Raw genomic sequence first — 72,089 nt, forward strand, 5'->3', positions numbered from 1 at the left:
AAACAGTAGCTATTATCATTAAATATATACTGGACTGGACTCTAATTTGTTCATTCTTTGTAAATGGAAGTGTTTACAGGAAATAAACAGATTTAGAATGTGGCACCAACAGCTTGCTCTTCATTATTTTTTTTCTAGGATATCTACAACTTAAAATTATAAAGCTTAGAGTATAAAACAGGTATGAAGCTTTTTTATAACATGATTATTCAAATTTTGTTATTTTAAACTTTGCGGTCATCTTCACAAAATCTTGATTTGGGAAAACTATGCATGTGGTTTTAAAAAACTTGACTACATCATTCACTAAACACGGGTGGCCTCAGTTTAAAGATTTATTCAAGGAAGCAGGAGACATGATCCAGAATATATTTCATGGAATTTAAATAAGGATATCCAATTAATTAACATCTGCATTCATTTATGCCTGACTTTTTATTGAATGCATTCTGGAGTCTATATCCTGCCATGGTTCAAAGCATGAAAATTTTACTAACTGCAGGGATGTATGTAAAATAATCAATGCGAGAAATATTATTCATTTTATCTCCAAGAAAAACTTTTGGCTTCTTTACTTTAATGGTAAATAATAGGCATTTACTTCATTGGCACTTGCGTGCTCTATGAATAACTTTTGTGAAGAAGGGTGAGTCTATAAATATGACAAAAATGTCTGGGTTAGGAAAGTATAACCTTCGATACTTCAGCATTGTTTTATGATGTGTATGATCTCATGAATGCAGACAAGGGAAAAAAGTTGGCCTTTATATCTTCACTGCTTTCCCACCCCCCCTTCCCTATTTGACTGATGCTACAATGTGGTCACTGAATAAAATCAATCACACTGAGAGATATTTGGGCTTGGGGCTGTGATTTTTAATGTATGGAAATGTTGTAACTTTGTAGTCCTCTAATACTAATTATAATTATTTCTCATGAATTTTTTTTTTCTGAAGTCTTTTAAGACAGACCTAAATTGAACAAGATTGCTTTTTCCTTCTCTCTTTGCTAAAAGAGAAACCACATTTAAACCTGAGCCAGGTAAAAAACTGAAAGGGCTGGGTTTTAATACTGATGCTCTATAAGGAATATATTATCCCAGAAAACTTCTTGGCTTACCTTTTACTGTTGAATAACACCACATTTTATTAAAGATCTGTGAAATGCGCCCTGAGATGTTACATAGTCTGTTCTCTTTAGACAGTAAGTTTTGCAAAATCTTCTTGGCTTTGTATAGGTGATAACAGGAAACAAGAATAATGAGATAAAACCTTTTCTTTCAGGTTTTTTAATTGAGGAACAAATTATTTCATAGTTTCTCATTAGTTATTCCCATGGATTCTAATGACAAGGTGCCAACTTTCACACTTTAAACAGGTTAATTAATCAGGTAGTAATGAAGTTGGGTGATACCTGAGTGTTGGTGTGCTGAATAATCACAGTTCCTAATAATGTGCTTAAATGTCTGCAAACCTGAGAGGATAAGTTGAAATTCAGATCTTCTGAGTTTTGCATAAATAAACATGTGCTAGCTAATGGGAAAACTAATTTTAATTCAGTCCTCTAGATATAATCTTTAATCATGATATATACATAAATACATACACATAGAGTATACATATATTATACAATAATCATATGTATTGCTCTTTTCATAAGGGAATTCAAGCATGATCATGTTTCAACCTTCACATTTGAGAATTTGGGCTTTATTGAGTCACTCCATAAAATTTTATATTTTAAGACTCATGCTTAAATTGTTACTTCCCTTATGAAGCTATGCAAGAGTAAAATTTTAGATGAAATCTTACAGTTTGACATCAGAATGTGAGTTTATTAAATGATGTATTCATTACCTGGAAGACATCACTAAGGTGTAAATAATCTTGAGGACCTTGAGTGTCTCCTGTGCAGGAGGATACGGGGAAAGATCTGAGGTTCTCATCTTCTAGATCCCCATCTTCAAAAATCTCATGGAAAGATTAGCACATAAAGAATATATATATCTGATATACTAGAAATTGTATTGCTCATAATCAAAGAAGATTATAATAAACATTTTAAGAATGGACAGATTATTTTTATTTTCCAAAATGGCATGGTAGATAAGTCTATCTCCAAGGAAACAGGAGATTCAGAATATAAGACACTGTGCCTTCTCTAATCAACAGACATATCATCCTTGTGAAATCAATAATAAAGAATCAAAAACCTGCTTCATAAGTGTAGTATGTGGAGCATCCACACTGCCCTGGTAGCAATGAAAAAAAAAAAAAAGAATGGGATGATAGCATATATCATTAACCCTCAACTGATTGGGATTAAAATATAGAGGGTAGGTCAAGGAGGAAAGGGTCATTTCAAATCACTATTAACACTATTCTACCATCAACAGGTTCTGGGGAAGGCACACCTGCACTCAGCAGCCACCTCCCAGCTCTTGCCTACCTCCTTTCCTATCATGTGCCGGTATTTCAATATGTTTCCATTCCACAGCCCAGAGGAAAGGTTAGATCTAATGGAACTACCTGAATATAGTTTGAACCTGAAACCATGATTAAGCAGTTCCAACTGCTCATCAGGATGAGAATACTCAGTGGCAGGGCCCCTGCCCCCTGGGGTGTATAAATACCCACTCTCTGGCAGTACAGGTGACTATTATCTCTGAAACAAAGCAAGGCAGAGCGGCCAGCTAGCTTATCCTGACACAAGCGGTTCGCCTCCCAAGGAGAGCAGCCACAGTGGAATCTCTTACCCTGATTCTTTTGGACCCTTGTGCAGTGTAAGTAATGAAGTCATGATCTTCACTCACAGCTTATTATGAGTGATTGTCAATAATACTCATTGATGGAAGGATGAAATGGAGGAAACAAAATAAAATCTTTTCACGATATTCGAAAGGCACATAACAGCATGTAGTTCACTTCCTTCTCCCAAAAAGCAGCATATGGACAAACCACAACTCCAAAATGTCCTTAAAACTTTTGTTTCAAAATGACATGGCTTTGGTAAGTTGTTGTCGAAAGGGAAAAAAAAGTAAAGAAACGTGCATATCATTACCACAACAGCATTCCATTATTTTCTTTTGTAAATAAATTACATAAAAGGGGTTTATATTGTTTGCTATATTTCACCCAGAGATCGGGATAATCAGGTTTTAAGAACCGTGATGTTTTAAAACACATTTAATTTAGTAAAATTGGTAAGGAAGCTACTTCAATTAAAAAAAATAAAAATAAAACAAAAGGGACAAAAGTTTCCTCTGTCTTACTAGGTAATTTGGAGTGAATTTAGAGTATGGCATTAGAAGTACAAAAGGTAACTAAAAATGCCATTAAATGAAATGTTCCAAGTCCAAGCAATTTCCTTCTTAACAGAAAGTGAAATGCAAACAGAGATTACTAAAACCCTGCTGTGTTTAATTTAAGTGTACGTAAGCCTTTTACTCACAGTCATTTTGTCTGGAGATAATCATGGCCATCTGCAGTGGTCAGGGCTAAGAAGCATGGCTTGTCAAAAAGGTGCTCACTCTTTGATTCCACCTTGCTTGTGTCCGCCATGGCTCACATCAGGCGAGCCCAGCTCATTCATCTTCTAACAGGGTGGGATTCTCCCGTTTCTGTCTCTATCAATTTCTTTTTTGTTGCCTCCAGACTGTCTGCAGTAAATTGTACGTAGCTGTGTGTCTCGCCGCAAGGTGATGTGACTGGCCAGGTAGAGGCCTAAAGACTTCTACGGCTATGTAACCGTAAATCAATTACATACGTATTCATCTGCAGATTATTTAGCATACATGTACGGTTTGTAGATACCAAACTTTCAAATGATAAAGCTTATAAATGTCAAATCAACATTTTTTTACAGTATTCAAACTGCTGGAAGTATTTTGTTACACGCAAAATGCATTTTGAAAAATAGGCAAATCCTTGGCAGTGTTTCTTTCCCTTGTAAAAATCACTTGTCACATATTTTAAGTTCATATTTTAAAATTTGAGACAAAAATATTTGAAGAGCAGAAGATATGCTTTATGGAAGAGATGCCAATACTATTTTGCTATTCACATATTCTACTTCTGCCAGTAATCCCAAGAAGTGAAGAGAACTTGGCATAATATGATGACCAGGTTATTATTTTAATTTCCAAAATTATACATTTGGTATTTATTGAGCAGCCAGGTGTGCATGAATCCCTGCTACTAGATTATATATGCAAATAAAAGGATGGTACATAAAATCACATATTTTCTGTCTTTAAGTCAAACAGGAAGAATTATAAAATTTCCAGTGATGTTTACATCTGTTCCTCAAAGTTTTCAATGGAAAGAGGAAAGATCCTTGGGCGTCTGTGTAAATCCTTTCTGAACATGTAAAGCACTTGTGAAATATCACAGTGGGCCATTTTGTTAACATTGGTGTAACTAGTGGCTTCTGAAGCATTCAGTCAGAACCTGAGCCGGTATTAAAGGAATTATGGATAAATTATTAAACAATGTAATTCAACAGGCATTAACCAAATTGTAGGGTCACCTCAACATGCAATGCAGAAATGTGGGGGTGGTCTCTCCTATGTAACACACTAATATAGTGCCAACTAGAATGCTATATAGCCTTTGACCTGGGAGGAATATTTGATGCCATCAACAAGCCTGTGTTGTGGCCAATAATAAACAGTTTTGGGTGTCTAGGAAAATGTAAATGTATCTTAATGTCTGTGGGATTATGGCCAGATAATGTAAAAATGTTACTTAAAATGTGCAATTTTATCTCATTAGTTTTAGACAGCTCTTCCTAGGGAATCAATACACGGTGCTATGGTGATGAGTTGAGTCTATATGTAACTGCCTCCAGATGATTGTTATTATAAACAGCATCAAACTGTAATATATGCAGTTATATAAACAAGAATAGCATAGAATCTTAAGTCTCTTAGAAGATAATCTAGTCTAACTGGCTGATACTATCTATGAGAAATTGAATACTCAAACAAAGTGTGTTCTTTCCCCAGGGACATAGGTAGTTAGCAGGGCCATCGTAAATAGCCATGCAGATTGAGCACTGCATGCTTCTAAACAGCATGCCCCACATACACACATTTGCATGCGCGTGCGCACACACACACACAAAGTTTCAATAGCACACCCTGTAGTTTTGAAAATTGGCAGTTATAAAGTTAAGTATAAAATGATAAAAATTAATAAAGGAAACTTACCTTCATGAATTATAGAGGAGAAATTTACCCCCTTAAGTTTATTCAACTTTCATGCCTTTATATTATATATGTATGCATTTTTACATTTTTTCAAATCACACTATATACTTATTGCTATACAGAAGCTACTTTTTATTTTCTGCATGGGAAGACATTTTATATTTCAAATTTATAGAAATATTCAGCTATATTTAATTTTTTCTACTACTTTAGGTCTTCTAATTTATTTAATTATTTAATCCCATGAAGGGAGAGTTTAGGAGAAACATGTCCAGAAGGATGGAGGTAGAACTTGCCTTAGTTTCCTGCCTGCTAGGACAAATGCCACACAGTGAGTTGGCTTTACAACAGGAATTTATTGGTCCGTAGTTTCAAGGACTAGAAGACTTGTTTTCTCCTGGGCTCAATAATGTCTTGACTAGTTAGTGATCCTTATGTTCCTTGTTTTTTTCTCAGCACATGCCACTGGACTCTCCTTTCTTTTCTGGGATCCTTGACTTCCAAGTTCTACCCTGTCACATGGCTTCCTCTTTATAAAGCCTCCAGAAATTTGATCAAGACCCAACCTCTTTCAGTTGGAGCACACCTTAAATAAAAACAAAATCTTCAAAAGGTCCTATTTACAATGAGTACACACTCATAGTTATGGATTAAGATTAAGAACATGTTTGTTTTCCTGGATTACATAACTCAACCTACAACAGACCTGCAAAAATCTGCACCTTCATAAAAACAATGAGAATAATGTCAAAATTTGCCAACATCAACTTTTTTTTACCAAATTCCAGTAATGATCAAAAGTGTGTAACAACCCAAGGAGAATTTATTCAAGTAAAATGACTATCTCAGTAAAACTCACAAGATTTATGATGCTTGAATTTGCACTATTCCCATAGAAAGCATGAACTACAACAAACTCAGAATTATAGCAGCTATGAAAACCAGCAGTCTAGAAGCCACTGTTCGGGGCAAAAAGGATTTGGAACTCCCTTGAAATTCCCATCCCCCTACAGCAATCAGGCAGGACAAAAAAAAAAAAAAAAAGTCCCAATTGGAAAGGAAGAACTAAAACTTTCATTATTTGCAGATGACATGATACTACACTTGGAAGATCCTGAGAAATCTAGAGTAAAGTTACTTAAGCTAATAAAAATTCTTCAAGGTGGCGGGATATAAAATTAATGTGCAAAAATCAGTAATGTTTCATACACAAGCAATGACCTAACTGAGAAGTCAGTTAAGGAAAAAATTCCACTCAAAATAGTAACTAAAAGAATTGAGTACTTAGGAATGAACTTAACTAGGGACACAAAGGACTTGTACACAGAAAACTATATAATGTTGCTAAAAGAAACCAGAGAAGATCTAAATAGGTGGAAAGACATTCCCTGCTCTTGGATAGGAAGGCTAAATATAGTTAAAATGTCAATTCTACCCATATTAATCTACAGACTCAACGGCAGTTCCAATCAAAATTCCAACAACCTATTTTGAAGACTTGAAGAGCTAAGTTACCAAATTCATTTGGAAGGGAAAGGGACTCTGAAAAGCTAAAAGCATCCTAAAATAGAAGAATAAAGTGGGAGGATTTGCACTCCCTGACTTTAAAACCTATTATAAAGTCATAGTGGTCCACAAAGATAGAACCACTGACTAATGGAAGCAAATTGAGAGTGCAGAAATTCACATATTGGACAAAGGTTTGATATCTTATATGTACAAAGAAATCATACAACTCAACAACATAACAGCAAACAACCCAATTATAAAATGGGCTAAAGATATGAATAGGCATTTTTCTGAAGAAAATGGCTCAAAAGCACATGAAGAGATGTTAATTTTCATCTTAGCTTTCTCCTGGGCTCAATAATGTTCTGACTAGTTGGTGATCCTTATGTTAGGATATAGCATAAGGCTATAAGGGAAATGCAGATTATGACTACAATGAGATACCACCTTATACCTATAAGAATGGCTGTTATGAAACAAACAGGAAACTATAAATGTTGGAGAGGATGTAGAGAAACTGGGACACTTATGCACTGCTAGTGGGAATGTATAATAATGCAGCCACTATGGAAGAATGTTTGGCAGTTCCTTAGGAAATGAAATATTGAGTTGCCCTATGACCCAGCAATAGCACTACTTGGTATATACCCAGAAGAGCTGAAAGTAATGACACAAGCAGACATTTGCACACCATTGTTAATAGCAGCATTATTCATAATCACCAAAGATGGAAACAAACCAAATGCCCATCAACAGACCAGTGGATTAACAAAATGTGGTATACACATGCAATGGAATATTACACAGCAGTAAGATGTAATGGCATCCTGAAGTGCATGACAAGATGGATGAGCCTTGAGGACAGAATGCTGAGTGAAATAACACACAAAAACAGATACCAAAGGATAGATGTTATATGATTTCACTTTTACTACCAGCAAAAAGGTAAAATCAGAGGCTTATAATACAGAATATAGGAGACTTAGAGATACATAGAAGCTAGAGATGGGTGAACAGTTAGCTAATGCGGGTGAGCTCAAATGCAAGGGAATAGATAGAAGTGAAGTCAGTTCTCTGGTGGGTTTATAAGTAATATTACCATATTGAAGATGTATAGACCTACGTGTCCCACTGATTAATACTGGTAATATAAATTAATTCTTGCAAGAGCTTACTTCAAAGGTATGATTCATGTACAAAGAGTGTTTAAATCCAGGGTACAGGGGGAAAGCTGCTATTGCCTGCTATGGGCTATGCTTAAAAGGGAAACATCAGCAATATCACAGCAACAGCAGAGGTAAATAATGGGGGGATGGACAAGAATTAAGAGGAGGTTTAGATTTCCTATTTGGTGAGGGTGTGTTTATTGGTTTTCTTTCTCTTGAAAACAAAAATTATCTAAAATTGAGAGTGGTGATGGACTCTGGACTTTGGGCACTAAACATGATCCCTGATGAATGTAGGCGACTGAAGAATGCACTGACTGAGAAGTAGATTGGCAAACGATGGTGTATACTTATGAACAAATGGTATGCTGCTACAAAAAAGGAAAGAAGTTGTGAGGCAAGCAAAGATGTGAATGAACATATGGGACATTTGGTGAGGCAAAATAAACCAGAAACAAAAGGACAACAATAGTATGGTCTCCTTTAGAAAATGCTTACAAAAAAAACAGGGGCCTAGATTATAAGCTTTTATAGCAGATGCATTTAGTCCAGGAGTGGTAATTATTATTTCTGGGTTTCAAGAGGCTGTTTTATATATATACATAATTATCTGATATATATACAATCTGATAATTAGAGATAAGAATGAAGCCAATCAGTTTGGGGTTAAAGTAATTTAGAACACAGGAGTAAGGAAGACAATGTCTATATTTTAGAACCACACATACTCTTGAGACCAAAGGAAGAAAGGTTTTTTTGTTCTGGAACCAAAATTTTCTCTAACACATAATCTAACTCAACCTATCTGTATAGCTCATTTGAACAATTGAAACACAGGGAGCACAGAATAAGAAAGAGGTCCTTTAATCCTGTATAGCTTAATGTAATGCCTGGATGTATCCTAGAGTATAGTAAGCAAATAATCAAAAAGTATTGATGAAGACCCTTGAGGGATGGGAGAAAAAATATGGAACTATTAAACTTTACCTTCCGGAAATCCCCTGCTACCGTGTCAAACTGTAGGGACACCCAAATCAATGGGTCATGCCCTTGATCTTGGGGCTTACTCTTTGTGAAGCTCATGTAAGTAGCGGAGAAGCTTAGCCTATGTATAGGTATGCCTAAGAGTTACTTCTGGAGGACTACTTTCATTGCTTAGATGTGGCCCCTCTCTCTCTAAGCCCAACTCTGCAAGTAAATCATTGCGCTCTCTCTTACATGGGACATGACATCCAGGGGTGAAAATCTCTCTGGCAATGTTGGAGATGACTCCCAGGGAGGAATCTGGCACTGGCGCTGTGGGATCAACAATTTCATCCTGACAAAAAAAAAAAGGGAAAAGAAGTGAAGTTAATAAAGTATCAGTGGCAGAGAGAGTTCAAATAGAGTCGAGAGGCTACTCTGGAGTTTGCTCTTATGCAAGTTTCAGTTAGACCTTGCTACCTATCATAACCTGCCAAAACCCAACCAGGACCATTCCAGCCAATCCTAAAGAACACTTAAGGCAATAAATAAGATTCCACAAGGGTTCCAGGCACTAGAGTAACTTTCCAGAAACCTACAACCTCCAGATTGGTCACTGGACCAAATAAAGCCTGGAATGTAGAGGGTTCAGCCTCTCCAGAACAACAGCTAGTTCCATTTACCTACCCCATATTAGTGACAGACCCTTCCACCATGAAAAAGTTAGAATGACCATAGCCCAAACACCTCTAAAATGAGGGAGAGAAAGTTCAAAGGGAATGGTGGAATTATACAGAGAAGATAAGATTTAACAAATGAATATGATTGCTGAATTATTAAGTTGATTTTAGCCTCCAGTATCTTAGAGCAGCTAGAAGTAAAAACCTAGAATTGTGGAATTGTAACCCATGTACAACTCCGAAATTTTTTCTACAACTAACTGAGGTGTTGTGCTTTGAAATTGATTGCTTTTTTGTATATATGTTATTTTTCACAAAAAAAGGAAGAAAAAAAGTTGGTTGTGTTGATAAAAAAAAAAATTTTGGCCCTCTAGCCTCCTGTGTTCCGGACTAGTTAGAAGCAAAAATCTGAGAGGATCGTATGGTAGCCCATGACAAACTCTGGGATCTATCTTGTAATTACTTGATGAAGAATGCTTTGGAAACTACTGCTTTTTTATTTCTTTATTTTGCATATATGTTATACTACACAATAAAAAAAGTTTTAAAAATTTCCCATCTCTGGAGAACTAACATTATTTGATCTTCCTGTATTTCCTTGCAAAAGCGCCATTCACAGGACTTGTCTATGTTTGCTCTGACTCAGAGCTTTCTCAGTGAGACAGAAAGCTCTATCCTAAGGGAATATGTCCCCTCCAAAATTTAAGGAAATTAAAAAAATAATAATTACAGTTGTTAAACTTTGTCTCTGCCTGAGGAAGCAATAGCAGCTGTGGTAAATAAGAGTCTAGACAAAAAACTTAAAAGGAAAATCTGCACAATGAGATATCAAAAGGGAATTGATTCATTCTATTATATTCCTGGGGCTCTGTAAGCCCACGTGTGTGTATAGCTTTGTGCATACTTGGTAAATACTTAAGAAATCACTAAACTCTCACGTCTCTGACATTGAGGTTCTCTCACAACCAGAAAAGAAAATTATTGCAGAGAATTAAATTTTCCTAAGCATTAAAGATATGACTCAACACAGAAGAGTTGGTAGACTCTTTGGTATCGACGAAGGTTGGTAGACTTACAGGTTCAATGCATTTAAGGAGTTCTTTGTTCAATCATTAGCTAACTATGAAGCCACTCAGAGACTTTAGGGGCCACATACTGCAAAGAATGCTGATTTTATATAGAAAGTTCAGGAAAGTCATCTCAAAACAAACAGTGACCACAAGTTCTGGTGAAGGAAAGAATCTGATTTCCAAATTTTCCAAATTATATTAGTCAAAATGTCCCATTTTCTTCAAAACTATGACATGGAAACAAACGAATAGGAATGGTACACACACAAAGAAAAATAGCATTAATAGAAACTATAAGAAAACATAAGCAATGTACTAAAATAGATCTTCAAACAAGAATTTATATCCAGCAAGTCTGACACTTAAAAATGAAAAAAAGGAGACATTTCCAAATAAACAAAAAAATGAGAGAATTTTTCTCTATCAAACCTGCCCTATAAGAAATACTAAAGTCTGAAATTAAAAACCCTAAACAATGGCTCAAATGCTCACAAAGACATATAGCACTAGTAAAAATATATATTGAAAAGGAGTATAAATGTTTGCTTATAACTTTTACTTCCATTATTTGATTTAAAAGGTAACTGCATAAAGCAATAAATATAAAACTATGTTGGTAGGCTTATGATATATAAAAATGTCATCTGTATGGTAATAAATGTACAAAGGAAGGGTAAGAAAACATAACTCCATTGAAGCAAAGTTTTAGTATAGTAATGAAATTAATTAGTATTAATCCAAATCATGTTGTTTTAAGTTAAGATATATATTGTATTCCCCAGAACAAAGACTAGGAAAATCCAAAAATATATCATAGAATAAACATCAAGGGAATTAAAATGGTACAAAAATAATAACTACTAAATACAAGAGAAGATAGTAAAAGAGGAATAGGGGAACCAAAATTTCAATAAGACTTGTAGAAAACCATAGTAAAATGGCAAACATAAATCATGTCTTATCAATAATTACGTTAAATATAAATGAATTAAACATTCAAATTAAAGGTAGATATTAACAGAATGATATTGTAAATTGAATTATGTATACCAAGTTAGACATTGTTTTAATCTTAATCTGTATAACTCACTGTAAATAGGACCATTCAGAGATGATATTTTTAGCCCAAGTATGACCCAAGGGTCTTGATCTACTTTAATCGAGGCCTTCTAAGGAGAAGAAGACCTTTGCTCATGAAAAAGAAACTTTTACATGAATGCTCATAGCAGCATTACTCATTGTAGCCAAAAATAGCTGAAGAGTAGGAAAAACACAAAGGTTCATCAACTGATGAACAGATAAATGAAATTGGATGTATTAATAGAAAGCATTATTTAACAATTATAAGAGGAACGTTCTAATGCATGCTATTGCATGGTTGAGCCTTAATCATAAGGTTCAAAAATCAAAAAGACCACATATTTTATGACTCCATTGATACTAAATTCCCAAATAGCCAATACCCTAGAAAGGAAAAGTAGACTAGAGATTGCCAAGATGTAGGGAAAAGAGGAAGTAAGGAATTAATGCTAATGGATATGGGGTATCTTTATGGGGTGGTAAAAATATTCTGAAATTAGAAAATTAGAGAGTGGTGATGGTTGCCAAATTCTACAAATATACTAAAAACCACTGGGTTGTATATTTTAAAAAGGTTTATTTTTGGAGATCTAAACTATATCTCAATACAAATATGATAAAATGTAGATAATAGTAAGAGATGACAAGAAAAAAAGGTATAACACTATTTCATTTATCCTCTTTTAACCTCAAGTTCTTTGTTCTTTTAAATATAACACACCATTATAGATTCAGGATTTTAATTTTTACATCAAATACTTTTATTTCTATTGTAGATTTACAATTTTATAATTGTGATGTATTTTTCTATACATTACATATAAAAATTGAATGTATTTTTATAGTCAGATGTCCGTAACCCAGATTTTCTGGACAGCAGAAATTAAGGTAACATAGGAAAAAATTATGGTAGTAGCAGGTTATTTGTGAACTGAGTTCGAGAAAGTTAAGGAAGGAAAGAACTGAGGCAAAGGAAGAGGACAATCAAAATAATAAAGAATTCTGCTTTGGGAGGGGGTTGAAATTGGGGGATGTATTGAGTCTGTCAGATAATCCCAAATGGGGTTTGATTTCATCATTTGTGAAGACATATTCCTTCATTTGTGGTGAGAAGTTTTGATCAAAACTAAATGGAAACCTTACATAAAACTCAGGGCTGCCAGAAATGCAAATGTATGAATTGTTGGAGAATTGGAACAAAGCAAGAAAATACACACACTCATTCACACACATGCACACAGACACACACAGATATATTCTTTCCAATCTTGAGGGATTGTCTAGTTGTTTGCTGAGCTTGTATTGGTTTGTAAGATCTGATTGTAAAATATTCCTGAGTTTTGTGAGATAGCTGTTAAACCATTGGTAACTTGAAGCTCGACATAGCGGGAGTATTTGCACTTGGAAATTGGGAAATGGTACCCATCAAAGATTTTTCTTTGCTCAAAAAATAAAATAAAATAAAAAAATCCATTTGCTAACTATTTTACAAATGCACCACAGATAGTAGTCTTCATAGTAAACAATAGAAAAAGATATTTTATATTCCTTTTCTTAATGCAGTGATCAACAAAGTGTCCATTTATTGACCAAACAATATAGGCATATAATGATAAAAAGATTGAGGCTACAGATCACTAATTTACTAGGAGAACTCATGAAAGTTCTGGATTGCAAGTATACTTTCATTATATAAGCATGATATAAATATTATTTTATTATATATATTTTAGAAAATTATAACTGGTATAAAGGTAGAAGTTAATTTTATCTAGATATATATATTTTTACAACCTCTTCCATATCCCATATCTCCTTACCTGAAAAGTAGTTGTATAGACTTTTCCATATTGGTCAAATTATCTTATTGTTGCTTGAATTGATATTCAGAATGGCTTATTAATTTTGTCTCTCCAGACACTGATTATTGTAAATCTCGACTGCTGACCCTGCCAGCAATCATCTCATTATGTGGTGCAGAATGTTCCAGTCTTTTCTAACTCAAAATGAAATGACACCACTGTTATCAGAGCAATCTTATCCATCCATTGATTTCTCGTCAGCTGAAGGATTGACTTCAAGGCATCTTTGAGTCCTTCAGGGTTTTATTTGGATTATGAGATTGAAGGCTTTGTTTCTTTGTATTTGATGAAAGTAATTACCACCAATTCTTCATTCTTGGAAGAGAGCATTACTAGTGTTATCAAAGTTCACCTGATGATCATGTAGAATAAAAGTGACTTTTCTTGATGGTTCTAACTTTTAAAATCCATTACTAAACTTGCTTCTATATTTAATGTTTCAACTAAAATATGTTATAAAATCAGTGTCATATTGTGTTGTGCTATATTGACATTTTAAGATATTTGTTATACCTCATTTTCAAAAATCAAGATGAATCTCAAGTGTATTGGGAAGTTTCTACAAGAAAGGTACTTCACAAAATAAATGTTTTTGTTATACTCTTAACAATTTCCAGTCACCCCTCAAGCACAGTTGATTTGGAAAGACTACTTCAGCTTCTTATAGGGAAAAATGAAAGTTTCCATTTTAAAGTACTTCCAAAGAATAGAAACTTGAAAGTATTACATATTTCCAAGAAAGAAAAGGTAAACAGAGTCGCTGATTTAATTTCATATATAAGAATCTTTGAGACCTATTTCTCATAAAGACAAAGGGTGCTAAATGTCATCATCCAATTAATTTTATTATAACATTTAAAATCAAGTTGAAAGTGAATTCTGGTAACATTATGAAGCTGTTACAGTTTTGCATATATTGTTAATTTCTGGTTGAATTTGAATTTTCTTCTGGTGGACAAATATTTTGGTAAGGAGGGATGAAGTGTTTCCATACTATGAGAGAGCATTCTCTTACTTGATCATGTGTGTAAGGATCAGATGTATATAATTAAACAAGAGAATAGGAAACTGCCCAGGTCCCTCCAAATTAATGCAGTATTACTTACAACATTTGTGGTCAAGAAACCTTGAATTGTGGAGAAAAAAAAACTGAGGGTAATGAAAGAATGATACAATTTAGACGTGGAATCCCTCATTCAGAAAAATGCCATATCTGTCCCAGCCTTGCTATTATACGAATGGATAAAAGCCTGTGTCAGCACTGGAGATGAATCCTTGCTACCAGTTTTAGAGACAGAAACCTTTCTCACAGCTAAGAGGCAGCAGGAGTAGAAGTAATATCAGTTGGAACCTCAATACACATCAAAGGAAATGAAGCCCTATGGCTGAAGAAATTACATGGATACCATAGACCAATAATTTTAAATATTAAACGGCTCTTTTCAAGCTAAGGATAATTTATAGTTACACCCGACCGCCCAAGGTGGCAAGTACTGAGAGAAATCAGTCCCTTGAATCCAAAGACTTTCTTTTTTATTTTTTACTTTTTAACCTTGTAGGAATTAAACTGACTCATCTAATTCTTACTGATTAATGTTGATAATCTTGTGTGTGCACATGTAGACATTTGAGTGTGCTTTCTCTTCATACTACATACATATTTTTAAAACATCATAACTTTCTTCAACCCCCTTTCTATATCACATTTTGAAAGAGCAGTGGCGATTTTTAATTTAAATAGAAATGTATTTTGATGATTTCAAACCTGAGGTTTAAGTAGATAATCAAATTTGAAATCTCATTTTCTTAATGAAAGCTATCTCATTTAGCTACTTGTCTATACTTTTGTTGTGCCAACATGATAATATAAGGCAATAGTTAGAGTTTCTGAGTTCTGATGGTTTCTTTAAAAGATAGAATGCATGTAACTCTTCAGTCTAGGGTACTTGCTAGCTTGGTTCCTAATAAAGGCTCATTAAGTTGAGTGAAACGAATATAAAACTCACCTTGAAACAGTTCTCTCGCTGAACCCTGTTCTCAAAGGATTTTCTAATTTGCAATTTCTATTTTAGACTTTGACTAAGATATTAAAAAGAAATAACGTGTACTACTCTCTGCAAATACTTGAAACTGTTTCAAAAGTGGAATAGATTTCTGGTACTTGGATTATCAAGACATTCACAGTCATATCATTTATTTATAAAGAAAGATCATTTGAGATGATTTGTGGCTACTTAAATGGCATTTTGAAAATTGTAAATCCAGAAAATGTTGGTTATATTTGAATACCAGGACAACCTTTTTATATAGATTTGTATGAGCGGGTTTAGATAATAAATCAGGCGATAATATTCTTGGTTGTGTGTGTGTATGTGTACGGGTCCAGCAATTCTTACCTGAAAAATTTCAGAAATATCTATAAAACATCCATGTTTCTCTTTTTAATATGATCATTTTGATGTGAAGTAAACTCTTTGCCATGTTTTTGGTTTTATGTGTTTTCTCATTTTATATACAGAATGCAATCTAATTTAATCATATATTTGTTGTCTTCTCAATCTGATGTTTAAACCATGAAGTAAAATATCAATGAACAGAATTCTTAGCTTCTGAGTTGTATTCCGGGTTGTATTCTGAGCACTGAATACATAGTTAACTGAATATCTGATCAATTTAGGGTGAAGATTGAATCATAAGTGTTAAAATCTTTCTAAAATGTGTTTGCCTATTTTCTACCTTACAATATTGAATTCAGTTTCAATCCTGTGGTGCATTATTTGTTTGTTTTGCTTTACCTCAGGGTCATCATCTTGAATATCAATTATAATTTTCTAAAACTAGATGAAAAAGACTTACAAAGAAGTGACTCCAGGATATATTTGAAAAGCTGCTTTGTAAGCAAATTCCAGAATTAGTTTCCCCTTCTTATTAGCTTCTCCCTCATTAAAGGCATAGAAGAAAAATTTAATCTTATTTACTAAAGAATTCTGAATTATGGAATTCACTTATGGTTTTTTTGAAGAGAAATGACAAAAGTCACCCAAAAGTTGATATACTATGGTTAAATACAATCGATACCTAAATACCTGTCTTAAATTGTTTAGAGGCAAGCAATGTGGCTAGTTTTGTTGCCATGTCTTAGGAGATCAGAAAAGATTAGAGACTCCAATTTTTTTCAGTAATGTCTTATTGGTCGATGCCATCTGATTATAGATTTGAAAATTACATGCTCTTAGGAAGCCATTTCAATCACATCTTGCTAATAAATCTTTGTACAATGAATTGTTTCCTATTCTAATTTTTGTTTGCTGGTTGATTTGAGAATACATGTGCAAAACTGAATATGTAAATGCTCTGTACAGCTACCTGCTTTCCATGTGCCTAATGGCTGGCTTCATCCTGAGCAGAGCTCACCATGGCTTTGAATACAAAATGAATATAGGCAGCCCATCACTGCAAGGATAGAGACTTTTATCCCCTGGGTAGCTCAGACCACATGTATAGTAATAGCAAAAGTGCCATCTGGAAGTAATTCACTGTTATTGCTTCTTATCAGGACTGCTGAGGATTATATTTATCAAGTGTAAGTGAATCACAGAACAGACTGATGTATGCTCATTAAACTATAAAAAATACTTGTCATGCTATCATCTTTCCATTCAAAACAAAAGTCAAAAAGAGGTACACTAGATCATGGCAACCCATGGCATGAATGTGGCATGTGAAAGCAGAAATAGACTGAAATCTGTTTGCGTTAGGTCAGAAAATTACATATTCTTCTTAAAGTCAAATAAACACATGGAAAAGCGGTTATTCGTCCCTAGTGGAAAAGATTTGCAGAGTCATTATTAAGATGATGAACTTCCCACTGGTCTTAGCCCCGTAGACAAATGAATCCATTTTCCTCTGAAATCATTTAGATAGAAATCACACTTGCATGGAAGAATATGAATGCATTGGCCCTTCCATGGGTTCTAATAACTTTCCATTAATATTTGGTTAGGAAAGAAAGATATCCAAAACCACTTTCCTGAATGGATAAATAGCTAACGTAAATTTACCGTGAAAAAAAGAACGAGATTGGGGATTAAAGCAGAGGCAAGTGCATGTGTGTCTCAAATTCACTTTGTATTTCTGTGTGCAACTCAGCCTAACTCAGCCATAAGAGAATAGGCATTCTCATTTCAGTTAAGGTTACTCCACAGAACCTCTCTTTTAATTTGGGGGTAAATTGAAATAATTTTTCACTGATGACATATTTTGAAATTTACCTGCAGTGATATTGTAGCTGGTAACTCCCATGAAAACGGACAACTTTTAGAATTTATCCATTCACCATGAGATTATAGAATTTAGTGATTAAGGATGTAGGCAGTACAGTACAAATGCATTTGTTTCATAAGACACAAACTTGCACTGTGCCACCAAAGAAATCTGTAAACATCAAAATATTCTATAAACTACCTTTCATTCTGGAGACCCGGGTTCGATTTCCAGACCATGCACCCCTCAAAAAAAAATTCTATAATCAGCCTCCACAAAAACATATTAAATACTTAAAATGAATAAATATTTGACATCATATACATTTCTAAATATACTTGTAGATGAGGCCTGCTGTGAGAGAGGTATGTTTCTAGGGTGAGAACAAATGATGTGATAGTTGAACCAAGCACATACTTTGACATGGCTAATCCAAGTGGCAAGATCAATGCAAGTGCCAGCCTTAAAGATCGCCGTTACTCAAGACCACAAGGTGGAAATTACAATTACAATAAGGTAAGGGTAAACTGATTTTAGGATAAAGATTAGAGACAGGAATGAAAGGCCACAGATTCAATGCACTGACATATTTAAATTAAAGGGGACAATTGAAGAAAAAAACATCTTTTCTCAGGAGTCACCATTACAGATGGGTAGACTAAGTAGGTATTCACCTAATAATGCTATTTTCTGGGAAAAGACATTCCATCAAAAAAAAAAATGTTCTCTGGGTATGGCATGTGCCTAAAATCTCTACTGGTGAGTTACATTTATGAGAAGTCATTGGAATTTCTGTAACTCTGAAGGAGGCTGAAACATTTTCATGGGACATGATATTCTAGAAGATAAGAGAAGTGAGAAGATTTAGATTCTGGTCTCATTTCTTTTATATGTAAAATTAGAAACATGATACCTGTATCACATGGTTGCTGAAAGGAAATGCTTTTAAGAAACCCAAAATAAGAGATAAAATAAGTGTCTTGCATATAGTAAACACTCAATATATGATAATATTAAATTCCTTATTGAAAATAGAGCCATATGTTATTAGGGATTATATACATTGAAGCAAACACCATATAGTTTGCCTTTATCCTATGGTGCTCCTGAGAAAGATAGATGATGAAATATAAACAAATGCATTCATAGCATATACTATATATGGTAATGATTTTTAAATTCTTTATTTTGAAATAATTTAACACTTACAGGAGAGTTGCAGAAATAATACAAACCCCAAACAAAGAATTTCAACATACTCCCCCATCCCAGATACCCAGACCCACCATATTTTAACATTTTGCTACCTTTGCTGTATCATTAATCTACATATGTACCATCCCCCTCCCTCTATTTTCTGAATATTTGAGAACAGGCTGCACACATCATACTTCTTGAACGCATAATTCTTCCATGTCATTTCCAACAAACAAAGATATTCACTTATGTAATCACCTTACGTGCAGGTATCAATTCAAGAAATTTAATGCTCACATAAAGTTTACATTCAATATTCCACTTTGTTCTTATGCTATTTGTGCTTTTACTCCTTCATTTTAAATCCTATCCAATATCATGTATTGTATTAAATAATCATTATCTATTTAGGTCTCTTTTAAAAAATTGTATAAATATATATGCAACATGAACATTCCCTTCGCAACCCCTCCCAAGCACCGTTCAGTGGGATTAATCACATTCACAGTATTGCAAACCATTACCAACATCCATTACTAGAATTTCCCTTCACCCCAAATAGAAACCCTACACTCATTTTGCATTAACCCTCTATTGTCCCTACCCTCTACTCCTGGCAACCTGTACTCTATTTTCTGTCTCAATTAGCTTTCATATTCTGATATTTTCTTTGTGATTCTCATGGGGCTTAAATTTAAAATCCTAAATCCACATCACTCTTGTTTCTTTTAATACCAATTTAACAACTGCAGTAACATGCATAAACTATGTTTCTACACCACTGGTCCCCTCTACTTTTATGAAGTCCTTGTCACAAATCACACATTTACCTTGTGAGTCCAAAACCATCAATTCATCATTAAATTTTGTGCCTTTACCTTTTTGATCTTGTAGTGAGTAAAAAGTAGAGTTACAAATTAAAAGTGCAATAGTACTGATATTTATATTTACCCATGTCATTCTCCTTTCTAGGGAATCTTTATTTCTTCATGAGGTTTAAATCAATTGTCCAGTGTCCTTTCCTTTCAATCTGCAGAATTACTTTCAGCATTCTACTGTTAGATTACAATAGGGGTGGTGTAAGTCTATCTGGATTTATTCAGTTGGGAGCTCTTTGCATATTTTGGATGTGTATATTAATATTTTTCATTTTATTGGGGTAGTTTTAAGCCATTATTTTCTCTGCCCCTTTCTCTCTTTCTTCTCCTTCTGTGAGTACCATATTTGATGCCCAATGGTATTCTGCAGGTTCCTCAGGATCTATTCCTTTTTCTTCATTATTTTATCTTTCTGTTGTTTAGACTGGATGATTTCAATACTCTTATCTTCAAGTTCACTGAACCTTTCTTCCGCCAGCTCCAATATGCTGTTGAGCCCCTCTAGGGGATTTTTGGTTTCTGTTATTTTGGTATTCAGTTCTGTTTGATTACTCTTCATAATTTCCATCTTTCTTTTCATAATTTCCAGAACTGGATATTTTCTTTGTGTTCTTCTATCATTTTCCTGATTTCCAATAGTTCTCTGTCTATGTTTTCTTTTTGCATTTTGAGTATATTTAAGGCCACTCAATAATCTTCGTCTGGAATACCTTACATCTGGACCTCCTCATTTATAGTTTCTAAAGCTTTAATCTTTTCCTTTGCCTGGGTCATCACTTTCTGTTTCTTTGTGTGTGTTTTATACTCTTTTGTTGAAAACTGGATATTTTGATATTCATGTGTGTTATCAATGGAATTTAGACTTAGAGGTGTCTGTTCTTTAAGATTGTGTCCAGTTAGTGTCATGACAGAGCTTTACTTGAATGTTAAGAGCTAACAAAAAGAAGAAGAAAAAGGAGGAGGAAGAGGAGAGAAAAGATTGAGCTGTGAGAGTGGTTTCCTTCAGGGTTTATGCATACAATGAATTTAGAGAATAGCTCCATGCCAAATCACAGGGGCCTTACTGATCTCTTCTGCCTCTGTGTCTTGTCTCGGGCATGTGCACATGCCCCTAGGTATCGCCCTATTTAACAAATAAAGACGTCCCCTATTCCCTAGGAAACAGTTTCCTCAAAATCCCAGGCAATGCACTGTATATCCTACAGCCAGAAATCCCTTGACCCAGGTAATACAATACAAGTACTCTACCACAACATTCTGAAAGAGAGCTCAGTGAACTGCCATCTAAACATACAGCAAGTTCTGGAATGGCGAGTCTCACAGGCCACTGCCAGACAGACTGGGTCAGACACACGTTCTCGCAGACATGCATAGGGATTATGTGCTTGCTCTGTGTCCAGGACCAAGGATCTGCACTGAAAGCACAGGCCAGCTCCGTGCCAAGCTGTGAGGGGTTGTGGAGAGGCCAGTCAGGGCATCACACTTTTAAGTGGAATTTTTCTTCCAATAACACTCGCCCTGTTACTGCAATGCTTTAACTGCTTTATGGAACTTTTAGAAAGATGCTTCTGCAAGTACTTACTAGTTATTAAAAGTTTCTGTGGGTGAAGGAAGGCCTGAAATTTCTTACTCCCCCCATCTTGCCCTGGGTGGGGCTGATAATGATTTTTTTCTGAAGAAAAAAGGCAGGAGAGGAAGAGATGACAAGAGATCTCATTTTAGATAGGATGAACAGGGAAGGGTTTTCTGTTCAGAGGATATTTTAGCAGAGATCTTATAGAAGCTAAGGGATATATATGCTAATAACTGGGGAAAGAGCATTACAGATAGAGGAAGAGCAGGTGCAAAAGTCCTGAGGAACTAGCATGAATGATTGAGCAAGAAGCAAGGACAGTGTGTGGCTAAAGCATAATGCAGAGAAAAAAGGAAAGAAATAAAGGTAGGGGGTATTCAGAAGTCAGAAATCATCACATCTTCTTTTGACTGTTACTCTACATATGATAAGAGGTTATTGGAAAATTTTGTTTGTCTAGACAATTGCATGAACTGATTTGTCTTTGACCCATGGTGGACCGGGCACTGATGCTTAATTGGTGGATGGAATTGGAAGGTCAGTCAAGGGCTTTAGCATTATCCAGATGCAGATTAGGTAGAAAATGGAGTAAGAGGGTGGCTGGTGTGGGAAGCCACATGTCTAGTTGCTGCATGAAGGCACTAAACCTCTGAGTAGGAGACACCAAAAGGGAGCAGTTGAGTTTAAGTCCTGATTCTCACTTTTATGGGAACAATATGTATATCTTCAGACAAAACCTCCAGAGATGACCATTTTGTTGTGCACAAGAACATATCTGTGGATCCATTTCACATAAAGTCAGCACCATTGCTGAAAATTGCATTAGCCTTTGTCTCTAGTAATCATGTGTGGCCACAAATGCAGTTAGTTACACATGCTTCCTATTAAAGAAGAAGAAATTTCAGGGGTCAACTTTTTTCACCATTGTCTCTGCAACAAACAGATGGAGAACAGCATGGTGTATGTGCGGAAGCAAAATATTTAAATTCTGAGGTTAGAAGAGGAATTGGGGTTTATTTTCATTTGGGAAATTGTGAGGTGCTCTGCTTTACAGTATTGTATTGTACAGAAGTCCTCTAAGCCATGAGGGAAAAATATTGAAACTGAGCTAAGCAAATACTTCCCATTGACAAAGCTCTAGGAATAGGAGACTGCACCTACTCTAGACATTTAACAAGCAAGACATACAGATATATGAACACATTTAAAATCTGTGTGGCTGTAAACATATGGAAGCAAGGTGAGACCAAAAATATAACAAATAGATTTTAAAACAAACTGTGGATATAAAATACATGTATGGACATGGAAAATTACAGAAAGTAAAACTTGCCCCTTCTGTCATAAATGAATGTATAAATATCTATCTTAGGCAATTTAGCACTATAAATACTATGAAGGTATATTTTGAACAACTTTTAAAAACTCAGTTGTAATTTTTTAGTTGTCTATGTGCCATGGAATGTCTACTGGCTCAAAAATATCCTTATCGGACCTTTGGCCTGTTAGATTTGGCTTCACATCTTGTATTTGGCAGTCTGCTAGGGAGAGGACAAGAGATCGGATTAAGGCTGGTGGCCTGTCAAGCTCTGGCTGCTTTGACAGAATTGTATGGTGAGGCTGGCATAGCACCTACCTACTCTGACCCTGCACTTGCCAGTGAGCTTTATCAAATATATACATGAATGCCAATCTCCTACAGATTAATAAAAAGGAAAAGCATAATTCTGAATTGAAAGTAAGAATTCCAGCGTGCATTAGAACTGCATTGTCCAAAACGGTAGACATGAGTCACAGCTGACTTTCAGAACATTTGAATTGTCTCTAATCTGAATTGAAATGCGGTGTAACTATAAAATTCATTCAAATTTGTAAGATATTATACAAAAAATATGAATGTAAAATATATCATTTTACTGCATGTGAGTGATACTCATTTTTTGAGTAAATAAAATATATTGAAATTATGTTCACCTGTTTCTTTTTACCTTTTTAACATGACTATCAGAAAATTTAAAATTATATATTAGCTAGTATTATGGCTTGCATTATATTCCATTTGGAAAATGTTTTGTAAGAATTTCATTGGACTGGGCTTTAATTTAGCCAATGCAACATGTGTTGGGTAAAAAAAAAAAAATAGTGGTGGCTAAAGTGACAGGAGTATTACATTGGTGTTAAATCTGATTCTGACTATAATTTAATAACTATCTAGCTTTGAAGCTTTAATTGAAACTCTCTGAGGTACAGGGAGTTTTTTTTATCTGCAAATAAAGAATAATAATACCAGAAACTTAAGGTTATGAGATTTTAAATGGACTTAAAAAAGTCAGGTCCTTACTTCCAGGATGCTGGTAGAATAGGATAGGCTGAGTTCACACCTACACCATGGAACACCTAGAGAAAGGAAAGAAAAATGATCATGACAGCAGTTTCAGGGTATGAATGACCAGAGAGGGACTTCTAAAATATATAGGGAGGACCTGGGTAAAAAGCGTAGCAACTACATTTGACAGGACAGGGTGAATTTAAGCCATTGTGACTGTACCTGGGGCAGGCTGCAAGGTACAGGCTGGAGTGGGTGCTGAAGGAGCAGTGCACTCCTGCATTCTCACTCAGCAGCCACCTTGGGTGATCTTACCTCTCAGCTCCACAGCCCAGAGCTTCCATAGGAAACTTGGAAGCCAAAAGACTTGGTTTACTACACACAAGACCTTGCTGCCAGTGCATGGTGCCTGCTCCCCATTTCTGAGGCAGGCCGCTGTGGGTGCCTGATTTTGGTGGAGACTAAGAAACCCTCCTTTCAGGAGAAGGGGAGATTCATAGCAGAGCTGATCTAACAATTGGCTGGAAAAAGAGACTCTCTCTGTCCTGTCACCTCTATCCTTTCTTCACAGAGGCCTGGAGTGCCCCTGGTGTGCATGGGCAGAGAGGCAGAGATGAGGGAATGAATTGCATTGCAAAACCAGGCACTCCTGGGCTGTTGTGGGCAGGGGACATTGCAATTTTCAGCCCCATAGCTGAAAACCATTCCCAAGCGGGAGCTTGGGAACAACCAGAACCAAGCGGATTCTCAGCAGAGGTTAGTTAACACTGCCAAGCCCCCACTCCCAGGGTTGGTGGTTTTCAGCATGAGCTGAGACCTGTGGCCTAGATTATTTTACACCTACACTTCATTCTTCCTAGCTGGCTGCCACAGTTGGGGAGAGGCAGATATGAGGGGAAGACTTGGACCAAGTCTACCATCTCCTGAGAAAACAAGGGAATTGCACCCTGGCAAAATGCCTTTTTCTTTCATTTTAATGGATCTTCAATTAGAGTTGCACCTCCTACCTGAGGTCCTGGCCTTGGTTTGGTGGGGAATTTCCAAGAAACCAAGTGCAAAAGAACTTCAACACAAACCCAAGCAACTATGAAATCTTAGATGAATGAGGGAAATTAACTTTCAAAAATAACCTTACCAAGATAATCAAATGCCAAAACATCAACAAAAAAGTCACTAAGAATGTGAAGATTTAAGAAGATATGGCCAAGCCATGACTGAATTAAAACATCAGGGAAAGACACAGAATTTGGAACAATTAATCAAAGATGATCAAACAAATCTCTTAAATAACTTCAGTGGGTTGGCTAAAGACATATAGAATATCAAGAAGAAACTCAAAGAGCATAAAGAAGAATTTGAAAGAATAAACAGAAAAATAGCAGAGCTTACAGAAATGAAAGATACTGTAGATAAAATTAAACATATACTAGAGACACACAACAGCAGACTCAAAGAAGCGGAAGAAAGAATAAGTGAACTAGAGGACAGGACAGTTGAATTGTAATGTACCAAGGAACAAATGCCAAAAAAAGATGGAAAAAATTGAATTGGAACTCAAGGAAATGATGGACGACACAAAGCATGCAAATATAAGAATCACTGGTGTCCCAGAAGAGTAGAGTAAAGGAATAGGGATATTATTTAAGGAGATAATTGGGGAAAACTGCCCAACCCTTATAAATGACACAAACATGCAAATCAAAGAAGTCCAACATACTTCAACTAGAATAAATACAAATAGACCCACTCTAAGACACATACTAATCAGACTATCATATGCTGATGAGAAGAAGATAGTCCTGAAAGCAGTAAAAGAAAAGCAATTACTACTCTGTGGGCATCATGGAGAAAGAAAGCTGTGGTTTGATATATTATACCACATGTGGTATGATTCTGAAAGAGAAAAATTACCACCTAAGAATTCTTTAGCCAACAAAGTTGTCCCACAAAAGTGAGGGAGAGCTTAAAATTTTAACAGACAAACAAATGCTGGGAGAATTTGTTGCTAAGAGACCTGCCCTGCAAAAGATAATAAACAGAATTCTGTTGGCTGAAAAAAAAAAAAAAAAAAAAAAACAAGAGAGAGGTCTGGAGAATAACACAAAATTAAAGAGCATTAGTAAGTGTGACTTAAAGGATAAGAAGAGAGAGAGAAAAAATATATAGATCTGACAAATAAAAACCAAAAGATAAGATAGTAGATTTAAGAACTGCTTTTACAATAGTTTTGAATGTTAATAGTACAATAACTTTGAATGTTTAATAAACTTTCCAATTAAAAGATATGGAATTGACAGAATAGAATGAAATATGATCCATCTATATGCTGCTTACATGAGATTCATCTTAGATTCTCATCTTGAGTTTAAGGTGAGATTGAAAGTGAAAGGATGGAAAAAGATATTCCATACAAGTTGTAAGCAAAAGAAAGCAAGAGTAACATCAGACAAAATAGACCACAAATAAAAAGGTGTCATGAGAAACAAGGATAATACATATTAATAAAAGGGACAATTCACCAAGAAGAAATAACAATCATAAATGTTTATGCACTCAGTCAAGGAGCTCCAAAGTATAGGAAGCAAACATTGGCAAAACTGAAGGGAGCAACAGATGTTTCAATAATAATAGTAGGAGACTTCAATACACTGCTTTCTTCTGTAGATAGAACAACAAGACAGAGAATCAATAAGGAAATAGAGAACCTAAACAATATGATAAACTAATTAGACCCAACAGACATATAGAGATCATTACACTACAAAACTCCAAGATATATATTCTTCTCTAGTACTTATGGAACACTCTCCAGGAAAGATTATATGCTGGGGTAAAAAACAGGTCTTAATAAATTTTAAAAGATTGAAATTATTCAAAGCACTTTCTCTGACCACAGTGAATTGAAGCTGGAAATCAATAACCACCAAAGAGGCAGGACTTTAAAAAATATATGGATATTAAAGAACACACTCTTAAACAATCAATGGTCAAAGAAGAAATTGCAAGTGAAATTGGTAAATATCTGTAGATGAATGAAGATGAGAATGCAATATATCAAAATTCATGAGATTCAGCAAAAGCAGTGCTGAGAGGGAGATTTATTGCTTTCCTATATTAAAAAAGAAGGAGCAAAAATCAAGGACTTAGCTGTATACCTGGAGAAACTAGAGAAAGAACAGGAAACTAACCCCAAAACCAATAGAAGAAGAGAAGTAGCAAAGATCAAACAAATAAATGAATTGGAAAACAAAACAAACAAAATGCAATAGAAAGAATATATAAAACTAAAAGTAGGTTTTTAAGAAAATCAATAAAATTGATGGACCTTCGCTAGAATGACAAAAAAAAAAATAAAGAAACAGAGAAGATGTAAATAAATAAAATAAAAAATGAGAGGGTGGTCATTACCATGGACCTGATGGAATAAAAAAAAAAATCATGAGAGGATACTATGAACAACTATACACCAACAAACTAAACGATTTAGACGAAATGGACGATTTCTTAGAAACACACGAGCAGCTTACTTTTACTAGGTGTGGTAGTTAGATTCAATTGCCAACTTGGCCAGGTGAAGGTACCTAGTTCTGCTGCTGTGGACATGAGCCAATGGTACATGAACTTCTTGTTCCTGATTACATCTGCAGTCAGCTAGGAGGCATGCCTGCTGTAATGAATGATGTTTGATTTAATTGGCTGGTGTTTAAATGAGAGAGCTCAACATAGCACAGCCCAAGTAGCTCAGCATACCTCATTTCAGCACTCACAGCTCAGCCCAGGCCTTTGGAGACACAGAAAGAAATCACCCTGGGGAAAGTTGTTGGAACCCAGAGGCCTGGAGAGAAGACCAGCAGAGATCACCCTGTGCCTTCCTAAGAAAGAACCTCAGCTGAAAGTTAGCTGCCTTTCCTCTGAAGAACTAATGAAATAAACCCCCTTTAATTAAAAGCCAACTCGTCTCTGGTGTGTTGCATTCTGGCAGCTAGCAAACTAGAACAGATTTTGGTACTGGAGAGTGGGGTGCTGCTTTGGTTTGTAAACACCAGGTATGTTGAAATGGTTTTTTTTGATGGCTAAGGGGAAGATTTTGGAGGAACTGTGAAGAGAATGATGGAGAAGTCCTGGAGTGCTTGAAGAGACTGTTGGTGTAAATGGAATCACTGCCAATCTGGACAAAGGGGGACACAAAGGGACAAATTGGAGTTTGCAGAGTGAGAACCATGGAAGTTCAGGTCTGTAGCCAAAAAATCTCTGTCAGGTGAGTGGATTCACTCATATACATGGAGAGGGTGAGTTTTCCCTGAGGGCAGAGGATGAGTCTCCCATCTCATTACAGTGGAAGAGTTGTCCTGCCTCAGGCCTTGGAAAAGGTACAGCATGTTCCTTGGGGACTGGGGAGAGCCTGGCTGCCACCACATGGAGGGGTTGAGCATGTACCTCAGAAATGGCAGAGAGCACAGGTGTTGCCCTGATGCTTGGAGAGAGTAGAGCTGAGAAAAAGGTGATCTCCTTAATGTTCCCCAAGGTTGATTTGGAAAGAGGTGGACCACTGCATAGGCCCTTGGAAAGGGTGGGACTGCCACTTTCTAAAGCCAAAGGATAAATGACTTTCAGACTTTGAAATCCAATGGAGTTTGCCCTGCAGGTTTTCAGTTTTCAGAACTGTTTGGGTCTTGTGACTCTTGTGTTCTTTCCAATTTTTCCCTATGAAAATGAAAACCCTATCATTTGAATATCTTCCTTTGCATATTGGCACCAGATAACTTGTTTTGAGATTCATAGGTCCACAGCCAGAAGAGAATTTTTTGCACCTTAATATTGTTTAAGGTGATGCGTGTAGTTGCCAACTTGACAAAGGGTGGAAATGTGGTAGTTACATTCAGTTGTCAACTTGGCCAAGTGAAGTTACCTAGTTCTGTTGCTGTGGACATGAGCCAATGGTTCATGAACCTCTTGTTGCTGATTATACCTGCAGTCAGCTAGGAGGCATGCCTGCTGCAATGAATGATGTTTGATTTAATTGACTTGGTGCTTAAATGAAAGAGTTCAATGTAGCACAGCCCAAGCAGCTCAGGATACCTCACCTCAGCACTCGCAGTTCAGCCCAGGTCTTTGGAGATGCAGAAAGAAATCCTGGGGAAAGTTGTTGGAACCCAGAGGCCTGGAGGGAAGGCCAGCAGAGATCACCCTGTGCCTTCCCATGTAAGAAAGAACCTCAGTTGAAAGTTAGCTGCCTTTCTTCTGAAGAACTAATGAAATAAACCCCTTTTTATTAAAAGCCAATCCATCTCTGGTGTGTTGCATTCCAGCAGCTAGCAAACTAGAACACTAGGCTAACAATCTCACTGCAGAAATAGAAGAGCTCAACAAACTAATGACAAGTAAAGAGAAAAGAACAAGGAAAAAAGTAAAGCCCAGGGCCAGATGTTCTCAGAGAGGAATTTTGCTGAACATTTCAAGAAGAACTAACACCATTCCTGCTCAAAGTCTTCCAAAAAATTGAGAAAAAATGAGCACTACCTAATTCATCTTATGAAGCTGTATTAGTTAAGGTTCTCTAGAGAAACATAATCAACAGGGAACACTTGCAAATATAAGATTTATAAAAGTGTCTCACATAACCATGGGAACACAGAGTCCAAAATCCGCAGGGCAAGCTGTGAAGCCGACGACTCCAATGGAAGGTCTGGACAAACTCCACAGAAGAGGCTCACCAGCGGAAGCAGGAATAGAACTTGTCTCTTCTGAATCCTCCTTAAAAGGCTTCCTGTGATTAGGTTAAGCATCGCTCATTGCAGAAGACACTCCCCTTTGGCTAATTACAAATGGAATCAGCTGTGGAAGCAGCTGAGGTGATCATGATCTAATTCTATGAAGTGTCCTCATTGCAACAGACAGGCCAGCACTTGCCCAACCAGACAAACAGGTTCCACCAGTTGGGAAAGTTGACACATGAACCTGACCATGACAGAAGCTAACATCACTCTAATACAATAACTGGATAAAGATAATACAATAAAAGAAAACCACAGACCAATCTCCTTAATGAATATAGATGCAAAAATTCTCAGCAAAATACTTGCAAATAGAATCCAATGGCATATTAAAGGAACTCTTAAAAAAAAAAAAGAACTACATATCTCAACCAAGTAGGATTTTTTCTCAGACATACAAGGGTGGTTCAACACAAGAAAACCAATCAAAGTATTCAGCACATCAACAAATTGAAAGAGAAAAATCACATGATCATCTTGATTGTTGCTGAAAATACATTCAACAAAATTCAGCATTCTTTTCTTATAAAGACACTTCAAAAGGTAGGAATCAAAGGAAATTACCTCAATATGATAATGAGCATATACGAAAAACCCACAGGCAGCATCATACTTAATGGTGAGAAACTGAGTCTTCCCTCTAAGATCTGGAATGAGACAGGATGTCCACTGTCACTACTGTTATTCAACATTGTGCTAGAAGTTATAGCTAGATCAATCAGGCAAGAAAAAGAAATAGTTCATCTAAATTGGAAAGGAAGTACTAAAACTTTTATTATTTGCAGATGACATGATTCTATATTTGGACAATCCTAAGAAATTTATAACAAAGTTACTTGAGCTAGTGAACAAATCCCTCAAAATGGCAATATAGAAGATTAATGTGCAAAAATCAATAATATTTCTGTACACAAGCAATGACCTAGCTGAGTAGGCAGTCAAGAAAAAATTTCTGCTCACAACAGCAACTAAAAGAATCAAGTATCTAGGAATAAATACAACCAGGGATATAAAGGACCTGTACACAGAAAACTATAAAACATTTCTAAAAGAAATCAACGAAGATCTAAATAGGTGGAAAACATTCTATGTTCATGCATAGGAAGGTTAAATGTCATGAAGATGTCAATTCTACTCAAATTGAGCTACATCATCATTGATCTACAGATTCAATGCAATATAAATGAAAATTCAAACATTCTAGTTTGAAATCTTGGAAAATCTAGTTATCAAATTTATTTGGAAAGGAAATGGGCCCTGAACAGCCAAAAACATCCTAAAAAAGAAGAATGAAGTGGAAAGATTTACACTTCCTGATTTTAAGGCTTATTATAAAGCCACAGTGGTTGAACAGCATGGTATTGGTGGAAAGATAGAAATATTGATCAATGGAATAGAATTGAGAGTTCAGAAATAGGCCCCTAGAACTACGGTCAATTGATCTTTAACAGGGCCCCTTAGTCCACTGAACTGGGACAGAATAGTTTTTTCAATAAATGGGGCTGGGAGAACTGGATATCCATATCCTGAGGAATGATGGAGGGCCCCTATCTCACACCCTATACAAAAATTAACATAAAGTAGATTAAAGACCTAAATATAAGAACCAGTAACATAAAATTCCTAGAAGAAAATGCAGGGAAACATCTTCAAGACCTAGTAATAGGAGGTAACTTCTTAGACTTCACATCCAAAGCACAAAATGAAAGAAAACATAAATAAATGAGACTCCTCAAAATCAAAGGCCTCTATGCTTCAGAGAATTTTCTCAAAAGGCTGAAGAGATAGCCAATTCAATGGGAGAAAATATTTGGAAATCATATATCTGATAAGGGTTTGAGATCCAGTATATACAAATTATACATCTAACAACAAAAGAACAAAAACCTCAATTATAAAATGGTCAAAAGATAAGAATAGTCATTTTTCCAAAGAGGAAATATAAATGGCTAAAAAGCACATGAAGAAATGGTCATCTTCATTAGCTATAAGGGTTGCTTTAGAAGACAGTTTGGCTGTTCCTCAGAAAACTAAATACTGAGTTGTCCTACTACCCGACAACACCACTACTCAATATATATGCAGAAGAGCTGAAAGCAGGGACATGAACAGATATTTACACACTGATGTTCATTTCAGCATTTTTCACAATTGCTGGAAGACGGAAACAATCTATTTGCCTGTCAGCAGACAAGTGGATAAGCAAAATGTGGTAGATACATATGATGGAACATTATGCAGTAGTAAGAAGAAATGAGGTCCTGAAGCATATGACAACATGGATGAAACTTGAGGACATAATGCTGAGTGAAATAAGCCAGACACAAAAGGATAAGTGTTGTATGATTTCAGTAATATGAATGCCCTAGAGATGTAAACTCAGTCTTAAAATGTAGGATGTGTGGGACCTGGACATAGACAGAAGCTAGAGAAGGGAGAGTGGTTATCTAATAAGTATAGATTTGTTGACAAGGTTAAGCTTAAGTGTGTTGGAATGGATAGAGGTGATGATAACTCATTAGCGGAATTAAAAGTGCCATATTGAAGGTGGATATGATTCAAAGAGATTGTTTAGAGCCACATATATTACCGATTAGTACTAAAATATAAATAAGTTCTTGTATGAACCATTTCTATGATATGACGCTTGTACAAATAGTTAATAATAGAGGGGTATATGGGAAAAACTACCTATTGCATGCCATGGTCTGTATTTAACAGGAGAAACTCACTAGCACCACAACAATATTAGGGGTAAATAATGGGAGGAGCAGGGAACATGAGTTAAGGTCTATAACCACTTATTAAAATGTATTTAGCAATTTGTCACTTTTTTGCAGATGTTATATTTCACAATAAAACAGTTTTGTTTTGTTTCATGTTTAAAAAAAACTCAGGTCCTGGGTTCATAGAAAATGTTAGGAAAGTTTACTTTTCTCTTCTAGCCCCAGAAGAGAGAAAATCGGATTCTGCCCGTGGTTCCTCTAATATTCAGCTTTGTTGTAGTAGGATTATCTGTTAATTTCTCTAGGCTTTACTTATTGAGATGTAAAATAGGGACATTATCACTGTTTTGAAAATAGGTATTTCTGTAAATTGATTTCTGAGATCTTTTCACTCCAAATATTCAAATTTCAATTATTCTATTTTAGATGACTCAAATATTAGAAAAAAATCCATATAACTTCCAAGAATCTTGGAGTTTTCCTCAGGATTTCGGATCCAAAATACATGCTAAATCTAACAAAAATGATCTACTTGATAAGATCAATATATTTGAAATCATTAAAATAGTGACCAATATATTGAAGTACTTTTTACTGAAATGAAAATACTCCTTAATTAAAAACTCTTAAAATGGCAGGTTTTCTTTGTATTTGATGAAAATGTGTCTCCCTTAAAACCTGCTGATCTATCTTTAGGAGAAGCTGTTTTTGTCCTTCTTAAAGGCAAAGATATTTCCTCCAACTTAATATATTCCGTGCTTCCATAACCAACCCTCCCTGCCCTCTCCACCTGCCCTTCCCTTTTTTCACAATCTGCTCTGTGATGCTACGCTGGGTACCAGCAAATCAGGTTTCTGTGTTGGCAGCTGGTTCTAGGTTAGATTCTGTCAAGAGAGGGTACTAGGAGGAGAGTGCTAAATTGGAGGTGGAATTGGAACTTGCTCTTTCCAGTCTGCTTGTTGTTGGGTCTCACTCTGCTTTCTGTTCTCCTGAGCATTACCCCAGGAACAATTCTTCGTCCTGACAGTGGCAATTCCTTCTTGATCAGCAGCTGAATATGCTTTGCAGATTTTTCCCTTCACTTGCAGAACCCACCGTGTGACACTCCCTCAGAGAAGCCAACACTGAGAGCTGGACAGTGGTCTCAATTCAGTTCTGGATTAGAGGCCCAAGTTGTCTCCTAATCAGACTCAAACCCTTGCCTGCTAACTGTGCCTCCTCAGAGGACTGAATGTCCCTTGGCTTCAAGAGGTCACTCCTCTAGGCATCTAAGTCATACAAATCCAAACTGATTCCCTTTGCTTCTCAAGCCTAGGGTTTATAAATGCTTCCTTCAGCTGTTACCACTGTGATACCTTCATGTTCAACTTAATATTTGGTTAACAATTCTCTATATAAAAACCTCTCAGTTAAAGTAACTGATGTGATTTTTGTCTCTCAACTGGACCCTCACTAATTATATAGATGTAGGCATGTAAATTTCCATGATTATGTTCCCCTAGTTGAACAGATTGGTTGACATTTAGCCTATCTCATCCCTGGAATCGTCAATTTACATTGATTGACAATTGTTATTCTATTGCAGGTTAACTTCCTTATAGGTGGAAAATAATACTTGTGTTTGGTTTCTCTAGTTCTTTGTTACCCTTTGAATTCCCAAATGTGACTGCTGATTTAAGATCTAAAGACAGAACAGTGGGAAATTCGGGTTAACAGTTTCATGCTTCATGAATAATATTCATGTTTTATACATCATCTTGCCTCTGAAAATTTACTCTCCTAGAACCAGCAAGCTACAGATAGTTGGGCTGGAGATAGTTGGGCTTAGGTACATTTGGCATTAGAAAAGATATTTTGGAGTACATGATTCATGGTTTTTAAGTTGTTTCTTTTGAGGTTCACCAGTTAAATATATGAATATTCAGTCCTCGAGTCCCCCCAAAGCACATCCAGACACAAAAAACACATTTGCAAGGAAGTAGTAAATTGACTGTTAGATTCTAAAGAAATTTGCTAGAAGTTATATCTCAATTTCATTCTAACAGAAAACACTAGTCTAGAGAAAGGATTTATAGCAAGTTTTAAGGATAGAAATGGACTTTATTGTCTCAGAGGATGTGGAATAAGAAAGCACAAGGAAATACTTAAATTCAGAATGCAGAGAAGTGAATAGTGATAGATAAGAGAATATTATTTTGAGGCAAATGAGTCAAAGAAAGGAGAAAAGACTGGAGAGAAAATGGTGAGGATGAGCCGTTGATTTTTTTTTTTTTTTTTTTTTTTGCTAAACTTGCATGACACCAAAAAAGGTAGAAATCTGGTGAAAGTGCAACTCGTGTATATACACTTCGGCCCTTGTTTGTTGTTCCCAAATTTATTTTTTTTGCTAAATGAGATTAATTTTCTAAGTCTGTAAAGTACTTTCTTGTGCCTTTGGCTATTTTCCTAAGTCAGAATTATTTTAAGTGAGGTTTTAGAACTATTATTTAAGGTAAAAGTTCAATTCAACTCTCTCTAGAGAGAACATTTTAGATAGATCTTTAGGTAATTCAGAGGGAAAAAAGATCTTTTCTTACTTACTTTTTAAGATTTGATTCTCTATGCAGATTTAACAATGTATTAAGATAAATGGATACAGTTCAACATTACTTTCCAAAAGCATCCTTATCATTGCAAAGAACCACAATGCCAAAGAAATTAAAGGGAGATAGGGAAGGCCATCCAAAGGGTAAAAAGGTCCACAAAAAAAGAATTTGCATTCTTCTATGAGCTTGTAAAAACTGCTATGTTTCTGATTTATGTCATTCAAAAAAAAAAAAAGGTCAAAGACAAAATGAGTCAAATTCAATTTTTTCAAAATAAAAAAATGAGTGTATCACCTATTTGGATGCCCAGCACATGACTGGAGATCAAACAATTCTGATGAGGATTAAAAAATTAACCCTGTGTGCCATGGCTATTTAATTCCTAAGATTCTGATTTAGGGCAATGATTTCTGTTTTGAAATGCACTAATGACACACCATTTAACTATTTTAGAGAATCCATTTAATTTATCTTTTTGTAAAGCTGGTAATAGCAAAGTAATATGTTCTAAGAAAGTCAACAGTATTCAAATTCTACAGTGTAGTGTATCCACCCCCCAAAGTATGACTATTTTGCCAGAAGATTTAAGCCAGCAATCAAAGTTATATTGTAGTAGAGACAGAATAGCAATGTAACTATTGGGGAAAAGGAGAAGTTGAGAAATTGCCCTCTGGGTAAAATGTTAAGTGAGGCAACGGCATGATTTATTGCCATCTATGTGGTATTAGCATGTATGTGGGTATAACAAATTAAACTTCTCTTTCTTCTAATAAGTAAACCAGCAAATGACAGTATCCAGAGAACAAGTCTCTGAGAAAATCTACCTGATAGTTTTGTGGTTTCTAAATTAGCTTTTTAAATTTTAATGACAATATCTTGGGAGGAGCAGCATATTTCATAGCTTTGGAAATACAATGCAACTTTAGAACTACCACAAGCTTTCTAAGAAATCCTTTGCTCTCTGTAAATAAGTATTTCAAAAGTTATATTAGGAAAGCATTTTTGAGATTTCTGCTTTTTGGCAGACTATGTATTGCTGTGTTTCCCCAAAGGACTCATCTATTCCAAAACACATTTAAACAAAAAAATTATTGGATTCAAATTAAAATTTGTTTGATGTTTTTGTTGTTAAATACTCCCAACCTACTTCGAATTTATTTTTCCTTTCAGTTTAAAATACTACATCTTTGGGGGAAAAAAAAGTTTTCTACCTTTTAAATCAAAATCTTGGATTGCATTACAGGAAAAACAAATCTTGTAACAGAGGAAAAGTAAGGTTGAATAGCAAATAAATTAGATTCAGACTTGAGATAACAGAAATAGCTGTAATCAGAAGATATGTTTTATTATTACAGATGGAGATAATGGTGAGAAAAGTGTGGGAGAATGCCTAAGGCTTATTTAAAGGCAAATGTAACAATATATTACCTACATGGCTTATTTTCACATATGCATTTTTAATGTCTTATCTGGGATTTACTTTTTAATAATGAAAAGAAAATCTCATCATCATAGAGGTAGGATTGAGATTGTCAATATTTCTTGTGTGTGTTTGAGATAAAAGGTCTGCGAGGCTATTTGCTATGTACAGAGATAATGAAGTTGAACATCATGTCATTCCTGGCTTCAAGAAGCTTACGGTTTCTGTTTTCAAAAGTTTATAAATTTGAGAAGAAAAAATTAAATATACGTTATGTCAAATATTTGAACAACAAATTTTTAAGTTCAAGAAAGACAAATGAAAGAATGTGCTGATCCATCAGTTCTCTGAAGTACTGTATGTACAAAGGATGTTGTTTTAATAAAGGACAGGGTAGGGTAAAGTTTAGAGCAGAAAAAAAAAGTGAGGGAAAGAAAGGGCACTGAAGAAATTTTGGTTCTGTATAAAGGACATTATATATGAAAATAATATCTCTCATTTAGAAGTATCTTTTTTCTCACTGGCTAATTTGGAGAAGTTCCTTAATTCTTCAGAATCCCATTTTCCTCATCTGTTAAATGAAATGGTTGGCTTGAATAATTGTTAATATATTTTCCAGTAATATACTTTCACTGTCTTAAAACAGCAAATAGGAAGCTGTTGGAAGTCATCAACTGGGCAGCTTGTGTGAGAACTTACGCATTATAGCTAACCAAATGCTATTCTTTAGGAGTAGGGCACTTTAAAGAAAACTATAGCACAGACATGGGCTCTTCAAAAATGTTATTGCATAATTCTTAAGAAAACATAGATTCAATTCATACCATTGACCTCACATACTGAATCTAGAGGTTATCAAATAAAATACAAGAATTTACTTTGCTCAATCTGGCAACCCTAATGGGACTAGGTCTTTATTCACTGACTTCAATGGAGGACTTGAAGGGACTATGCTTGGAATCTCTCCAAGCCCTTTACAGTTCTTGTCTATATCTTTTAATTTTATCTTTAAAAGAAACTTCTAATTGAGAGAGTTTATATTCTCCTACTAACTTATTTGAATGAAATTACTAACAGCTAATAGCAGAATAAGGAAATCCTTTTGAAAAGCATCTAGAGATGGTGAGGTCTATAGATTTATAAAAATGAGCTAGTTTTATGGCTCAGTTAGTACAGAGGAGGTCAACGTCCAGCACTGTAGCATTTTCTGTGATTGACCAGGTATGGCTTATGTGTATATGTGGGTCTCTACATGGCAGTAGAGTTCTCAGTGTCAGCACTATGAAATGTGTTTGTGACTTGACATCTGTTTAATCACCCAGATCTGGCACTCATGGCACAATCGGTAAGGAAAATTTATTTTGTTTTGGAAGTAGTGCCTCCATTTTGGTGCCAGAAACTTTCCTTCCCTTTGGGAATAGATAATAACCGCTTTAAAATTTTAAAGTTAGATGAATTTTAACAGGTTGTATGGGTTTATGTAATGGCACCACAGTCAGGATACAGAGCGATTCAATCAGTCCCCTAAAACCTCATGCTTCCTTTACAGTCACACCCTTTTCCCACCTCTCACTCCTGGTAACCACTGATTTGTTCTCTATCAGGATAGTATTGTTTTTCAAGAATGGAAACATACACTATGTAGCCTTTTGAGACTGGCTTCTTTCACTCAGCACAGTGCCTTTGAGATTCATCTTAGTTATTTAGTGTATCCATAGTCTGTTCAATTTTATTCTATGGCTGTATACCATAGTTTGTTTATCTATTCCCCTGTTGGAAGACCTTTGGATTGCTTCCAGTTTTTGGTTATGATGGAGAGATCTGCTATGTATATTACGTGGAGGTTTTTTCTGTGAACATAAGTTTTGTTTTTTTTATTTTTCTTGAGTAACTATGTAGGAGTGGGATTGGTAGGTCATGGGTTAAGTGAATGTTTAAATGCCAAACTGTTTCCTGGAGTGTTAGACCATTTTGCTTCACTACTAGCAATGTACAGGCATTCCTCCTTTACTGTGTTTTGCTTTATTGCACTTCACAGATAATTTTATAAATTGAAAGTTTATTGCAACCCCTGCTTTGAACAAATCTATTGGTGTCATTTTTCCAATAACATGTCCTCATTTTGTATCACTGGTATCACATTTTATTTAAGGTACGTACATGGATTTTTAGACACAATGCTATTGTACACTTAATAGGTTGCACTGTAGTGTTTAAACCTAAGTTAATGTATTTGGAAAGCAAAATATGTGTAACTTGCTTTATTGCAATATTTGCTTTATTGCAGAGGTCTGGAAACAAACCTACAGTATTTCTCAGTTATTTCTGTACAAGAGTTCCAGCTGCTGTGCATCCAGCTAGCACTTGGTATTATCATTTTATATATATATATATATATATATATATATATATATATATATATATATATTATATATATGATTATATATATATATATAAATTCTAGGCATTCTAGTAGGTATACTGTGGTATTGCATTGTGGTTTCAATTGGCTCTTTCCTGATGGATACTGATATGGAACATTTTTTAAAGTTTCATTTGCCATTCAAATATCCTCCTTGCTGAAGTGCCTGTTCAAGTACCTTGCCCATTTTATTAGTTGATTTTCTTACTGTTGAGTTTTAATATACTGGATAAAAAAAAAAACATCAATGGATATATGGTTTGTAAATATTTCTCCCAGTCTGTTGTTTGCCTTTTCTTCAAATTAACAATGACTTTTACAGGGCAAAAGGTTTTAATGTGGATGAAGACCAATGTATCGATGTTTTCATTTCGTGGATACTGCTCATAAGAGTCATAATGAAGGAATGCTCTGTCTACCAGGAAACAGACATTTTCCCATATTTTTCATCTAAAAATTTAATAGTTTTGGTTTACATTTAAATTCATGGTGCATTGGAATTAACTTGTGCATATTTTTATGATTTAGAATGCTTATGGATATCCATTTATTGATAAGACTTTCCAATCTTTATTAATAGGACTTGAATTTTTGGAACTTGCCATATTTGTATGGTTCTGTTTCTGGCCTCTCTATTCTGTTCTATTTTTCTATATGTCCACCCCTTCACCAGTACCATACTGTCCTGATTAATTTAATTTAATGTTAAGACTTAGATAGTGTGATTCCTAGAACTTTATTCTTATTCTTTATAAAATCATTTTTGTTTTCTAATGCCTTTCATATAAATATTAGAACTAGTTTATCTATATATGCAAAAAAAATCATTCTTGAATTTTTAACGGAATTGCATTAAATCTATAGAACAGCATAATATTTCAGTCCATTTTATGGCTAGATAATATTCCATTGTATGGATACACCACATTTCTCCCAATTCAATTTTCCCTTAATTTTAAAGAATAGTTTTATTAGATATGGAATTTTTGTTGATAATCTGTTTCTTTCATCACTTTGAATATGCTGTCCCACTGATTTCTGACCTCTGTGGTTTCTAATGAGAAATCAACTATTAATTGATGATTACTCTTAAGTGTTGAGTCATTTCTCTCTTGCTGCTTTCAAGATTCTCTCTTTGTTTTGTTTGGATGGTTTGATTTTGATTCATCGTGAATGAATCTCTGATTTTATCCTACATGGAGTTAGTTAACTTTCTTGAATCTTTATGTTTGTCAACAAATTTGGAGAGTTTGGGGTCATTATTTCTTCACATATTTTTTCCTTATCTTTCTTTCTCTTCTCTCATCCTGGAACTCCCATTAGGCATGGCTTGGTATACTTGATGTTGTCCCACATGTCTCTGTGGATTTGTTCATTTTTCTTCATTCTTTTTCTGTTCTTCAGTCGAAATAATCTAACTGACCTAACAAATTCATGGATTCTTTTTTTTTCCCTATTAATTCTGCTATCACATTCTTCTAATGAATTTCTCATTGCAGTTGTTGGAATTTTCAAACCCAGAATTTCATTTTGGTTCCTTTCTATAATTTCTATTTCTTTTTGTGAGGTTCTCTATTTGTTGAGCTTTCATTCCTTGATTTCCTGCTTTCTTTGTCCATAGTTCTCTTTAGCTCTTTGATTATATTTAAAATCTTTATCTTGGAAGTCCAATGTCAGGGCTTCCTCAGAGATGGTTTCTCTCAATTTATTTTTCTCCCTATGAATGGACATTTCTTCTGCTTATCTCATAATTTTGAGATAAAATCTACACACCTTGAACATTATAATGTAATAACTTCAGAAATTGGATTCTTTATCCTTCACAGAATTTGCTGTGGTTGCTTGTTGTTTTAGTGGCTTTTCCAAACAATTTTTCCAAAACTGCATCCTTTGTCATGTATGGTCATTAAGTCTCCGTAATTAAATTAATTCAATCTCAGCAATCAGCTAGTGACCTTACAGGATTTTCTTAAATGCCTGGAGGCAAAGGAAAGGAAAACACATACTCTCTGTCCTTGCAAATTGGCTTTGAGCTGAGATGCTTTTTTAACACTAACCCAGGCCACCTGCAACTCTGCTTTAGCCTTCAAGTCCTTCTTGTGTTGATCCCAAGAATCAGGTAGTGGTGCAAGGCCAGGATCCTCTAAGGTTTTTTCTGAGCATACTTCAGGCCCTGCACATGTGCACTGCACTTGCATTCTGGTTTTTCTGTTATATGCATTAGGCCATCAAAGCCCTTATAGCTGCATGTATCTCCCTCCCTAGCCTCCTTCTTACTAGGCTTTTAGGTCTGTATGCTGATTGTTATAACTGCCAGCTCTTGTCTCAGGTTGCTCTGGATAGTGTGATTTCAAAAGTTTTGGGAAAATTCTGCTCAGAAAGTTGTAGCAGCACTGAAAGTGTTTGGAGGGAGATGAAACAGAGGCAAAACGTTGAGTCAAAGCCTCAGGGAACTACCAGACAGGCAAAAATGCACAACCACAATTCTTGGACAGCAAGGTCCATATTTCAGACCCTTACATCCACAAACCACATCAGGAATTCCGTCCGCCTTACCCCTGACTGCCACAGAGCTGGAGAATGGGGAATGGTAAGAGGGAAGCACAGGTGTCTATCAGTCTCTTACCAAAATTTAGCAGCCTCTTTCTTCATTAAGCATTTTCTGCATGTTGTAAGTCTTTTTATTTATTGGATTCTAGAATTAGGAAACAGTTGATTCCAACAGTTTTTTTTTTTTGCCATGTGATTGGTGCTTTTATGGAGGGACAGATCTTTAGCACTCCCTATTTCACCATTTTTGGTGATATTGCTCTGGCCTAAGATAGTTTGTTATGATAATTAGAATCAGATCCACCCATGCACAGCTTAGAAGTGATCTCATATTTAATTAACATTTATAGGGTTGCTTTGATACTCCCTCTTCAGGGTCTCCTATGTAGTTTTCCTACATATTTGCATGTGTTCTTCCTATGTAGGACCCCTCTTTGGTCCTCTGACTGGTGATCTGGGGATTTGTTTGCTCTATTGGGCTGTGTCCTTTGTGGCTGTGCCCATATCCAGTATCAGAAGTCAGGAGGACAGAGAAAGAAAGATACAGAGAAAAAAAGCACCAGAGTTAGACTCACTTTCTCGGATGACAGCTCTCTTGATCAGAGAGGACACTTCTGCTCCTGAAATGTGGTTCTTTCACACTATTTTACAGTTCCTGCATTTCTGGGATGATTGTGAACACAATAAAATGAAAACATTTTTAAAAAGAAAGAAAAAAATGACAAAACAAAGTAGAAATGGGAGAGATCATAGCTGTTTCTCAGTGTTGGATCCCCTTCCTGCTCCTCAAGCCAGATCTAACCTCCTGAGCACTCTGTCTACAGCCTGTTGCCTGGTTCTCATTTTGGGGTTGCATTGAGATCAGGTTGGGGGATAACCAGGAGAAAATAAAATGGCCAACTCACTGCCAAGACATTGATATTTCCATGTTTTCCTCTTGATCTACCTGTATTATTTAGTCTGCAGGTTCCTCAGATAACTTTTCCAAGCTTTTTGTCAAAGGTTTTATAGCTGAAATCCATATGATAGGCAGGGTGAAATGTTCTTATTCCATATTACCTGGCTAAATATCTCATTAAACTCTTCTTTAATGCAGTTTTATCACTCTACAATCCTTAAGTGTCATGAGATACAATAAGGAATTTATGTGTCTTAATTTCTGAGCCAAACTGCCTACGTTCAAATGCTAAATCTACTGTTTATTAACTATATATTATGTATTAATTATTTAAACAGAATCTATCTGTATTATCATCTTTTTAAAGGTAGTAGTGAGATAATAGTACCTTCCACACAGTAAGTTATTTAATTAAAATATATATATACTTTGAATAGTTTCTTTGCAAATAGTTCTTTGCAAATACAGAGTACTATGTAAGCTTTGTGATCATTATAGATTTGAAGCAAAGTGTAGCTTCTAACTCACTGTTTTGATTTGTGCCTGAACAATAGTGGGTGTCTAAAAAATACCCACTGTTCAATATTACAATATTAGATATAGCTGAAGTCACCTTTTTCTTTCAGACTTTATGAAAATGCAGATGATTTTTTTTTTAGTTTAGGTCACCACTTTTTCTTATACCTTCACTATTTCCTTCAGTACATTTATATAAGATTGTGCTGTGAAGATGCAGTGCTAATGACCTGGTCTGACCACTGTAGCAATTAAATCACATAATCAGAGAGCTAATTTTGCATTACTGTGAGAAAGTTATTACTTGTTGATGTATATATTTCAGAGAAAGTCAAATACTGGGCAGAGGCCATGTACTGATAGTCATGCATCAGCCAGGAATCAAAGGGAAACTTAAAACCATACTTCCTTAAGATGAAGATAACGATCAGAAGACTGATGTTCTTATGTGGGAAAAAATCCTCTCTCTCACTCTTCCTCCTCTACTGATGGTAGGTCAGTAAGAGCAGAACTTTAGAGAATACAGAGAATTGCTGCCAGATTTTTTTTCAATAATATCCACAAAAATTTAAGCAGAATATAAAAACAGAGCCCATTCTTGTACTTGCTACTTAGACAAAACAAGAACATAATTTTGTTTGTAGGATACCTCTTAATGGTGTCTAGCCTAAAGGTAAGTGTTCTAGTTTGCTAGCTGCTGGAATGCAATATACCAGAAATGGAATGGCTTTTAACAAGGGGAATTTAATGAGTTGCTAGTTTACAGTTCTAAGGCCGAGAATTAAAACAAGTCTATAGAAAAGTCCAATCAAAGGCATCCAGGGAAAGATACCTTGGTTCAAGAAAGCCGATGAAGTTCAGAGTTTCTCTCTCAAGTGAGAAGGCACATGGCAAATACAGTCAGGGCTTCTCTCTTGGCTGGAAGGGCACGTGGCGAATACAGCGTCGTCTGCTAGCTTTCTCTCCTGGCTTCCTATTTTATGAAGCTCCCCGGGAGGCGATTTCCTTCTTCATCTCCAGAGGTCACTGGCTGGTAGACTCTCTGCTTCGTAGTGTCACTCTCTCTGAATCTCTCATTCTCCAAAATGTTTCCTCTTTTATAGGACTTCAGAAACTAATCAAGACCCACTCAAATGGGTGGAGACATGTCATCCCCTAATCCAGTTTAACAACCGTTCTTAACTAAATCACATCAACCAGGGAGATGATCCAATTACAATTTCAAACATACAGTTTTGAATAGAGATTATTCTACCTTTATGAAATGGGATTTATATTAAAACATGGCTTTCCTTAGGGGGCATACTTCCTTTCAAACCAGCACAGTAAGTTTATAGCAGTCTTAGAAAAGTTTATAGACCCAGAGGCAAAAGACAGAACAATGTAAGTAATATGTATATATGTATGTATATGTGTGAATGTATGTGTATATAATATGTATGCATATTTTATTCGTGTGTGTGTGTGTGTATGTGAAGGGAATTCATTATTGGTTGAATAAGCATGTATCCTTATTTCAGCTTTTCAACATTTTGGTGCTCAATGAGTGAAGAGAGATTAAAAATAACCTTTATTTATTTACTATTTTTAGGGTTAAGGAGCCTTAACATATAAAAACATTGGAGTATCAGGCAATAGTTGAGTAAGACATTTCTAATGTTCTACGCCTGGAATGCCATGTTTCCAGTCACTGCTATGTACAAACACTGCACTTAAAAATGAGGTTATGAGCTGTTGATAATCTTTATGATGTACTGACAAATTTGATACTTGAAAGTTTTGCTTTAAAATAAGAAGCAAAAACCCCTTAGATTCTGGTATTAGAAAAATGGGCCCAAACTGGCCTAGGATAAAATAAATTTTGATCCCACGCAACAGATCACTCAGAGGTCAGGCTGGATTTTTGGTATGACCAGAACCAGACTCTCTGATGTCATCAAGATCATTCGGAAGCCTCAGTCTCTATGCAGAAACAGTGGGCACCAAACCTGGGGGGCAGCATGGGGGGACTGGTCCACCCTGGGCAGGAAGACGATTTTATCACTGATGTTGTTTAGAATTGCCAGAAAATTCTGCTAAGAAAAGGCACTCTAACTTTTAGTAGGTGTTATTCTTGTTTTAAAATTCAACACCTGGACCTAGAAGGGACAGCGTTGTCCCCAGCATCCCTGCATGGTGCAGGAAGAAGATGATGACAGCAATTGCAGTCCCTATGTTGGTTCAGGAAGAAGGACATGTTTCCATCCCAAACATCTCGGCAAACTTCCCATTGTGTCATAATCCTTCTGACCTGGGTCCCCCAAGTCTCTGAGCCAAAGACTTTGGCTAGGAGGAAAGCCCTCCATTGGCTGACTTAGGGCAATCGTGGTTTATTCTATCCCATTTCATGGGAGCTAAGAGTAGGCAAAGGGTGGCTTCCCAAAGGAAATTCATCTTTTTGTTTTTTTTTAACTATGAGAAGGGTTAATAAATGCTAAACAGTTTAATTAGTAAATTCAACTTAAAAATCTTCACATACTTTGTCTACCTGTTTTGTTATTAAAGTTAAAGTGCTTATTATACCAGGTGCCTGTCAGTAGGGCAGACCTCGAGTTGTTACTCTAGAACCAAGATGACTTGTTGATCCTTTGTCCTTTAACCTTCTTTTTCCCCATGACTTACATTAGAGGACCACATGTTTGAACCACACTTTTGTCAACAGAAATACAGGGAGAAAATCACAGTCCTCAGAGAACACTTGCCACTTATTACACGTATCCATTCTAACTATGTAAGGAACACTATGCATGGAATTTTCAGTGAGTTCCGTGTTTGCACCTGTAGCCAAGATTAAATATATGAACGTCTGGTCATTGTTTATTCATCTTGACAGGTTGAATTAGCAACCAGAAACATAATTATATGCATCCCTAAGAAGTAATAAAATAACTGTCTCATATCTTTTATGTGCATCCTGTTAGGGATTTCATCTTTTTACACTTAAGTTTGAGTATCTGCATAAATAAAAAAAATTTTTTAATGTACAGTGTCCTTCATTTTATCTTGTTTAATTCTAGCAAACTTATTCTTATAGTCATGTATTTTCCCAGAAATTGACATACCATGGCCCATGGGCCAAATCTAATCCACTGCCTATGTTTGTAAATAACATAAAAAGTCATGCCCATTTGGCTACTGATAGTCTATGGGTGCTTTTGCTCTACAAAGGCAGATGTGAGCAGCTGTGACAGAGATGGTCTGACTTGAAAAGTCTAAAATAGTTACAATTTTGCCTTTTACATAGAAAGTTTTCCAATCCTTGGGCTATACAAATGGTTTGCATTTATTGCATACTTATTATTTGTAGCCACTGAGGAAATAGTTTTAAATGCGTTATGTGATCTTTTTTTTGTCACAACCCTATGGAGCATTACTATAATCATTCTAGAGATGAGAAAACAAAAACAGAAATAAAATAAGCAACGTAATGTTACGTAATCACTATGCATAACATTCCACCAGAAACTAGATTTTTTTTATTTTTTATTTTTAAAGGTGATTCACTTTACCATGGTCTCCTCCTATTTGGTAAGTTTTCTAATTTATATTAGGTGCAAAAATAATATAATTAACTCAAGCAGCGTGGAGTAATGTAAATACCTTTTGAATTAGGAGACCAAGGGACATGTCTCTAGGCCTGGTTTGTCATTAGTTAGTTCTAAGCATAAAGAAATCACTTTAAAGTTCTTGGCATCAGCTTTTCTACCTATGAAATGATTCAGTACGACAAAATGATCACTGAGGTCTCTCATGATTCTAATTTCTGAGATGTTAACTTATTGGAAAAGCAAAAACTTCTTATTTCTAGAGTCAATAGATATAAAACAATCTCTAAATATTAGCTCAGGCAAATCTCTAAGAAGGAATAGTTAGATTTCAAGGTGGAAAATGAGCTAAAATTGAACTGATTCTGGAAATAGGCGTTGATTATTTGGTAAATTGGCATTATAAAACTCCTCTGAAAAATTGATTTGGGGGCAAATCTAGAGTCAACAGAAATTATATAGTGAAAAATACTCAGGAAGAGTAATTTTCTCTTCCCACTCCTCCTCTGTCTTCGCTGGTTTCTATATACTTCTAACATATATACCTGTTTACATTTTAAGGTCTATAACATGACAAATGGAAGGGTTATTTGTCTACAGGGTTAATGTACAAAACTACTTTTCCTCTTAAAATAATGATGTGATTCCCCATGGACATGATTCAGAAAGGAGAATGCTCTGGTGTAGCTCCCCTAAATTTCAGGAAATTGAGTGTAACTGCACAGGAATACATTCATCATATAATCGTTATCCAATCTTTTCTTGTGAGAAGCAGGAAGAAGTTTGCCCTCACAACATTTTCCTTCAATGCTTCTCATGTTCTATAGAAAATTTCGAGGAATGCTAACTAGGATTCTCAGAGAGCAACTGAGTAATGCTGAGGACCACAGACAAATTGGAGCATTTTTTTTTTTTGCATATATAGTGCCTTGATCTGTCATGTTCTACATATAGAATCAACAATTGAAATATAGGTATAGGTGTCTATCTGTGGCATGAAGAAATATATCAGCTAATCAGGCTAGACTTCCCTTTCTCAGTCTTGAAGTGCAGAGATATTAAATGACAATTTGAAAGATACCAGCAAAAGTTATAGTGTAGAACCAGCCCTCCTATGGCTTCCATGCCAAATATGCACTCTGAAATCACACAGAGCTCTTGGATTTCTGGGGCAGGTTCATATGTGCAGGGATGTGACAAGTTTGACTGCTAAAACATGTGTGTGTGTGAATGTGCAAGGGTATGTGCCATCCATTTTTCTAACATATATGACTCAAGACACATGTGTTTTATGAATCTAGAAAGGTTAAGCTGAAAAACTCTTGCACCAGTTAACTGTTCTCCTGAACCCAGCCCAGCTCTGCCATACATAAGGCATCCTAAAAATTCCTCATGAGGAAGGATCCCAGGCCATATTCTTTGGCAAAAGCTGGTTCTTGATCATTGAATTGGCCTGTATAATCATAAAACAAATATTTGATTTATGCAAAGCTAAACTCACTGTCATTGTGATGGTGATGATTGTGTGTGCATGCATGCAAGAGAGAGGGAGAGAAACAGAGAGTGGGAGGGAGAGAGATTGTATGTGTGTGTGTGTCTTTTTCTAAGGCCCACATGGAACCACAGTACAAGTGCTGAAATCAGAGTGACAAATTGAGTATCCATGCTGAAAGACATGACTGGAAATAAGTGAAAACATTTGATACAATGAATGCTGTTTTTCTCTTAGTCAGTGTGGATATATATGGGTATGTGTTTTTAAATTAACTTTCTTCGTTTAATATTTTAATTTCATTAAGCTATTATTCTATTATATATTTTTATTAACAACACCGTCTTATGAATATTATTTTCCACAAACAGGATTATGTTCTGGTACTTCTAATAGGCATTTATTCTTAGAAAGGATTTCATTTCAAACTTATGAAAAATTTACACAGTAAATCATCAAAAGATGTGGAATTACATCATCTGGTTAAATTTATGTTCATGAATATAATGCGACTTTTCTCACTTCGTGTAGGTCTCTACTGCTGTCAACCTCAACCTTTCCTAGCGACATTTTCATTTAGAATCTTATCATTTTATAATTATTACTTTCCAGAACTCCTAGGGAGGAATAAAAGCTTCCTCTTTATATTTCCATTGTTATGTTTCTTTGAAGAACAAATTAAATTTCAGCTCCAGCCAAAATAAACTTTTAAATGGCAAAATAAATCTAGAATTATGTGAAAATACCCATCTAGGGAAAGCTTGACTCTGGATATCATAAGTTCAGGTGTATTTAAGATAATTTACTGCAATGTTTTCTTTTCTTTGTGTAAGACTGTAGCACCATATGCTCCCTTTGTAGTAGAAAAGGGAGGAAAGAGCTAAGGTCTGAAAAACATTACTATAAAATGAGCTGAGGAAACTAGTTAGTATATCATTCTATCCTGTCCTGAGAACAAAGACACAAAACTAAATTTTCTTCCCCAGCTTAACTCCATCTATCTCTTTTATGCCCCCTTCACCTATTAATGTCAATGATCTGATGGTATATACAAGGTGTCTCTAGTCTGAGTTATATAGTTAAATGCATTGGAACATTGAACCAATAAAATAATCAAGAACCTCCTTGCTGTATGGGACCATTTGATAAATTTTCCAAGCATCTTGACCTTGTGAATGTAAAGCAGTCAATTTCACTTACCATACACAGCTGATGTGCCAAGCAGACTTCAGTGCTTTAAATGTATTAAAGTTATGATTTGACTTTCACATAAAGGGACTTAATAATCTCACTTGTCTCTATCCCTGCAAGGTACTATATTATATAAACTTTTGTGCTTTTTTTTTCCAGTCCATCATATTGCTAAAGTAAATTGTCTTTTCTCTTTCTTTCTTTTGGCTTCTGCTGTGTTTTCCTTTGATTTTCTTTTCATTTCTTCTGTTCCAGCTCTTGCTCTAGACCTCTTACCTTTCCTCCTGCTGAGTATAAATATACCTGAAGGCCATTAAAGAAAAACTAAAAGTGTGACTATTTAGAGTGCATCTTTAAGAACAATGGAAATACTGTATCATCAATGATACTTTCACATCCTCTCAAAATATGTGAAACTAAGTAAGTACGCTCTCAAGGACTTTTTTTAAATAACACTTGGCAAATTCTTCCTTAATGGGAACTGGGTACTCACTAACTTGGTATGATTTCTCTTCCCAATTGTCATTTAGTAATTTTCATATTTTCTGCCATAGTTTCATTTTTATTTTGTAACTGGCTGTTTGATTTAATGAACACAAATATTTTATTCATTTTATAGTATTTATTGCCTTTTCAAATGTTGTTTTTGTGTGTGTGTGCTGTATTTGCTTGACCTAGTTGGACCTATTCTGCCTTTTCTTGTTTCCATTTCATAACTTTTCAGATTTTTAATACTGATAAAATGTTCTGGGGTTGCATGTGTTACTATTAATAAATGAAAGGGGATTATGTTGACACTGGATGTTATATTTAAGGTCTCCAGATGCAGGAGTTATTTGAATGGTCAGTATCCCAAGACCTTTAGTTGTCAGTGGGAGAAAGCACCCAGGAGATGAAGTCACATCTGGAAAATAACAGAATGAAAATGTTGCTTAATTTTTTCACATGCTGACATTTTATTTTATTTCAAGATTATTGGAAGCTCTTTGTCCTATTTATAGATAGTGAATCTGGAGCTAAAATAGGGAAATGAATTACTTAAGGGCATGTGGTTGGTAGTTTTTCAAACTGGACCTAAAGCTTCAGAGTCTCGGCATCAAGTCTCTGACTCTTTCCTCCCAACTCTGGGGTCTTTTGGGCTTGCATGGCATTGCATTGCCATGCACTTTGGTGACAAGCCCAGAGTCTCTGAAGTCACACAGAAATGGGCTCATATTCCACTTCTGCCTATGGGTTGCATAGCCAACATCTCAGATTTTTAAGGTTTCTCATCTGTAGAGTGGGGGAAATGATTTTGTATAATTCATGAAGTCATTCTATCAAGTGAGATAACAGACAGATACTTGACCTATGTAAAAGCTCATTAAACGTTAACTATAATCATTCTCATTATTTTTGTCAGAAATTAAGAGGTAGATCTAATAAGTCAACCGATTTCAGAACATAATTATGTCATTCCATGTTATCATTTTTTCCCACTAAATACATGAGCAGCATAAAACTGACTATTATAACAACATGCAATACATTTTAATTTGGGGGTCTAATGTGGACCTTATAGAGAAAGTAATACATTACATAAAATATAACATTCCACAGAATCTAGCATATCTCACCTAGCAGAACTTACCTCAGCCATGCTAGGGGGCAAAACACCTAGTGAATGTGTGAGGAAATTGTTTAGTGGGAAACTGGAGCATTTTGGAGGGACAGAAATTGATGATGATTCTCTCAACATATGCCCAGGGTACCCACACCCACTGGTGCTAGACGCTTCGTGTGGTCTGACAGAGGCATTAAGGACCTCGGCTTTTCACTGGTTGCCCTGCCATGCACAACCATGACAGCAGTGTCAAGTTGCTTAGTCCTTTGTGGCTCAGGATTCTCAGCTAATGATTCTTTCCTCGGAGAAGCATTCAATCTCCAGTCTACGTGTGAGTGGATTATAATTAGGGTAGCCATAGAATATTTTCGACACTGGAACATCTTTGAGAATGCAAGATAGATTTGTGAATAATTGCTCTGATAAAACAAGTATGGGCCAGAGTGTCCAGGATAAACTTGGCCATATGCTTAACCTAGCTGTACCTAAATTTGCTCTGAGTTTCCCTTTGGGATTGGAGGTGCATAATAAATTATGCTTCTTAACTCTTTGAAGTTATTTTTATCTTTTTCCCACAACTAGTTACTCATCACTTCCAGCTTGATTCTGGCAGTCAGGATGCACACAACTGCCTTAGGCAGACTCTATTCATTTCTTGTGGGTAGGTGGTGTTAGATAAAATTTAATTTGTCCTGAGGGTCCCCACATATGGAATTTAGCTGGTTTCATTTCATCAAATTCAATTTCTTGTTGCTATTATTCAATGTGTGGAGGTTGGGTGTGCCAGGGAGGTCTGAATCACTGAATGGGTGATAGTCATAGTTATCCCTTCTTTTCTATTAACAAGACAATTTCTGCCCCCATGTTGCCAAGATGAAACTAGAGCATACTTAAACAACATGATGTGTGGAGTAAAGATAGCATGGAAACTATAAAACCGATTTTATAAGTACTATCCGATATATTTTATTTATTTGTTCATATATTGCATGCCTTTTGTTCTATCTTCACCATTGTCTCCTCACTTCCCCTGTAAGGAAGTCATATATTTTTCTCACCTTTGCTTCTTCTGCCATGATACGTTCTCACTTTCTGCATCTGTAGCTCCAAATTTAAAAAGGTAGGAACCATGTACTGATCAGGGCTGAATCAGAGGAGCAGAAACATTATGGGTGATATAGAATAAGGGAATTAGTAAAACCATCAAACTTTATATGAGCATAGTGTCTGGCTAAGTGGTAAATGTAAGCCTGGCACACCTGCATTTGGTGATGGGCTGCAATTGAGCAGGGGTATCAGCTGGGAAAGACAGACAGACATCAAGTAGGGGACGCCAAGGAGAAAAGAGGAAAACTGTGAGGGCAGACGGGAACCATGCCCATCTTCATCAACTCCAGTGTTTATGATGCAGGTGATCTGCAGCAGAAACTGGTACACTTTCCAGCAGAACCACACATGTGCCAAGCACCAGACTCTGGGGAGGAAGAGAACCAGCAGGAACCTGGGTGCCTCAAGGCTGGATGCTGTCCGCACTGACAAGGTGAGCAAGAATATCAGCAACCACCTAAGTTGGTTGCAACTGGGCCTGTCCTACAATGACTTTCAGACCATAAAACCCACCTGCTCTTTCACCTCCACCATACAAATTTCAAACAAACTTCTCTTATGGCCAATCCGAAAGCAGGCACAGAGGAAAAAGGAGTTCTGGGAAATATAGTTCTAGCTAACACAATATGAAATCACCATACGTGGTTTTAATCAATTTCTCATGGCTAAATGTATATTGAAATATGCCTAGCTATTCATATTTCCGTAACCATTCTGATTCTTCAGACTTTGGAGGCTCTGCTCCAATGGCTTTTGCCTTGGTGACCTACTAATTTGAATATCATATTTGAGGCCTACATTCCACCAAAATTTAGTAATGTCAGGGCAAGAACTGTTTAATTTCATGACACCCACCCACCACTTTAGCAGTAATAAACAAAGGAAAATCATGAAGAAATTATTTGGGTCACTATAATACCACACATATTTAGGCAGAAAAGTGTGGCCAGTGATTAAGAATATTATATCTGGAATTAGTCTAGATTTGAAGAATGGATCTGCTTCCTAACAGGTGTATGATGTGGAGCAAATTACTTAACATTTCAGCTTCTTCATATGTTCAATTGGATAATTACAGTAATTACATACTAAGATGTTGTGGATGTTAAATATTTCCAACATATGAATTGTTTAGATCACTATTGTGCTTAATAAATCTTAGCTAAAACAATTATACCACAAATCACTGGAAAATAAGTGAGTGATACAATACTTCACCAAAGTCTTCATGATGACTGAAATTAGTCTTATATCTGATACTCTGACCTCTAAAAGAAAATACTGTATTGGATAAGGATCCTTGTTTCCACGTGACACCTTATCATTTCTTTCCCTGTGGGAGAATTCCCTACCACATCATTTCTTATTAAAGAACCTGAGTTTGCCCATGTTCTTTAATCTGCATGCCCATGACCAAAATTAAGGCATTCATAATCAGCCTTCCTTTCCAACACAGTACTTAAATGCTTTTATCTCATGGATTTGGACAAGTAGGTTAGGTTCTAAGAAATGTCAGTAGGGCGATGCACATACCATGAGCTGCTTAAGGTTTTTAGACTATATTGTCTCAACTGTTTTCCTTTCCTGCAGTTATGTTGAACCCAAACATAGCCATGTGTAGAATAATTCCAATGAATCTAGGAACCACCAATTACCCCTGAGTGTTGATTTTTTGATACGTAACTAGAGTCTTGCTATGTCCCAGAAACCCATTCTAGGAAATAGTACTCTATCCCACACTTTCTTGATATGTGTTAACAAGAAGTGGCTAGAATTCTAGGCAGCTGTCTTTCAAAGCCTTCAAAGGAATGGATTGAAACTTGGAGCCAGGTTTGTCCGTATTTGACCATTTTTCACCTTGTGAAGTTTTGATGGAATTTACCACCATGCATTAGGTGGAAAATATGGGTAATTGCATTTGCCTTAGTAAGTAAAATATATATTTTATCATCATTGTTAGAGCTGAGGAAATTATGTTTTCTAGCTTTGTTGTACATAGATCAAAGAAGAGACCCTCATTTATGCCAGATTTCACTATATATTAAATGAGCTATTTTGGGTAAGATTATGAGGTAACCAAAACTCTTTTTAGTTTAATTTTACCTTTAACTGGATTCAGATTGCCTTAACTGAAGAGTCAAAGGGCCTGACCCCTAATTCATTAACATAATCAGAAGCACATGTAAGCTACTGGCTGCCAGTCCTTTAGCAAATCAGTGATGAGAGGGTACATACAGCGGTCTTAGGTGTTGGGGCAATGGCATTTGGGGGTTCCTGTTAAGTGCATAGACAAGAAAAATCTGTATCAAGAAAAAGGAACAAAACATAGAGAGAAATGCCTTATAGTACACTGAATTTATATTGGAATTAGAGTCCAATTTTTCATAAGGTTTAAGTCAGTTCTTTCTTAGGTAGAGGAATCATGAAAATGACCCTTTCTTACCCTCACAAATATCTACCCCTGGGCTTTATTTGTTCTAAATTCCTGAAAATTCCACTGGCAGGTGATTGTAATAGTTCTTCATGAGCAAGCTCTCTTGCTGAGTGTTAGTTCTCCAAGCAAATTAACTTTTGGTAAGAATTTAAATAGGAGAGGAGGAGAATACAGGGCTTCAAACTCGCCTCTGACATACATACAGAGGTTAGGAGAGCAGAAAGAAAATCCTTTGTTGAGATGAAACAAGAGCACATTAAAGTGGGTGACGGCTGAGCAGTCAGTTCCTTAGGGACTCTACCCTGGGAGGATTTTTTTGTGAATGTTCTTCTTTTTTCAGCTTACTTTTTTTTTACTTTGTAGAGCAAGTCTCATTCTTGTAGAGAGGAAAAAATATCAAACTAAACCCCAGAGAAATAAATTTAGTTATAGTACAATTCAGGTTTTTTATTTTCTTTTCTGCCATCTGGCAAAATAAACCAAAATGTATGTGATATTGCAAATACAGAAGTACTGAGATTCTCGGGAATTACTTACACTGCATTTTACAGTAGCTGCAAGTACTACTCTCTAGTAGCATCCTTTATTTAGCTATTATTATTTACTATTTACAGAAATACTGAAATTTAAAAAAGTGAAGAATAGTTTGTCAATTTGTTTGTTTGGTTTTGGTTTCATAGCCCCCTGCCTTTTATGGTGGAATCCTCATAGCTAATTAGCTCAAATTATTATAATAATGCTACCTTACTTATAAGTTGCCAGGCAGAGAGAGATTTGGCCCTAGAGACAACTTTCATGCAGGGTATCTTGGCCATTCTCATATTTACATTGCTTTCTGTTTATACTTTGATTCTCCAAATCATTCTTCTGTGTCATACCTGAAACTCTTGTTGTTTATCACAGGTCAGGGCTGAGAGAGACATTGGTGTATCTGTGATCCAGAAATACCTTTAATCTTTAAACTGATCTGAGTGAATGACTCAGTTACTTCACTTTTAAGTCTTTTTTATGAACCTATTGCAGCATTTCCAGGAATCTTTTGACAAATGTTTTTTTTCCCCTCCTAAATATATTCTGGTGGACCATATACAATTTCACTAACTCAGTCCCAAAACACTGAGATAGCAATTAATCATTTAAATGGACTCGTATGGTATTTTATATAAAACGGCTGAGATTAAATGGGACCAAGCCTGATGACCCAGATCTGAAAATTCAGCGATAACTAAATCTCAATAGCCATTGTGTGCTGCTGCAGAACCTTGCCATTCCACGCCCATCTCCCTCTACTCATCACTTACTCCTTGTTTGCCTGCCTTTTTGTTATCCTTCTCAAGTAGACACTGTCTAACCTTACTCCACAGCTCTTGTTGCTTGCTTTCTCTCTTGTCCTTGAAGCACAGTCGTCTCAGTTGGGTCTTCCACTCCTCCAGCAACCTTTTGTCTGTCCTTTCTCTGAGTCAGAACTGTGGTAGAAAGAGGGAAGACTTTATAATCAGCGATATCGGGTTCAAATATCTGCTCTTCAGTTATTACCTGTATCATCATGAATAAGCTAATTAATCCTATGGGGTCTCCACATTGTCACCTATAAAATGGAAGCATTGCCCACCTCATAGGAATGATATTTGTAGTTTAGTACTTTTTCAATAAATATACCTTCTTAATTCTTTCCCTATTTCTTCTGTCTTCTGGGTTCCTGACATTTTATTTGTTTGTTATATTTCTTTGATCCTGGGAATTATGATTCCTTCTAATCAACCTCATAATTTCTGTCCAGACATGGCAAGCCTTCTACACTCAAGAGCTTTATCCCTTCTTGTCACTCCCTCTCCACACATGCACACAGACAACTCCACATTTATCATTATCTTGATTATAATATTGAAAGATGCAAAGTTAACACCTGTATTTATTTCATGTCCTGTTTGGGTGAAGGCTCCCAACCTCTTTTGGATGATTTGGCATTGAATGTATAGATATGCACATTTTTCACTCTTTAGTTCTAGACTCTAAATAGCAGAACATATTGTTCTGTTTACCAATTTGTTTTCCACCACTGTTTTTCCTAATGGTTGGACAACCAAAGTTTGGCCTCATTCTCATATAGCTGGGGAAGAAAACAGTTTGACAACTAAAACCAACCAAACAAAAACAATATGATTGTCTTTTCCTCTACCCTTCAAGACAATTATTCTTGAGACTCTTGCCATTTAAGGTGTGTCCTTGGGCCAATAACCTCTGCATTTTCACAAGATCCCCTGATGATCTGTACACACAGTGGAGTTTGGTAACTGCTTGGGAATATATTGATTAAAATAAGTAAAAGCCATTTTGAATTGAGAAAAAAATCTGAAAAAATATAGACAATATTTAAATATCATCTAAACTAGCAAATGTATTTTTTTGGGGGGTGGGGTACTGAAAAGTGGTCTTTCTTTAGAAATCTCTCCTAATATAAATGATGAACTAATTGCCAGTAGAAGTGACACCATTTGCTAAGATAGAGAGGGCAGATTTTCTGCTCGGTACTGCATGGAAGCCATGGAAAATGTTATTAACCACCTTGATGTTATAAAGAAAAAATTACCAAGTGACATTTCTAGATTAAAAGGAAATATTAAAGTTGGGTTTTCAATATTTAAAACTTACTTAACTAGTAACACTTTGCCTGACACTAACTTGTGTCATTTTATTTCATTCTTCTTTTGATCCATGCAAATGGTTACATGGCTTAAAATATATTATCATGTCACCTTTTTGAATAGATGAGATAAAAGAACTTTTCAATACTGGGCAGTGAACCCTATGGCCGAGCCTTGATGGGACAATGCTTGCAATAAAGCAGTGAATCCAGGCAAAAGAAAACCATATTTTCCTTTTTGGAAATAATGAAAATGTATTATTTATAGTTACTATTTCAATATTGTGCTCACTGATAATTAATGAGAAGTTTGATGATCATTTGCTTGAGGTATGTCCCTGGGCACAGGGGTTGTCCATCTCAATTGTATTCTTAAATGTGAAAGTGGCAAATCATCAGCACTGTTTCACCTTTGGTTATAAAGATGCAAAGGGTATCACAAGTATTAATAAAATAAAATTAGTCCTGTTCTGCTTTCTTTTAAATTTACTCCAGTTCTTTTCTTTCCTTGCTTCACATTTAAAGAACTAGGTTCCTTTCCCATACTTGGTATGTAGTACATCTTTTTTCTCCAAGTTAATTCTCCAAGTCTGGTCTGTCAGCCAGTATAAACAACACTTGATGAATGAGACTCAAGGTGTTTAGTCACCTGAAGCAGCTGTTTGAAGTAACTCTACACACAGCCTGAGGCCTGTGTTTTCACAGCTGTGAGAACTCTTCAAAAGCTTTCCCTCTTGGCCTAGCTCTTTGCTGTGGCTTTAAACTCTTAGCGCAAAATCTGGACTATTTCAAAAGAGCAGAGTGAAACAAGAGACAGTAATTTTGCATGATTTTGAGCCAAAAATGGCCTAAAATAAATAAATGAAGTACATTTGAAAGTGCTTTACCTAGGTGGGCTATATATCTGAGAATTGTTCTCCCTCCGTACATACCCATATAGTCTCTTAAAAGGGAGATATGTGGCTGAAACATTACTCTCTGTTTATATGGCAGTATTTTCATTTTCTGTTCTGATTCTATGACACCAACGCTAAAATCTTATGAGCTTGGAACTATATGTACCTGAATTAAATTCAAGGAATTGCTAGATGTTTGTTAGAGTTCCAGGCTCATAAATCCACCTAAGGTGATTAAAAGCGGTATTCTTTGCCAACCTGTTAAGGTGATTCAGGCTTTTGAAGTTCTGATGTCTTCTTTTGGTCTGGCAAGCTTTACTCATGGAGTAAAGCATAAATGTGACCATCATATTTGTTATAAGACCTCAAATTTGCTTGAGCTTATTTCGACAGCAGTTCTTTTTCTTCCTCCTATGTATAATGAAGACGACAAAGGTGCTGCTTCTCATGAAGAATCCTGCAACTTCTTAACTGGAAACACATGAGGCATTTTTGTTCAGAATGACAGCATGTGCCTTTAAATTTAGGATTTTATTTGTGAATTTAAACAACAGTTATTTCCCTTTTGGAGCTGCTTGACACCAGGCCAAGTACAGTACATTTGAATTTTATGAAACTTTCACACGGCTTGCAATATCTAAATTCACTATTCTTCAAAATGTTTCCCCCTATCTAATTAAACAAGGTCATATTTAGAGTTAATCCATTTGCTTCACAAATATTTAGTATCTGATACATGCCAACAACTGGGTTAATTGCTGAAAATATAGAAGTAAAATAGACATTGTCCTGTCACCATGTGGCTTAGTATCTAACGCTTATTCTTACATGAATAAGAAAGGAACCAAATAATGAGTCTCTTAACATCAATGTAAGTACTACAAAGGAGGCACCAGGATGCACTAAGAATAGATAAACCTTGATTTCACCTGACTTCCTTGCTCTGAAACACTGATATTGAAACTTTATTACAATATCTCAATACATTGGTTATCAAAAGACCTCTAGTTTTTATCATTATGGTTTGCTTAAAACTCACATAGTACTTTTGCCCATTTTTGTTTCTGAACCTCATAAATGAGGATCTCATAAACCACAAGAATAAACAATAACATAGAAAGCCAAGAATTGAATCCAATATTCACGAAAAACAAATTAGAGAAGTAGTTTTTGTAAATATATTGAAATTTAAAAACATTTTTCTTATCCTCGAAATTTATGTAACCTATTCAGACTTGACACAACAAAGAGGAACTATGAGATTTATGCCATTCTGTTTAATTTATGCCTGCTCTCAATGATTTCCCAAAACTGGGGTCAAGGGAGGTTAAGCTCATTCATTCATTCATTTATTCACTCCCCACTCAATTATTGACTGCCTATTAGACACCTTATTTGCTCTTGGGAATAAAAAAATGAATAAACTAGACCTTGTATTTGTAAGCTAGCATTAATTCCTATAACTGATAAACTCTGAAGTTCTAGTGACCTACCAAAGGGGTGGGCAAATGACAGCCCACGGGCTACTGCCTGGTTTTGTGCAGCTCTTGAGCTAAGAATGGTTATTACATTTTTTAATTAGTTGGGGAAAAAATGAAAAGATGTATATTGTCACATGTCATGTGAAAATTATATGAAACTCTAATTTCAATGCTTATAAATAAAGTTTTATTGGAACACAGCCTTGGCTACTTGTTTATGTATTATTGTCTTTGGCTACTTTTGCTCCATAATGCCAAAGTAGAGTAATTATGACAGCACAAAACTGATAATATTTACTATTTGGCTCTTTACAGAAAAAGTTTGTTGATCCCTAGGCTAATATACTAGAAATGTACTTGTTGTTAATGAAACAGTTGTCCTAGAAACATTGATGACTCTAATCAAAGTCATAATTCAGGTACCCATAGTCCCTCCATCTTTGCCTCTGGCTGCTATCTAATATACATCTGTGGTTGCTGTGCTTATCTGCAATGTGTGGGAAAGAGCAGACCATAGAACATAATGCATGAATTATTTTATGGACAAGGCTTAGAAGTGGTCCACATGGCTTTAGCTCACAATGTTTCAGCTGGAACTCAATTCTGTTGTTATATCTAAGTGTAGGAAAGGTAGAAAATACAGTCCAACCCAGGAAAATGAGGAGTAGAGGCTTGGCAATTAATTGCCAACTTCTGCTATAGCTTTTTCCCCCAATTCCTTAATACTTTGAGGCAAACATAAAAAAAATACTTTATTCTGTGATGACTTAACAGTTACAGGAAAAATGAAGTGGCAGCAAGGAAAACAAAATATTTTTAGATTTCTAAGAACTGTAAATACAACAAATTTAATGTAAAAAAAAGAAAAACAAGCAGAAAATTATGCTATAATACTATAAGTGCCATGATAAAAGTTTATTTAGAGTGCTAATAAAACTTAGAGATGCTACTAAGAACAACTAACTTTGTGTAGGTGGATGAGGGACAGATGTTTGCAGAGGGCTGACATTTTTATGATGAAAATAATAATAGTCACTATTTACTAAGCAGATGTTATATTTAAAACATAAGAGGAGCTTTTCATTTATTAAATACCTCATTTGTCGATCATCACAAACATAATAAGGGAGTTGTTATTTCCATATTATTGATGAAAATACTAAGGTGCAGAATAAATGATTTCCTCAAGGTCCCATTTCTTGCAAATTGTGCCTTCAACTTATATGTGCCTGAATCCAGAGTCTGTGCCCTTGACTGCTTTGCTACATTGTATGAGCAAGAACATAATAGATGGACAAAAAAAGGGGGTCACTTCTTGTAGAGGACAACACATATACAACCAGTGGGACTCAATAAAACACAACACATGGAAACCTACAAATAATTCTAGGTAATAAAATATGTGGTACATGTGGGGATAGGTAGATAATGAGTATAAAAAGACAAGTTAGACTCTAGCTTATAGTTATGGGCACCCAGGAAATATTTTTATATGGGGGAGCGACATGATCAAATTTGGGTTTCAGGTTTGAATCTGTCCAAGGGAAGGACAGATTCAATTAAAGAGATGACAGAATGTCTCAAAATGTAAATAAAAGAAGCATATTTATGGAGGAGGGATAATTTTCTTAGAATAAATCACTCATGAAACAGAGCGTTGATTAGAATTTTCATAATCAACATCAATATTTAATGTATTTCATTTCAGGGTTGAAACTTTGAACTTTTGGAAGTGACTTCATTTTTTTTTAAGTTTCACTAGTATGTGATAGATTTAGTTAGATTACCAGAGTTGCCACAGACAAGTTTGCAAAGCAGCTTTTGATTCACAATACACTTAAAGAAGCCTGAGATCTTCATTATTTTCTTAGGTGGAGCTTTTATAGAGCTGAAAACAGCAAAAAACGAAACCTCTCATGGACACCAGTGCAAACATTACCTGGCATTTGTACAAAAATTTTATGAGTTCTTTCTCACCATAAAGGGCAATGCTTTTTTATTACTCAATTTAATTAAAACTTGTTCTAGAGACCACCTATGCAACACAACCCTTCTCAGCTCCACGGTTCTGAAAACTTTGCTAGAGCTGCTTAGGTCTTTATTCTGGGGTCTGCAGGGTTTTGTCTCCCACTCCTTTCTGGTCTTGTGGAAGAGACTATTGGTCTTGAGAAAATTATGATATTACATCAAAATCTTTTCACGTGGTCAATTAATATTTTGGCTTATAGCTTTTGTGTTCCTAAAACCTGGATTTCTTTGTGCAGTTGATTAGATTACAGGTAAAAGGTTTCACATAGGGTTTGAATTTTATATTTGCTGTTTTTCCCAGCATAAACATACCTTGGATATTAAGTCAAAAATATTAAATTTGATTTTTTTTTTACTCTAAAGCTATTTTATGGTCTTAGGACCTGGGATAAGTGGATGTTTTCTGATCTGTACATATTTGCAGCTTCTAGTTTTCCATGCTACTGTTGGAACCATGTTTTCTCTTGAAATGATCTCTTATCTGCAGGGATTGCATAAGTACTATCCTTTTTCACTGCCTTTGACAGTGATCAGTATCCTGTCTCATCTATAATAATCAAGCAGTAAATGTTAGCTAATATTAATCAAAGTAATAATAACATGATTTTTTTGAAGTAAGCCTTATGAGGGTTTGGATAGGAACAATATTTTGAGAATGATAAAAATGGTCACCATCTCTTTTCTACAAACACCATAGAAATGAAGACCAGTATTAACAAAGTATTTTTATTTATATATGTGTAAAGGTCTGCGTGTGTATATATATATATATGTACACACATGTGCTGTGAGTATATACATATATATATACATGCATATATACACTCAATTTATGTGGTAGAATTATAAATTAGCATTGATATTAATAGCTACAACTAGAATTCATACCAAATCATCATTAATCATCTTAGGTTAGGTTTTCTAGGAAACAGGTCCTGAGAAATAAATTTTCATGAAGAAATATTTGGGGAAGTGCCCTCTCTGGATATCATCTGTGAGGACGGAAGGAAAGCAGAATGGGGCAAAGGGAGCAATCAAATTGTGATGCTATTATAACAGAAGTGTCTGCCAGTCCCCCAGGGGACTCAGCAGTTTGGATGGCCGAGCAGAGTTATCCCAAATGGAGGCAAAGGGACTCATTGATTTTGGCCTTGCTCTCAAGGAAGGGCTTTGACCCTGGGTGAGAAAACTACCTTCAACCTGGATTAACTTGTGAGAGGGACTCAGCTGTAAGCCATCAGAGTCCAATGCCCTCAGGATCTGAGGGAGCAAGTACTTCAGTCTTGAAAGATTTGTCTGGATGTTGCACTACAATATCCACTACAGTTCGCTTTTGGCATCACCCAGATGCGCTTCCCCTTTAGTAAGTTCATCTCAACTCAGAATAGCTCTGCCAAGATTCCAGTTGTCCATACACCTCTGGAAATTTACAGAAAGAAGATCAGTGGATTGAAATAGAGTTCTCATTGATGCAGCTGGTCTCTAAGGAATGCAATCATACTCACCATCACACTCCTCACCACCTATTCCAGATTCTTATCACCCTGGCTAGCACTTCTCCTGGTCTAAATAGCTTGCCTAGTGGGTGACCCCAACCCACATCCTGATGCACCTGAGCCCCTAATTGCCACACATTTATCAGGCTAAGGCTTGCGTACTTGTCCATGTATTGTCAAAATAAATGTCCAATGTATAACTGAATATGCAACATATGCTACACTGACCTTGTTGTACAACACCTTCTCTACCTCCTCCTGAAGATCAGGGTCAATTACCCCTGTCAGAATGGTGACTACTTACTGGCTGCCTCCTGATATATTGATATGAAGAACCCAGAGTAACTGCAGGGTAGTCATAGATCACAGTTTAATGGGACTTTTGGTGGGTCCCTTAGTACAACTATTCCTATTCTTAGAAACAAGATTTCTAAACCCACCTGGCCTATAATAACAGGAAGCAGAGATTCCTCAAATGCATTACATGGAGTGATGATAAGATGTACTCCTACTTTCCATGATGCATTCATTCCATGTGTTGGAGTTATAGCACTATGCAATGGTAATTGGTTTAGGGCATGCACTACATTCAGAAGATTGTATTTCATCCTCTGAGCTTATCACTTCCAACCTAGTCTTCAGCTGTACTTTGGGAAGACTGCTTCATTGTTCCCATAGGCAGACAGTTTCTGGGTTGCACAGTATGCAATTCGATCAGCTGATACCAATGATTATGAGCCCACTAATGTACCTCCTTTGCAGTAAAGCAGATTCCTTCGTCTGATATAAGGTTGTGAAGGATCCTGTTTCCATGGGTTAAATACCCTGAAAGACCCCAATTGTGTTGCCAAAGGCCCTACAGGCAGGAAAGGCAAAGCCATATCCAGAATATGTGTTTATTCTAATCAGGATGAATTGCTGCTTCTGCCAAGGAAACAATGGTAGGGTTCACTTAACTATCAAGTGTTTCCATTGCAATTATGGACTAAAGGATATCCAGGTATATCTCTGGAACCAAAGGTCCCACAGGAAGCTGACCAAGATTCCATTTATTACCTGGCTTCTATACACTCTACATCAATACATACCCATTGTCAAGCAAACGTGGAAAATTTGGGTAGTCCCCTTTCATCAGCATACAGTTTTATCAGTAAAATCCCTTCTGGAAAGGACTGAAGAAATCAACATCATATACACTTATGCTGTTGAAGGATCCTTCTTGGGCACCCATCCTCTTAGGTGGTCAATGATTACTGGGTCAGGAAACTGGTTCATGTCTGGCAACCAGGCAGACAATTGCAAATTTTCTATTGTTATATTATCCTCAGTGTCCTTATCTTCCATCTTTGATTACTTTTGTTTGAATAAATTAAGCAATACTCTTGTTGGCTGCCATCCATCTGCTTTGCCTGTAAGGGAACTATGTGCTATTAAATGTGCTCACATCTCCTTACAAGTCAAACCCACCTCACTATCATTCTGACTTCGCAGCTCACTGTCAAAATTGCACATACTTTGCTTCTAATAGTTATGTACCACTGTGTTGTCTCTATAATTTCAGGATTTTATCATCCCAATGGCTATAAGGGAGTCCTGTATTGAAAAAGCATCTTCTATTATTTTCCCTGGCCTAGAGAGGAAGTCCACCACTGGGCTTCTTACTGATGTTGGTGATCCTCCTGCCAGTGCATCTATTACTGAATTTTATTGGCATGTCTTCTAGTACTTCCCATGGAACAGAATTCAATAGTAGTTTTTCCAGCCGTACTTAGTATATACACGCTATATCATGCTTGCTTCTCTTAGCTTTGTGACCCCCTTCTTGCACTATCTTCCATGGCTGTTCTGGCATTTTTTTCCCACTTAGTGTGGGCTTTTGTGTTCTCTAAGCTTCGAGAATCGCTATAGCATTATTTTACTACTGTCTCTTGCAGAGCTTTTTGCCATGGTATAAAATTCTGTATCATGATCACAGGGAAGTACTTCCACACTGACAAACTCTCCCTTGTCCAACTTTATATTCCACTCTCCCTGATTCATTGTCCTCAAGATTCAAGCTCATACATATTCCCTTGCTCCTGTACATGCTGACTAAGGTCTTGCAGATCCTTCAGAGCATGTCCCCGTTCTTCATTAACAGGCCTGGATATCCTCGGCTGGGTTATCTTTTGAATTAACCCTACTTATTGATCTTGTGGTTAGAAAAAGAAGTGGGGATAAATCCTAAGTGGTCATATATTGTCATACAAGGCAGAAGCTGCTATATCATCTTCATGCAAAGGAGTTGGTACTAGCTTTTAGTAGGGAGGAGATATCTACTTCTCCTGACCCAAAAGGTTACAGAAATCTGGAAATTCAAAACTATTTAGTGCATCCATCCATATGTCAATTATCCTGGTGTCAGGTCTCAGGTCCTCTCTCCTTCTCAATTAGAGATCTGACTTGGTATGGCAAACTTGTCAGTATTAAGAATTGAACCTTCTCTGGAACTCTGCTTTTCTAATAAGTCCTGCAAGTAATCTTCAGCTTTTTCTTCTCTCTGGCTGCAAAAAGTCAGAACCTCTTTATAAACAGTCAAGAATTCTGGATTCCATAATCACCTTTAAATTGGTGATTAGTCACCCTCAGCCTTTTATTAAACTTGTTCAATGCATTAATAGCCCCCAGCAATAGTTTTCTAAATCTATATTTCTTATTTTTATTACATTCTATGAACTTCTCAATCCCCTACTATCGAACCCACCAATGCATTTCTTTTCACTCATATATCCCATATTAGTGATGCCCTGGTAGAAATTTTAATACTAGCATCAGACTACATGCAGGGAATGTCAATAAATGGATTCCTCCATGCCAAACTGTTGGTTGTAGCTCCAGATCCAAAGCCATTTGCAGAGTCTTCTTCTTTGGATCACCTTTGCTATTGACTGTCTGAGGTCATATTTCCTAGAAAATAGACTCTGAATTGGAGATTTTTGTGCAGGAGTGTTCTTGGTAAGTGTCCTGTGAATCAACACAGTAGGGGAGGGAGGAAAGTGGGGTTGAACGGGTGGAGAAATTGAACTCTGGCTCATTTTCAGTAAAAGTAAATGGCTAATTCCAAGGAGAGTTCTAGAACTAGAATGTTCCTGCAGACTTATCCAAAATAGAAGAAATGGAACAGGGCCTTGTAGCTCTGCATTGCTCAGTCATGGATGTAAGCTGCCCTTGGGGATAGGGCATGAACATGTACAGGGAAGCTCCATTCATCTGAAAGCAGTCCTTAGGAAGGGACTCAGCTTATAGCCATCAACAGCCATCATTCCTGGTATCTTGAGAAATGAGTACCTCAGTCTTGAATAAGGATCAATATCTGGGAGGTGCACCAAAAATTTTGCTATGCCTAAAACAATTTATTTACTAAGAATGGCCCAAATAAATTTGCTTTTAAATTGCAAATTATAAAATATTTTAGGTTATCATTATTTCCTTAAGAAATGTCAGTTATGAGTTTGATGAAAGGATCATGGGGTTAACCTATGAGGTTTACTACACCAAAGGCAATATCAAGAAAGATATCCCTATAGATAGAATGACACAAATTTGAAATAGAAAGAATTATCTAAATCCATCTCCATCAATTCCTGATCCATATCCAGGAATCTGCATATGAGTGTGAGATTTTATTGCATGTCTTTGGAGGCCTGGTGGTCCTCCTCTCGCTTAACAATTTTTCCAAATGGTAAACAAGCAATAGTGTTAACTATACATTTCAGATGGAGAATAACATTGTAATCTTTTCTAACCAAAATTTCTAGGCCCTTTTGTCAACCAGATTGCTGTAAAGTAGCACTACTTTTAGCAAAATGGTGAAAGTCAAGTTAATAAGTAAGATAAATAAGTAAACACATGCTGCATAATGATGAATCAGGCAATAAGAAAATCAAGTAGGGGAAGGCCATAGGAGTTGTTGGGATGGGGAATTAGAGATAGTCAGGAGGGTTCCCTAAAGAATGTGTCCATTTCAATACAGTCCTGGAAGAGGCCAGATAGTAATCCATACAGATATCATAGGAAGGGTTGCTTCAGGAAGTACAACAGGCCTTTAGATACCTCATGTGTTCAATGAATAGTGAAGAGTAGAGTTGGGGACAATGAGTGTGGGTCCAGTGGATAGTCAGAGTCAAGTTGAAAAAGTCAATAGGGGGCATAGCTTTTAAATTTACAGTGTCTTTTAAGCCAATGTATGACCTTGGCTTTTACTCTGAGTAAAAGATATGGGGAGTCATTTTAAGCAGAAGAGTATATGATCTGACATGTTTTTAAAGGATCAAGATTATTTCTCTGCTGAGAATAGACTCAGAGAGGCAAGAGCAGAGGTGGGGAGACCACTTTGAGGCTTTCAAATAATTCAGGAAAGGCATTATGCTGAAAATAGGATGACATCTGTGTAATTTGTGAAAAGTAGTCTGAATATGGATGTATTCTAAAGATGGAGATGCCAGAATATTCTAACATATTGGATGTACAGTATGAGTGAAAAGGAGTTAAAGATGACCCCAATTTGGGCAGCCTTAGAAATCAGAAGTGTAGTGATACCATTTCCTGAGATTAGGATGGGGCAGGTTTAGGGTTGAGACAAGATAAAGAGCTCAGTTTTGACATGTTAGTTTGAGATTTCTATTAGCCATCCAAGTGACACTCAGCAAGTGAATATGTGTGCCTCCGGAGAGGTTCTAAAATGAAAATATGTTATATTGAAAAGCTTGGGGATACAAATGAATAAGAAACAGTACAAAAAGGGACAAGTTGAGAAGTAGGAGAAAAACTGGGAGAGTGTTATATCTTATATCTTATGTAACACTTAGGAAAATATTTTGAGGAAGAGATTTTTTTTTAACCGAAACATATACAATACTCTTGAATCTATAAATCTTGACAACAAATATTGAGCAAGTATTTGGTTAAAATTCAGTAAGACAGGGCAGGCCATGGTGGCTCAGCAGTAAGAGTGCTTGCCTGCCATGCCCAAGGATCCGGGTTTGATTCCCGGTGCCTGCCCATGTAAAAATAAATAAATAAATAAATAAATAATAAAGAGTATGGGGCTTTCCTTTAAAAAAAAAAAAAAAAAAAAAATTCAGTAAGACAATTTCCAATAAATATTTTCTCAATATATTAGGTGCAGGTAAATAGAGGCTACACAAGCCTTAGCTGTTAAGTTTGTGACAGTTCTATGGATTCAAACTCGGTATTTCAGTTTCCTGGAGGAATACAGTCGTATCATTCACTTGATAATATTCACTTGAAATATGATCAGCATTTATATTTCTTTCTCAATTTTTGTGTAAAATTTTTGTATTTTTGTTTCCCATATTACCAAAGCAATAGTGCAAGGAAATGCATAAACTGCACAGTTGCCATCATATAGGAAAAATTTGGAAGTGCTCAATTTTTGACATCTAGAATATAGACTAGATGATGATCTCTTCTATTTAAGCTTTTCTTATATAAGCAAACCAGTGACCTCATTTTGTATTAAACAATTTAGCATCTCTCAAGCTCCCTGATTAATTCGAGCATTCATAGAGATCTCGTTCCTCTAGTTTTTGCTTTCATGTTGTTAAACTATGATACTGCTAACAGCTATTTCAAGTAATCTCCTCTCCTTTGTGATTGATGGTAGATACAACAATTATGATGCCAATGCTGGGGATAATTCTTCACAGATGTTGTCAAATTGCAGGTTAAATGGGGAAAAAAGTTTCTTTCTTCCGGCCACCCACTCTTCAGTCCCTTGAAATAGGTGTATAGTGCTGCGTATCCTGTGCTGTAGGTATGCCAATTCCCCAGCCTGTCGCTCATCTGGTTTAAATGATTTCCATTTGCTATTTCAAAGAATGACAGAATGTTATGTTCAGAGTGCTTTGCAGGTACCAAAAATGTAGTAACTCAGCCTTGATTTGTAGCTGGCAAAAGGCAGTCCATTGGGTCTGGCAGAGCCATGTTGATTTTTCCCTTATTTAAATAACATTTGCCACTGCTAATAAAAAAAAAAGGATTGATATGAAGGCTGTGATTTGCTTCAAAATAGCATGGAAGAAGGATACTGTACTTGAGCTGATAACTGTTAAAACTGGGTAATAGGTACATCATGTCAACATTTTATATGTTTAACTTTTCATAATTAAAAAAAAACATTAAAAATGAAAAGAGATTATGTTATTTTAACCCTTTATAAACCTTTATGTTCTCATAGGGAGGAAATATAGACATTCCACAGGTAATTCTTCTCTTGGCTATTGAAAATAATGAAGTATTTTCTTGGTCATTCAGCTTGGATTATGGAACAGCATTCCTTTAGTTTTGCATTTATTTTTCTAAGTGAGTTCATTGCAAGGCTCAGCAGGGAAAGGTGGAAGGATTGGGGATGAGGGACAGAGGAAGCAAAGGAAACTTGGATTGCCAAGTAAACAAGTGTAGTTAGAAAAAAGGTTTGGGGATTTAGGTTTTAGCTTCACCCAGCAGCTGACATATCATAAGCCAAGAAAATCTAAGCTACATTTTAGCTGTAATTCCCCCACCTGGATAAACTGGGGGTGATTATTTAAGCTAGTCCCAGAGAGATGCCAGTAGGCTTAATTAATAAATCTTAGTCCAGAATGTAAGATTAAAGGACGTTCCGAGATATTTCAAATATTAGCATTATCCATATCTCCCATTAGAGCAGAAATAATGACGTGGGTTTTTTTTTGTTCTATGGCATAATTTATTTTAAATATAGTCATCCTTTTCAAGGTAGAAATATAATATGTGGAAAATTTATTTTCTCCTTTTGAACTGCAGGTCATCAAATGTTATCTAATATAATCCAATATGTCTTGGTGAAACTTCATTAAAGACATTCCACCAATAAAATTGTCTACCATTTTTGGAAATGTCTAGAGATATCATTCCCTTCCTTTAAATTACTTGCCGATATCTCCAAACGTCTGATTGAAATTGTTACCACTATAATTCATATCATTAGCCTTGAATTTTCAATTATTTCCATCAATCTTATTATATCATTCTTATTATTTTCTTAATGACTTGAATATAAATTTGATTGTAATAACTTGGTTGAGTTCAACTACAAGGCTTTCCAGGCAATAGTCTAGTGAGGGAAAGAGAGGAAGATGGAAATGGAAGAATGCAGGAATCTAGAAACCTGCTTAGTGATTTGAATACTTTCTGATGGGGTACAAACAACTCAGGTTTGGCTAAAGCCCCCAAAATGTTCATTTGAGCTCGGACATTACTCATATTCAAAACAATACAATCATAAGGTGATTTGTGATCATTCTTAAACAGAATAGTAATTCCACCCTGTTTGAGTTAGGATCCTAGCTAATGATAGGCACACAAAGAAAGGGGAATTTTTTTTGTGGTTATGGTATTCAAAACAGAAAAAAAAATGTGATGTATCAGTTACAAATGTGTCCCCAATATTTCACTTTACTCTCTACCACATCTTTTATAATATGACATTGCAGCTTTTCTCATCAAAGAAAGTGGAATCTGTTTTTCTACCCCTTGAATCTGGCCTAGCTTTGCAACTTGCTTTGGCTAATAAGATGCACACTTTCACTCTCTCTCTAGGACCCTTGCCTAGGTGACAAGAACAAACCTGAACTAGCCTGATGAAGGATGAGAAATGCAAGAAGGAAACCAGCAACCCAATCAAAAGTCAACTAATCCCCAGAAACATGGCCAGTGTTCAAATACCTGAAGGAGCCAGCATATACCACAGTAACTGACAGCTGAGCCCAGCATACATTGTGGAACTTTTGAAACATAAATTAAATAACTAGGTGTTTTATGCCCCTACATTTTGGGTTGATTTGTTATACAGCAACAGATAACTGATATATGGATGCTAAGATCACTGACAGATAGGCTTGAGGTCAAGGTGAAGCTCCTTTCCAGCAGCAATGCTATAATGCAAATCAGGAAACACATAAACTGGAAAACTATAGACAGGAAAATGTGAATAGTTGCCACCCAGTGACTGTGAAATATCTAGGGCTGACCTCAGCTCTTAAAGTTGTTAGCCACCCTGCTTAATTTAGTTTAACTGACAAACAGAATAATTTCTTCCAGTTTTTCTCAAAGAGAACTGACTGGCTATTTGCATGCTGTACTTGAGAATTCATGAATGGAATTGAAAAGTAAGATGCTTCGAGTCTCAGACCCGTAAATATTAGACGTCAGTAGTACTTTTCCGGCATTGTGATAATCCAAATCATTTCCAGATGTTTGCAAAGTTTTTTTTTAAGACAATGTACTAGACCAATGAAGAAGACAAATACTAGTGCATTGTTCTTGAGAAAGGCTGTGCTCTTTTCTATCTATTTTGACTTTGAAAGGTGAGTAGCTAGGTAGTAGATGTGAAATATTGAGAATAGAACCTGAATATCCTATTATGCACTCTGAACAACCAGCACCTCTTATAACCAGCACATAGTAGGTACTTTTTTATCAATGGAAGGAAAGGAGGGAGGAAGAAGAAGTTCTACTACTCACGTACTGAAACAATCATCCAAATTTATTTCAGGTGCATTGTTCTGTTCACAGAAGCCAAGGAAATTGCTAATTCTAGTCAATATGAATTCACTGAAAATGAATGCTTTCACTATAAGGGAATTGAAAGTACATTACTGAGTATGGGTTTTATGCTCTATTCCAGCATTATCTCATTTGATGCTTCTAATAACCAATGGTGTAGTATTATTTTTATCCTCATTATATAACAATAACCCCAATTATATAACTATGGAAGGAGGCTTTCTTATAGTCTAGACCTGAGAAAATATCTTAACAACAGTGACTCCAGGCTGTCAAAGAGGAAATATTAGGTTCACGTAAGTTGACCAATGTACTTATTTCTTCTTATTTTCTTAAAAAGTTTAGCTAAGTCCATCCACTGTCCCCAAGTCAAATTTTTTACCCACTAATGTGAAGTAAGACATTAAAGTGGATGTTTTGGAAAGTCATCTTCTGAAGGGACAAGAAGAAAAATGTTTGTATTTAAAATATAAAATCCCCAATTCTTTCCATAAATTGTCTAATTCAATAGCTCAACACTTGATCTCAGACTTCATGATGTCAAAACTTTAATGCATTCATTCATTAAATATCTTGAACAGCTTATAAACAAGGCACTCTTTAAGAACTGGGGATATAGAATTAAAAAAAACTACTTTCATGTAGTCTATATTCTGATAGAAGGTTCAGATTATCTTCATTAACTAAACAGGCAGTGTAAACTTGGAAAATACAGAGTGTCACAAGATGGGGTTGTGGGCTCTTTCATATGAATTCTTAGAGACAACTTCTCTGAGGTTGACATTGGAAGAGGAATCTGAATGATGTGAATAGTAACAAGGATAGAATCCAAAGTAACTGGGAGGAGGTGGATAACACAAGAGATCATATATGCAGAGTA

The 72,089-nt window shown here is 35.8% G+C and overlaps 1 long non-coding RNA gene across 1 annotated transcript; it reads right to left on the minus strand.

The window, feature by feature from the left end:
* Nucleotides 1-22,216: 22,216 nt before the first annotated feature.
* On the minus strand, nt 22,217-45,419 carry LOC143676303 (uncharacterized). The gene is made up of 3 exons (XR_013171986.1): nt 45,329-45,419; nt 23,792-23,847; nt 22,217-22,331 (listed from the first exon to the last, which is right to left on the minus strand). It is a non-coding gene; the product is annotated as an uncharacterized LOC143676303 (long non-coding RNA).
* Between the last annotated feature and the right edge of the window lie 26,670 nt (nt 45,420-72,089).

This window comes from Tamandua tetradactyla, chromosome 3 (assembly GCF_023851605.1).
Source record: "Tamandua tetradactyla isolate mTamTet1 chromosome 3, mTamTet1.pri, whole genome shotgun sequence".
NCBI classification, from domain to species: Eukaryota; Metazoa; Chordata; class Mammalia; order Pilosa; family Myrmecophagidae; genus Tamandua; species Tamandua tetradactyla.